This window comes from Lycorma delicatula, chromosome 1 (assembly GCF_047948215.1).
Source record: "Lycorma delicatula isolate Av1 chromosome 1, ASM4794821v1, whole genome shotgun sequence".
Taxonomy (NCBI): domain Eukaryota; kingdom Metazoa; phylum Arthropoda; class Insecta; order Hemiptera; family Fulgoridae; genus Lycorma; species Lycorma delicatula.
This window is the reverse complement of record NC_134455.1, coordinates 27,758,563-27,830,651: the sequence shown is the minus strand read 5'-3', so window position 1 is coordinate 27,830,651 and position 72,089 is coordinate 27,758,563. Positions and strand designations below refer to the sequence as shown.

General features: G+C 33.3%; 1 protein-coding gene across 1 annotated transcript; it reads left to right on the top strand.

Moving 5' to 3' along the window:
* Nucleotides 1-42,925: 42,925 nt before the first annotated feature.
* Nucleotides 42,926-67,738, top strand: LOC142318068 (UPAR/Ly6 domain-containing protein crok-like). Its single transcript, XM_075354591.1, has 3 exons — nucleotides 42,926-42,996; nucleotides 60,204-60,467; nucleotides 67,467-67,738. The coding sequence occupies exons 1-3, from the start codon at nucleotides 42,948-42,950 to the stop codon at nucleotides 67,709-67,711; spliced, it is 558 nt and encodes a 185-aa protein (XP_075210706.1). The 5' UTR covers nucleotides 42,926-42,947; the 3' UTR covers nucleotides 67,712-67,738.
* Nucleotides 67,739-72,089: the final 4,351 nt, after the last annotated feature.

Below are 72,089 nucleotides of genomic sequence, written 5' to 3'. Positions count from 1 at the left end.
TCAACAGAACGGAGGAATCAAACATTTTGAGTCGACATTGTGATCTAAAATTAGGGGCATTTAATTATAATGCTGGCTATGATTACTATAATCATCCTAAAGTAATAGTAGGGTGGATGGATGCTGTATGTAACCATTGTCTGCCAATGAAATAAAAAAGCGAACTACATGGGATGTGTTGCTAAACTTGTAAGTGAAACTTTTGTCTCTTAAATTGTCTTCTGAGCCACTGCTGTCTCACTTATCTGGTACTACAGCAGACTCTAAAAATTTCCTCAAAAATGTTAAGGGCACACAATTGCAGCTTTCAAATGATATAGTTTTGATATTGTAAATCTGTATGATACCCTAATCTATAGTAGAAGAATATGTGGTTTTATGCTTACTTTTAAGGTACAGGGCCAAATTTACCACAAAGCTAGATCATTTCCTTCCTTTACAGATGAAGAACCAAAATTTTTATGAACTTACTTCACAGGCGGCGAAAAATTACAGGCTGATGGATGATGTGCTAATATAACTGGCGTGTAATTCAATAAGTAATGAATTTTAATCTGTAGAGACTGTTTTATTCACACAATTATTTAGTGCAATGTTTAAAACAGCATTAGTGAGGATGCCTATGGACAAATACAAAATAGTCAAATGGGCAGGCAAGAGCACAAACTATAAACATGAACGGCGCTGCTTTAATGCACCAACAAAAATAAATAAAAATGTAATGGTGTAAATAAATAAAAATACTAATTGCAACATCCTCCTCTATGAATCATGAGACCTTGCCGTTGGTGAGGGGGCTTGAGTGCTCAGGGATACAGAGTAGCTGGACCGAAGGTGCAACCATATCGGAGAGGTATCTGTTGAGAGCCAGACTAAGGAATGATTCCTGAAAGAGGGCAGCAGCTCTTTCAGTAGTTGTTAGGGGCGTGAGTCACAATGACTTAAACGGCCGTATCAACATCACTCAGTCCTCTGAGTACTGCGCAGCTGAAAGCAATGGAAAACTACAGCTGCTTTTTTTCCAAGAAAATGTGGCTCTCTGCGTTTTCACATAGCAATAATGGAGGCGCCTTCCTTGGTAAAATATTCCGGAGGTAAAATAGTCCCCCGTTCGGATCTCCGGGTGGGGACTACTAAGGAAGGGGTCACCAGAAAATTAAAAAATAACATTCTACGAGTCGGAGCGTGGAATGTTAGAAGCTTAAAAAAGGTTGGTAGGCTAGAAAATTTAAAAAGGGAAATGGATAGGGTGAATGTGGATATAGTAGGAATTAGTGAGGTTAGGTGGGAAGAGGAAGGTGACTTTTGGTCAGGTGATTTTAGAGTAATTAACTCAGCGTCAAATAATGGGCAGGCAGGAGTAGGTTTCGTGATGAACAAGAAGATAGGGAGGAGAGTGGAGTATTTCAAAATGCATAGCGATAGAATCATTGTAATAAGGATAAAATCAAAACCTAAACCGACAACGATTGTTAACGTTTATATGCCTACAAGCGCCCATGATGATGATGAGGTAGAGTGTGTATACGAAGAGATTGATGAAGCAATTAAACACGTAAAAGGAGATGAAAATTTAATAATAGTTGGAGATTGGAATGCAAGCATTGGAAAAGGCAAGGAAGGAAATATAGTGGGTGAATACGGGCTGGGCAGAAGGAATGAAAGAGGGGACCGACTTATAGAGTTTTGCACGAAGTATAATTTAGTAATTGCTAACACCCAATTTAAAAATCATAATAGAAGAATATACACTTGGAAAAAGCCAGGCGATACTGCAAGGTATCAGATAGATTATATCATGGTTAAGCAAAGATTTAGAAATCAACTCGTTGACTGCAAAACTTACCCTGGAGCAGACATTGATAGCGACCATAATTTGGTGATAATGAAATGTAAAAACCTGAAGAAAAGTTGTCGGATGAATCAGTGGAATTTAGAGAAGCTTGAGGAAGAGGAGGTAAAGAAGATTTTTGAGGAGGACATCGCAAGAGGTCTGAGTAAAAAAGATAAGGTAGAAAATGTAGAAGAAGAATGGGAGAATGTTAAAAAGGAAATTCTTAAATCAGCAGAAGCAAACTTAGGCAGAATAAAGAGAACTGGTAGAAAACCTTGGGTTTCAGACAATATATTGCAGCTGATGGATGAACGTAGAAAATATAAGAATGCTAATGATGAAGAAAGTAAAAGGAACTATCGGCAATTAAGAAATGCTATAAATAGGAAGTGCAAACTGGCGAAAGAAGAGTGGATTAAAGAAAAGTGTTCAGAAGTGGAAAGAGAAATGAACATTGGTAAAATAGACGGAGCATACAGGAAAGTTAAGGAAAATTTTGGGGTACATAAATTAAAATCTAATAATGTGTTAAACAAAGATGGTACACCAATATATAATACGAAAGGTAAAGTCGACAGATGGGTGGAATATATTGAAGAGTTATACGGAGGAAATGAATTAGAAAATGGTTTTATAGAGGAAGAAGAGGAAGTTGAGGAGGATGAAATGGGAGAAACAATACTGAGATCTGAATTTAAGAGAGCATTAAAAGATTTAAATGGCAGAAAGGCTCCTGGAATAGACGGAATACCTATAGAATTACTGCGCAGTGCAGGTGAGGAAGCGATTGATAGATTATACAAACTGGTGTGTAATATTTATGAAAAAGGGGAATTTCCGTCAGACTTCAAAAAAAGTGTTATAGTTATGATACCAAAGAAAGCAGGGGCAGATAAATGTGAAGAATATAGAACAATTAGTTTAACTAGTCATGCATCAAAAATCTTAACTAGAATTTTATACAGAAGAATTGAGAGGAGAGTGGAAGAAGTGTTAGGAGAAGACCAATTTGGTTTCAGGAAAAGTATAGGGACAAGGGAAGCAATTTTAGGCCTCAGATTAATAGTAGAAGGAAGATTAAAGAAAAACAAACCAACATACTTGGCGTTTATAGACCTAGAAAAGGCTTTCGATAATGTAGATTGGAATAAAATGTTCAGCATTTTAAAAAAATTAGGGTTCAAATACAGAGATAGAAGAACAATTGCTAACATGTACAGGAACCAAACAGCAACAATAACAATTGAAGAACATAAGAAAGAAGCCCTAATAAGAAAGGGAGTCCGACAAGGATGTTCCCTATCTCCGTTACTTTTTAATCTTTACATGGAACTAGCAGTTAATGATGTTAAAGAACAATTTAGATTCGGAGTAACAGTACAAGGTGAAAAGATAAAGATGCTACGATTTGCTGATGATATAGTAATTCTAGCCGAGAGTAAAAAGGATTTAGAAGAAACAATGAACGGCATAGATGAAGTCCTACGCAAGAACTATCGCATGAAAATAAACAAGAACAAAACAAAAGTAATGAAATGTAGTAGAAATAACAAAGATGGACCACTGAATGTGAAAATAGGAGGAGAAAAGATTATGGAGGTAGAAGAATTTTGTTATTTGGGAAGTAAAATTACTAAAGGTGGACGAAGCAGGAGCGATATAAAATGCCGAATAGCACAAGCTAAACGAGCCTTCAGTAAGAAATATATTTGTTTACATCAAAAATTAATTTAAATGTCAGGAAAAGATTTTTGAAAGTGTATGTTTGGAGTGTCGCTTTATATGGAAGTGAAACTTGGACAATCGGAGTATCTGAGAAGAAAAGATTAGAAGCTTTTGAAATGTGGTGCTATAGGAGAATGTTAAAAATCAGATGGGTGGATAAAGTGACAAATGAAGAGGTATTGCGGCAAATAGATGAAGAAAGAAGCATTTGGAAAAATATAGTTAAAAGAAGAGACAGACTTATAGCCACATACTAAGGCATCCTGGAATAGTCGCTTTAATATTGGAAGGACAGGTAGAAGGGAAAAATTGTGTAGGCAGGCCACGTTTGGAGTATGTAAAACAAATTGTTGGGGATGTAGGATGTAGAGGGTATACTGAAATGAAACGACTAGCACTAGATAGGGAATCTTGGAGAGCTGCATCAAACCAGTCAAATGACTGAAGACAAAAAAAAAAAAAAAAAAAAAAAAAAATTGCAACATGCAATATCACAGTCAGTAATATGCCTGATACACTACAGTATGGGTGTAAAAAGCCCAAACCATATCTGTGCTATGATTACTTAAGTATAAACAGAGCACAGGGGCAATTACTTTTTGTGACAGGCAACAAATTGGATAGTCCATTTTTTTACACAACCAATTTTATATAGCTTGCTCAAGAGTTGCAATGCCAAATAATTTATTTGTCTGTGCTATGTTTCTCATAAATGAGAAACATAGTGTACCATCAAGCTTTACAGTAAAAGCTTTGAGATAAATACACACAAGAAATAAAAAATATTTAAATGAAGCCTCAGCATTGTACTCTCCAATGCTGAATAAACCAGCTAGTAAAATATAAGTGAAAACACTTTTGTTTGTAAAATTTAATTATCCATATTTGTTTGAATAGAGTGGATAAACACTTCTGTAAGTCCATTGTCTTTACTAAAAAAACTTTCTCATAAAAACTTATTAGAATTATCCTTTGGCATTTTAGTCTGAACCAGGATCTTCTTTTTAAAAGATATGAGACGTATTCATTTTACATTTTTTCCAGCTGTAACCTGATACTTTTAGTTAAATATTTTCCTGATCACACATCTCATAAGCGTGAACGCTGGTTTAAAAGAAAGGTTGAAATATTTGTTAAATGTAACCATTTTTTTCTACTTCCTTTATGGCGACATTATTTTTGAAAAAAAAACTAAGTATAAATACCTTTTAATATTTAATTCTGAATTTTTTAAAAATAAGTCTGGATTTTTAAAATATTGAGACTTCTTTGTTTCAGTAGCTATGACTTACATTTGAAATTATGTTATATGATTTTTAATATTATCAATTTTCATGATTTTTATTAAAAAGGTTTAACAAAATAAAATAAAAAATGAGAGTGATTTAAAATTTACAGAGGATATAGAAGGCAAACATTTCCTCTGGAAAGATGGAAACTGAAGCATAAATCTACCATCCAGAGTTGTGTCTTTTCTCTCAAGAGCTCTGATGTCTGAAATTCATTATTATCTTTCCTAAATCATTGATTTTTGTTATTATAAGTAGGAAACAGTTTTAATTGTAGTTTGAAAGAAAATGAGTAAAAAAAATGCGTAGAAATATGTTGGTAACTCATTATTTTAAATTCTGGAGGTGTTTTTTGATTTTGGGGTGCAGTTTTATAAACAATCATTTTTTTGATAAAAAAATTAATTAAATTACTGTAGTAAATTAATAATGTTACTCTTTTAACCTAAAAAATAATAGAAATTGCTATTTTAATAAAAGCTACTTAACTCACTAACTCGCCAGTTAACTTTATGCCGAGGATTTTGAATGTGTCTTTGACTGTAATATACTTCTCTTCCTGCAGTATCAACCATATATAGAACTGCTTCTGTAAAGAATAAATAATAGTTACAATTTATCTAAAAAAAATATTTGATGCCTTCTGTTTAATTTTGTATAGATTTTTATTTCGGAAACTGATGAATTAATTCACCAAGAAGCTTATATCTGAAAATGCAAAGATAGAACTTTGTAGCATATAGAAAATGTCATGCCTGACCAGGATTTGAACCTAGGATGTCTGGGTGAAAGGCCAATATGCTACCATTCCACAATGGAGATTGGTGAAATTGTGAAAACAAAAAATTAATTTTTTCAATACAATCAACAAAATTAACTTTTGAATAATAATGCAAACAAAAATGAAACAGATTATTCAATTTGGTGTTTGAACTGATATTAATAAATTATTTTTAAAAATGGAAGGGGAATGTCTAGTCAGTCTTGGATGACTGCACTTAAGGTGCAGAATACTACTGGATTAACACCTTTAAATGAAAGGAATGTGAAGGATTTGAAAGCATCCATGTAAAAAAAAGAAAAAGAAAAGGAATTTTTGAAATAATTGTATGTATTCAAGAAATTTTAGAAGAATTACATTTTTCTTTAATCAGTAAATTTTAACAATTATAATTTAATAAGTACTGTATGTACCTCTTGTTTCTCAAGTTTTATTACTGGTCAATTTCCATTCTATTAATAATTACCATTTATAATTAATTATAATTTATTTTGCAAAATTTTTTAGTGTCTTTTACTGTAGACAAGTTGACTGCGATTAAGACAAGATGAATACATGATAATATTCATATCAAAATAAAAATAACAGAATAAATATATATTCAGAGTATTTCTAAAATGGTGAGCTGGCTATACTTTTTTGGATTCTACTTGTAAAACTAAACAAAACGTATCCTTAGGAAAAATGGTAATTTCTTCTTCGTTCTGCCCCTGTCTGCCATTTTGTTATTTTTATATAAAGAAAAATAGTTTTTCTCAAATTCAGATAGATGAATCACATTAATATTTGGTAACGGTCTTGGTAATAAAGTTTTAAAATTAGAAAAAAATCAGGACTTAAATACCTTTGCAAATTACAAAATGGCAGCCATGTTCATTTTTCAATCCGTTATATCTCTGTAAATATTAGTTATATCAAAATTTATTTATTTTCTAAAATATTAAGACTTTTGTTTTGAACAAAACAAGATTTTATTTTTTTTAATCAGTTAACAAATAATGGAGTTATGGGAAAAAATTGATTTTGTAATTTTGTGTCATAATTATTAACTTAATCAATGGCCATTAGGAGAAATTACCACTTTTCCTAAGCATATTTTTTGTTTAATTTTACAAGTAGAATCTGGAAAAGTATAACCAGCCCACCATTTATAAGCATTCTGTATATACACACAATGAACTATACTAAGTACAATATCCTCAAAATAGTTAAAAACAACTTCAAGAATCAATAGAAACAAAATAATATAATAGATATCTTACTAAGGTTATAGAGGTTGATGAACTGAAATAAAGCATGTAAATAAATTTTGGGATTTATACAATTGAGAATAGATTTAAATTATACACTGAATGAGCTAAAAATAGAAGCAGCCAAGAATATATATGTGAAACTGGTATCCTTAATATAGCCTTCACAGATTGTAATCTTAATTAAGGTTGAAAAACATTTTCTTCAATTATACCCAATTAGTGTGCTATCTATACATAAACAAAACAGTCTTGGGAAAATCCTTAATAGGAATTAATCACGATCACAATCTACTGACTATTCATAAAATCTAGCAAAAAACTATCCTTTGAATTAATGAAAAGGATGAGTATTTTTTACATTGTATTATGAAGGAAAATTTGTCAAATAAAATTTGACAAAATCAAAGTAAAATAAGACTCATAAGATGTAAATGTAAAAAAGTGACAATAGAAAGAAAAAAATGACCTGTATATGTAAATAAAGGAGTACAGCAGTTAGTTGTTTTTTCACCAGTAAATTATCATAAAAGATGGGTGAAGTAAGAAAGATATCAAAAGAAACTTAATGCAATGAAACTTGCAATGAATAATGAATCTTTTTTTGATAGTTATTTATGCATTTTATAGATCACGTTACCAGTGGGTACAATTAATTATAAAATAAAAAAAATATATGATTAAAGTCCATGTTAAATATTTTAAGTATGGTCACAAAATAATACATGAAGATATTAAATATAAGAAAATTCACAATACAAAAAGCATTTTGAAAACTATTTAAGCAAATATTTATGTACGTGTTGAACAGAACAGAAAATTTATTTATCTGAATAAGATTATTTATTAAACTTTTTTAATTACCTGATGAATCAGTGACATTTTTCAATGTGTCAATTGTTTCATATAATGCTCCAGGTAGATTGATATTTTCTGCTGTTGTGTACACCTGTAAAACCTGTACTGTAACACTCAATCTTTCTTTGAGGTATGTCACAGCCTTTATTCTAGCAGCTTCAGACTCATATTCAACAACATCAGATAGTTTCTTTGGTAGTTTCCGCAAAGTTTTTAAGTATGGAGCAACAACTTTTTTTCCAGCTTTAGTCTTAATAAGCTGAGAAAAACCATATGCCTCTTTATCTTTTCCTTTAACTAAAGCAACCTCAGCCTCATCTCCTGGAATATTAGTTGGTTTAAGTAGTTCAGTTTCCAATTCTTCATCTTGTTCCTCTACACTCATTCTTTAAAACAAAAAAATATCTCTTTAAATTAGAAAACAAGTAATACAAGCAACAAAAGTAATGATAAATTTTAATGTTGTCTGTAACCTCAAATTAATCTTTGTTGATAATTAAAACAAATATTTTTTGATGACTGACATTTTAATTAGATTATCAGCTGATAATCTAATATTTATATTATAATTTGTAAATGTTGCACATTTTATTCATAAATTTTGTAATTTTTTTTTTATTAAAAAAATTAATATTTATCAAATTATAAAATGTATAACTTAAAGTAATTTTTTTTTTTTGTCTTCAGTCAATTGACTGGTTTGATGCAGCTCTCCAAGATTCCCTATCTAGTGCTAGTCGTTTCATTTCAGTATACTCTCTACATCCTACATCCCTAACAATTTGTTTTACATATTCCAAACGTGGCCTGCCTACACAATTTTATCCTTCTACCTGTCTGTTCAATATTAAAGCGACTATTCCAGGATGCCTTAGTATGTGGCCTATAAGTCTGACTCTTCTTTTAACTATATTTTTTCCAAATGCTTCTTTCTTCATCTATTTTTCACAATACCTCTTCATTTGTCACTTTATCCACCCATCTGATTTATAACATTCCCCTACAGCACCACATTTCAAAAGCTTCTAATATTTTCTTCTCAGATACTCCGATTATCCAAGCTTCACTTCCACATAAAGCGACACTCTAAACATATACTTTCAAAAATATTTTCCTGACATTTAAATTAATTTTTGATGTAAACAAATTATATTTCTGACTGAAAGCTCGTTTCGCCTGTGCTGTTCGGTATTTTATATCGCTCCTGCTTCGTCCATCATTAGTAATTCTACTTCCCAAATAACAAAATTCTTCTACCTCCATAATCTTTTCTCCTCCTATTTTCACATTCAGTGGTCCATCTTTGTTATTTCTAATACATTTCATTACTTTTGTTTTGTTTTTATTTATTTTCATCCGATAGTTCTTGTGTAGGACTTCAGCTATGCCGTTCATTGTTTCTTCTAAATCCTTTTTACTCTCGGCTAGAATTACTGTATTATCAGCAAATCGTAGCATCTTTATCTTTTCACCTTGTACTGTTACTCCGAATCTAAATTGTTCTTTAACATCATTAACTGCTAGTTCCATGTAAAGATTAAAAAGTAACGGGGATAGGGAACATCCTTGTCGGACTCCCTTTCTTATTACAGCTTCTTTCTTATGTTCTTCAATTATTACTGTTGCTCTTTAGTTCCTGTACATGTTAGCAATTGTTCTTTTATCTCTGTATTTGAACCCTAATTTTTTTTTTATGCTAAAAATTCCAGTCTACGTTAAATAACGTAGACTGGAATGGTCTACGTTCAAATACGTAGACCATTCTACGTATTTGGTCTAAATAGATTTGGATCTTCCTTCTACTATTAATTTGAGGCTTAAAATTGCTTCTGTTGTTCCTATACTTTTTCTGAAACCAAATTGGTCTTCTCCTAACAGTTCTACCACTCTCCTCTCAATTCTTCTGTACAGAATTCTAGTTAAGATTTTTGATGCATGGCTAGTTAAGCTAATTGTTCTGTATTCTTCACATTTATCTTCTCCTGCTTTGTTTGGTATCATGACTATAAAACTCTTTTTGAAGTCTGACGGAACTTCCTCTTTTTCATAAATATTACACACCTGTTTGTATAATCTATCAATTGCTTTCTCACCTGCACTACGCAATAATTCTACAGCTATTCCGTCTATTCCAGGAGCCTTCTTGCCATACAAATCTTTTAATGTTCTCTTAAATTCAGATCTCAGCATTGTTTCTCCCCTTCATCCTCTTCGACTTCCTCTTCTTCCTCTATTTTCTAATTCATTTCCTCCGTACAATATATTCCACTCACCTATCGACTGTGCCTTTCGTATTATAAATAGGTGTACTATCTTTGTTTAAAACATTATTAGTTTTTAATTTATGCACCCCAAAATTTTCCTTAACTTTCCTGTATGCTCCGTCTATTTTACCAATGTTCATTTCTCTTTCCACTTCTGAACACTTTTCTTTAATCCACTCTTCTTTCACTAGTTTGCACTTCCTGTTTATAGTATTTCTTAATTGTCTAGTGTTCCTTTTACTTTCTTCATCACTAGCATTCTTATATTTTCTTCGTTCATCCGTCAGCTGCAATATATCGTATGAAATCCAAGGTTATCTACCAGTTCTCTTTGTTCCGCTTAAGTTTGCTTCTGCTGATTTAAGGATTTCCTTTTTAACATGCTCCCATTCTTCTTCTTCATTTTCTACCTTATCTTTTTTCTCAAACCTCTTGCAATATCCTTCTCAAAAATCTTCTTTACCTCCTCTTCATCAAACTTCTCTAAATTCCACCTATTTATCTGACATCTTTTCTACAGGTTTTTAAACCCCAATCTACATTTCATTATCACTACATTTCGGTCGCTGTCAATATCTGTTCCAGGGTAAGTTTTGTAGTCGAGTTGATTTCTAAATCATTGCTTAACCATGATATAATCTATCTGATACCTTGCAGTATTGTCTGGCTTTTTCCATATGCATAATTTTCTATTATGATTCTTAAACTGGGTGCTGGCAATTACTAAATTCTTAAATTATTAAATTCGTGCAAAACTCTATAAGTCTGTCCCCTCTTTCATTCCTTTTGCCCAGCCCGTATTCACCCACTATATTTCCTTTCTTGGCTTTTCCAGCGCTTGCATTCCAGTCTCCAACTATTGTTAAATTTTCATCTCCTTTTATGTGTTTAATTGCTTCATCAATCTCTTCGTATACACACTCTACCTCATCATCATCATGGGTGCTTGTAGGCACATAGACGTTAACAATCGTTGTCGGTTTAGGTTTTGATTTTATCCTTATTACAATGATTCTATCGCTATGCGTTTTGAAATACTCTACTCTCTTCCCTATCTTCTTGTTCATTATGAAACCTACTCCTGCCTGCCCATTATTTGAAGCTGAGTTAATTATTCTAAAATCACCTGACCAAAAGTCACCTTCCTCTTCCCACCGAACCTCACTAATTCCTACTACATCCACATTTATCCTATCCATTTCCATAAAAATCCATAAAAACTTGGCTCATTAAAATGTTAAAATTATTGGACAGTTAATTTAATTTCATATTTGGTAAAAAATTTTACATGATTCTGAACAGAATTAAAGAAAAAGTCATAGTTACATAAGAACAACATGGATTTAGGAAGGGAGTCTTCTTTCATCCACACTGCATCCTTTGATGCAATATATCAAGGACTATATTGTGTCCATAACAACACAAAGGAAAGAATTACTGGAAAGATGTATTCAGAAGATATAAGAAAATATTTTATAGATATAGACAAATCTTCAACTGTGTTAAAAGTTACAAACTAATAGAAATATTAAAAAAAAGAAACAGTGGATTGGAAAGATGGAAAAGCTCAATTAAAATTGTTCATTAAACACAAAACTGAGTGTGAAAATAGAGGATTCACTGACTGAGGAAAATGAATAACAAGAGTGTGTCTGACCTTGCTTAAATATGCATGTTGTATATAAAATTAAACATGCTCTAAAGAAGAATGAAGGGAGGAAGGTAAATAAATTCTATCAGGTTTACAGATGGCATAGTGATTTTAGGAGTAAACCACAGAGTATTAAACTGGTGATATCAGAATAAAATGGCATAAGAAAGAATATAGTACAAGAATGAATATTAAGAAAACAAAAAGGTAATACGATGATATGTTCCATACAAAAGAATGAAGAAACAAAATAAGACAGTAAAAATTGAACAAATAAAACATTACCTATTGAGATGATACCTATAACTATGATACTAAACACCCATAGGTGTTTAGGTAGCATATCGTCAGAAATTTGTGTAAGTGAAAATGAAATAAAAAGCAGAATAGCAGCGTCTAAGGAAGTGTTTAACAGAAATACCAGTAGGCACTGGTAGGCAGTAATGCTCCCAACACCGGTGGGAAGAGGAAGGCGACTTTTGGTCAGGTGATTTTAGAATAATTAACTCAGCTTCAAATAATGGGCAGGCAGGAGTAGGTTTCATAATGAACAAGAAGATAGGGAAGAGAGTAGAGTATTTCAAGCCTACCACTGGTAGGCTTCATTATTAAGGCTCCCAACACATGTTGGGAGCATTATTAATGCTCCCAACATTGCTTGTGTTAGGTCACATTCACTATGCTTATGGATCCTTTGGTATTCATATATCATGTGCAATAGATAGTGGAAGATACAATTTTTCAGTATACTTGATAGTTCTTTATAAAGATACATAATTTGTTATTTTTTTGTTTGGAGTAATCTCAAGAATCACTGAACCTATATGAAAAATTCCTACAGTGCATTCTAAGCTTATTCTTTTCTGAGTTCAACTCCTCACATACTCCCTAAAATTTCCCTCCTTGGAACCTTTTAATAGCAATAAGATTAATAATATGTAGATAAAAAAATAGAATCTGATTGTAAGAAAACTATTTATTTTAGTCATAAAATTTGGATCTGATTCTATAGGATCTAAAAAATACCACCATTAGGGTTAAAATAATTTTATTCCTGTAACCCTCCTTAACCTATTTGATTTATTATCATAAATATTTATTTGATTTGATATTCAACTTTTGATTCCTTAAAATCCATTTTACTTTCAGAAAATAAACAAATATCAAATAGGTGAAGAGGTTTAGGTCTGCTTGTCCCCACAACTTCTAATTATTCTAATGCCTGAATTAACTGAAATTCAGTTATGCTTTAATATTCAAACCTTTCTTTTTTTATAATGTTTTACATAAAAAATAAAATAAAAATCAGTAGAGGAAAAGAGGTTCATGTGTTCTTGCCCCCCAAAGGTCTCAAACCCTAAGATTCTCTCATTAAAAAAATATTAAAGTATTGTGATATCTAAACTATTATTTTCAAAATGATTTTACCTTCAGAAAAGAACTGGAAACTATCAATGCCAAGGAGTACTGATACTCATGCTTCCCAGCAGTTCCTATCCTTTTAAATGAACAAAAATTTAGCATTGTAATATTCAAAATTTAATAAAAAATCTGGAGAAGAAGAGCCTCATTCCCCTCTAATGGGATTTTATCTTCTGTATCCTCAATTACAAAACTTGAAATATTCAAACTGCTTATTTTCAAAGTGTGTTCATAACAAAGTATTAAAATAAATTATTGTATCCAAGAATCTCAGATTCATTGACCCCCAGTAGTTAATTTCCTAAGCCCCTATGTTGAGAAAAAATAAAATATTGTAATATTTTAATAATATGTTTTTTATAACGTGTCGTACCTTCAAAAGAAAAATAATTAAAATTATGAAACACGAGAAAAGGTTTAGATCTCAGGAGGCAAATAGAGGTTATAATCTCTAACCCAATGCCTTCAGCATTAACAAAAATGTTAATATTGCAATATAAAACCTGTTTTTTTTTTAACTATGTTTTATTTTCAGAAAAAAAACACTTAATGGGTTCTGACCATTTTGCCTCTCAACAGTTTCCAGCATCAAAGCTCCCTCAATTAAAAAGTGCTTAGATTTGTGATATTCAGACTGCTGTCATTAAAAAGTGTTCTCTTCCAGATAAACTAAAAAACAGATAGTAACGAAAAGTGTTTCAGGCATTCTTATTCCCTGAATGTTCATGACCTTTAATCCCCTTTGATTAATTACAATTAAAATAGTTGTTCAAATTGTTCATTTTAAAAATGTTGAATCTTCAAAAAATTAAAAAAGTAGGAAATGAAGATTTTCAAGTCTTCTTGGTATATAAAGTGCTTAGACTTGAAATAGAAAATTGAAATATTGTGATTTCAAAACCATTTTTATCGTAAAAATTTATTCTGTCTTAAAAGACATATGAGGTCTGTTCAGAAAATAACCGAACTTTATTTTCTTAATCTTTATTATTAATTTTACAAGTTATTGGTCCTTGTCCCCTTCAAAGTACTCACTCCCCTTCCTTAATCACACACTTTTCCCAGCGGTGTTTCCACTTCGTGAAGCAGTTCTGGATAGCTTGTTTTGAAATGGTCTTTAACGTCCATGACAAATTTGCTTTAATGTCATCAAAATTTTCAAAGCAGTGTCCTTTTATCACTGATTTTAATTCAAGACATAAGAAAAAATTTCAAGTGCCGGGTCTAGCGAGTAGGGAGACTGAGGAAGAACAGGCATCTGATTTTTGGCACAAAACTGATGAACTACATTCCGAAAAGTAAAAACCATCCACTTGGCTTCAAAGGTTTTCTAGCTCTCTTTAATTCAAAATTGCAAGCTTGGAATTAATTATATCCTTCCTATTAAAAATATCATGTTTCTTGAGGACTATGAAGACTTTTAGATTCTAAAATTTTGAGATTTTTGCTTAGCTAGCTTTCGTTAATTTTCTTATATTCTTTCATTAAAAAACAAAATTTTGTATGCTTGAACTGAATTTTCAACCTAAATCATTCTTTAAGGATTTGAGTGATTTCAAGTAAGCACCACTTGCAAGCCCAAGGCTTAATGCTATTAAAATTACTTATTTTCTTCATTCAGATAACGGAATAAAAATTATTTTGATGATCAAGCCATTCTTTTTCAAAATATTTTTATTTGAAGTGAGTTTAAAACTCATGTCAATCATATCTAGACCATCTTTACGTTCTCCTTTCTCTGGTAACCATGAGTAATGAAAATCAGGTGGTTTTTGCAAATAGCATGTTATGAATATTTAAAAAAAATTAAAATTAGACTTTGTAAACATATTTCCATTATAAGATCTGATGTTTTATTAAGTCTATTTTCATTTTAAAGTCTTAGTGATTAACAAAAAAACATGCAAATAAGTCTATTACTATGTTTTTTTAATATCCCCTTTTGTCGTAATAAAAGTACATGATCACCACCTGGGTCTAACTGGTACGTATTTTGTGAAATTTTTGTAGTACATGTTAAATTCACAACATGCTATAAAAATTAAAAGTAAATTGAGTAGTATTTAAGCTCATTTTGTTACTCTATGGGAAGGTTTATGAAAACAACAATCTTCATGATAAAATATAAAAAATTAATAAGGGAAACAATAGTGTAAAATCTACATTACATTCAATAAGATATACATAGGGAATACTGTTTAGGGAGTCCTTATCTATCTGTCTACCTTTTTTATATTCCATTCACTAAACTTCTCAATCTAATAATTTTTTCATTGTGTCATGTAATTTCTCCTACAAATAGGTTTTATCAGTAATCTATCACAGAACTTTGACTGCAAATAAGTAACAAATAAATATTCTTGATCTATGGAATTCTACAAATCTCTTTGTTCCATGATTGCTCAGAAAGTTTTCTATTTGTGTTGACAATATAGTAAAAGTATAAGTGTTTACAGTTTATAAATTTGACAATTTATAAACTGTCAGCACATACTATTTACTAAAATCTTAGGTAGAATAGCATTTAACCCTAAAAATTCAAACATGGTCTTTCAACAGTGAAACTTCTTTGTTTAGGTATATGACAATATTTTTCATCGTTAAAATTACTGAGATGAAAAAGCTGGTTAAGTTTTTAACTTGTGAAAGTAGTAATTTTGTATGGTATTAGTAGAGATATTTTTTCAATAGAAATGGTGAGATTAAAGAAGTTTGGCCAAATGTTTTAGCTTCTGTATGCTTTTTGCGTTAAGAATTTTCTTAGAGACAGATTTCACCTTAAATATATTCAGCTGAAACTGAAAATCATTGTATATTTCATTAACTCTAGAAATTATAAATCTGATTTTATGTTATAAAACTAAATAAAAATGAAGCTAAAATAATTCATCAAAGGAAAGTGAAGTGCATTTATAGGTATAAGCAATCGTTAAGTTTTGTTAACATCATTCTTCCAAGTTCAATAAAATTCTAAACAAATATTAAAATTAATAGTTTTAACTTACTTGTGTCGCAAATTATTCTACATTAAATACATAAATAAATTAATACTAAATTGTTTATCGGAAGTCACAAAATTACTATGAACAGGAAAGAATTTAAAGTGCATAAAACCAAAGATTAATTTTAAAACACCAGAAATACGAAAGATTTAAAATAAAGGAGGAAATAGAAATTAATAATACAAAGTATAATTTGGCTGTCATTGTAGGAAGATGGACGTGCCATTCAGTTATTATTCATAACTAAATAGCTAACTCCCTATCAATTATTCATATCAAATGTAAAATCGATAACATTCGTGTGCCCACAAACAATCTTGTAAACATATAATTAATTTATAATGAAATTATGTCGTCTATGTTTTTTAATTTGCACAGTTTTTTTTTTTTGTTTCTATGAGATTTTAAATTTTAGGGCTGTTCAAGAGCTGAGAATAGTTTATTTTTCACACGCACAAACATGTATTCACACACATCTATCTCACACGCATAAAAAGGCCATGTCAAAGCTTGGTTATCGATTTATAAATTATGACTTCTGAAATTACGATTCAGAAATTCAATAATGTTCATTATTTATTATTTGTAAACAAGGTCATATTTTTGTAAATACAAAAGTATAAACAGCTTATATTAATTTATGCCCTCCCCGATTGTGAATACCATTTTTTGTCGCTGTTACCCTATTTGAGTATTGTTAAAGTACAGTTCTGAAAAGTAATTGTGTCTTTTTGTTTTTTGTATTTTCCTTCCGCAGGAGATCAAATTAACATTATTATTTATTTGGATTATCATCTTGGAATGATTCTAATGAAAATTTGACCCCCATTAATTTGTAGGAGTGAGTAAAAAGTCTTATAAAAGAAATATATATATATATATATATATATATATATATATAAATTCTTCTTTTTTTTGTCTATAAAATTATTTATTTTTATAAAAAGTTGCTTAAAATAAATAAAATTCTATTGCGGTCAGTAAAGAATACAAAAGTGTTTCATAATTTCATCATTCTTGCTCGCTTACAAGTAACAATAAAATATATGTATTATTCTCATAGATTAAAGTGGAATCGACTTTGACGTATTTTTTCGTCATGAATAAAATTGATTTTTTTTTTTAAATATTTTATATTTCATGGTTTTAAAAAAAATATTCCTACTTCTAAAAACCATATATTTTTTTTTTGTCTTCAGTCATTTGACTGGTTTGATGCAGCTCTCCAAGATTCCCTATCTAGTGCTAGTCGTTTCATTTCAGTATACCCCCTACTTCCTACATCCCTAACAATTTGTTTTACATATTCCAAACGTGGCCTGCCTACACAATTTTTTCCTTCTACCTATCCTTCCAATATTAAAGCGACTATTCCAGGATGCCTTAGTATGTGGCCTATAAGTCTGTCTCTTCTTTTAACTATATTTTTCCAAACGCTTCTTTCTTCATCTATTTGCCGCAATACCTCTTCACTTGTCACTTTATCCACCCATCTGATTTTTAACATTCTCCTATAGCACCACATTTCAAAAGCTTCTAATCTTTTCTTCTCAGATACTCCGATCGTCAAAGTTTCACTTCCATATAACGCGACACTCCAAACATATACTTTCAAAAATCTTTCCCTGACATTTAAATTAATTTTTGATGTAAACAAATTATATTTCTTACTGAAGGCTCGTTTCGCTTGTGCTATTCGGTATTTTATATCGCTCCTGCTTCGTCCATCTTTAGTAATTCTACTTCCCAAATAACAAAATTCTTCTACCTCCATAATCTTTTCTCCTCCTATTTTCACATTCAGTGGTCCATCTTTGTTATTTCTACTACATTTCATTACTTTTGTTTTGTTCTTGTTTATTTTCATGCGATAGTTCTTGCGTAGGACTTCATCTATGCCGTTCATTGTTTCTTCTAAATCCTTTTTATTCTCGGCTAGAATTACTATACCATCAGCAAATCGTAGCATCCTTATCTTTTCACCTTGTACTGTTACTCCGAATCTAAATTGTTCTTCAACATCATTAACTGCTAGTTCCATGTAAAGATTAAAAAGTAACGGAGATAGGGAACATCCTTGTCGGACTCCCTTTCTTATTACGGCTTCTTTCTTATGTTCTTCAATTGTTACTGTTGCTGTTTGGTTCCTGTACATGTTAGCAATTGTTCTTCTATCTCTGTATTTGAACTCATATTTCATCTATCCCGGTGAAATGAGGTCATACTGAAACTTTTAGGACGTTAATTAAGGGCCAGAATAACAATTTATTATGTTTTTGACCCGAAAAATGCAATAAAATAGGTCGCAGAACCGTAATTGCAACCGTTTTTCAGAAATCTGGGGTAAAAACCAAAATCTGGGTAAGAACCCTGTTTTTTCCTGTCTGACGTACAGTAACTTTATTAAATGGGTAATAAATACATACAATTTTTACACAGAACTTGCAGAGAGTTTAATTCTGAACAAAATGGCGTAAGATAAATTGAATAAAACAGACAAAACTTAGAAAATTCTTACTTTTATTTTGATATAGTACATTACTATATTTATCAGAAAGTACTTACTTAATGTAAAAAAAATCAAATTCTTTTTTGGTTATGTAAAAAAAATTTAAAAACAAAATTTACTGTTAAAGATTCCTGTTAAAAAAAAAACAAAAAAAAACTGGAAATTACAGAACAATTATAAAATAAAAATTACTTAGATTTGTTTATTAATGACAGAAATACAATAAACTATTTGAAAAATTATTATTTCAAAGTTGGCAATAAAATAACAGCTGATCAACAATACGTAATACTGTAGTAGTGTTGAAATCATTGTGTAAGGTACATTATGTATATCAGGTACTGTGAACTATGCTATCGTTAGCGAAGGTTTCTGTGATATTTAGTTTGAACTTGATCAGTTTGCCGTTGATATAATGCCATACTTATTTTCAACAGAGGAATATGCTGTTGTGGTATTCATTTTAGGTAATGTTACAGCTGCTGCAATAGAATATGAAATATGTTTTCTGAATGGCAGGATTCTAGATCCCAATTAGCGCTACTTTTCGAAATCTTCGGAAAACAGGTTCACTACCTAGTATTCGTACTAGCGACGAACGATCTGTCCACCACGACGATGTTATTGATATAATTATTATCGATGCAGTTCAGTGCAATCCAGGGTCAGTATAGGGTCTTTCTAAGCAGATCGGAGTTTCACATTCGATGATCTGAAGGACACTCTTAAACAAAATAAGTTTTATCTTTATCATAAACATCCAATTTAACATCTACACCCAGGAGACGGTCCGCTACGATTTATTTTTCTTCTGCTCCCCGGGTCGTTTCAACATTCAAGTGTAACTCAAGCCAGGGGAGTGTTCTTCTTACTTTAACGGACCTCCTCAAATTTGCGTGTTATATGCATGCATCGTCTTTTAATTTTATGAGGATTATTAACAATATTGATGCTTGCGTAATACCTCTTCATCATCCCTTATATTTCTACTAAGCCATTCATGGATCTCCTGACAGGAGGCACATGCGATGTCAATTTCTCTTATGTCAGGCATACTTCAATAAAGTTTAATAACTCGTGTTCGTCCGACCAGAGCTGTTCTAAAATATAAAGTGAATAAAACTATTTGCATTACAGTATAAACGGGAGGGACACACTTTTCATGAATGTATAGTCGACATGCTGTCGCTTACCACAGCGTTATCGCATCTTTTAACAATGTATTTAATGTATTCTATTGTATTCTATTTATAATGTTGCAACTTAAATAATATTTCTATATATTAAAAATTCTATACATAAAAGCGTTAATAAAATTCTTAACACAAAGAGGTAATTTACATTTATTATTATGTGTAGTAATTAAAATTCTAAAAAAATTACAATAATTATCATCAAACAATTAAATCGTAAAGAAAACATTCAGTCTGTCTCCAAAATGGGAAGTGTGAGAAAGTCAAAACTTATTATATGTAATCGGATCCGTAAGTGTAATGTGAGGGAATCTAAACTAATCGTCAGTTTTACGCGAGGACTGTTAACAACTATAACCGCAGGAGCGGCAAAGGTAGTCGGAAGAGTGATAAACAAAGATATCGATTTATTGCCGCTAGAATTACATATTTCAGGGTATCAGTACTGCAGACCCGGAATGAAATTAAGAAAACACTTAAAGAGAGGCGATCCGAGTATAAACTCGTTGGATACCGCTTGTAAAGAACAAGACATCGCATACTATAAATACAGCAATAACGAAAACAGAGCAGTAGCCGATAGTAAATTAGCCAATCGCGCTTGGGAAAGAATGAAAGCTAAAGATTCAAGTATCATAGAAAAGGCTGCTGCATTGACCGTTGCAAACGCAATGAAACTAAAAGTGAAGTTCGTTGGTGGATATAGTGTTGGTGGAAGAATAAGGAGAATACGAAGAACAAGAAGAAGACGTACAAAATAATAATATAAAACATCTTGTAGAGATGATGAAAAGAAAATCAAGCACTGGAGGGCGGGGATTATACCTTAAGCCTTCTCTTTGACAGGATCGGGAAGAGGGGGCAGGAATAAAAAAAACGTCGTCGTCGATATTAACGTCATCTCTGATAAAGGGAATACCATTGCTACCGCTATCGAATATCAAATTGATGTTCGCGGGAAAAAATACTAAAAGTAACGATTTTCGAGGAGTCTTCATGTTGGATACATTACACAAAAAACCGAAGACTAACGAGTCGGCGTTAATCTTGATCGCAGTACTGGACATGGAACACATGGGTATATTATCGAAAACGAGGGTGGTTGGTAGACTATTTCGACAGTTTCGGTAATTTGCGTCCACCCAACGAATTGATGTGTTATTTTCCATCCGACTTGATTATAAATTACAATTATCAAAACAGACAGCGTATAAACACGATTATTTGTGGCCATTTATATTTCAATTCCTCAATTGTGGATCGTCCACATACCAGTAAAGATCATCATTAGTTCTGCATAAGTGGAAATACATCGTTATTACACACTTCATTCCCCCCGCCCATAGATCTAACCAATGGTGAGTGGGAATTGACGTTGATAAACTTAACCACATACAACTCGATACTGAATGTGGAAGAGGGGATCAACAACTCGTTTACCGTTTTACCGGTTAAAAAAAAAACATCAAGCTGAACAACCGAGCGGATCGTATGAAGTGGACGATATAGCTAAGACAATAAGCGATGAATTAAAAAGTAAACAAGACATTTATATGACCGAATAACAGTACGCTGAAGTGTGAAGTTAATTGCACCGCTACGATTGACCTAACGTCGGAGGATAGTTTGGCACCGCTGTTGGGATTTGAAAAAGCGAGTCTAGCAGCGAATATATGACACATGTCATCGCAACCCGTAGCCATTAACAACGTTATCGCGATACGTGTTGATTGCAATTTTATACGAGGTTCTTTTACGAAAGGATCAGAAGGTCACGTGTTGCATGAATTTACACTAAGCTTACCGCCAGGTTTCAAAATAATAGAATCGCCAAATAGTGTTCTATACTTAGCAAGTGGTGAGGGATAATATCCCCATTACCAGTGCGTCTACAGTTATGTCATAAAGGAATAAGAAAATTGCATTAGACCTCATTCAAAGTTGAGCAGTGGTTTAGGAAGGGAATATGGACTATCACGGCTTCATCGATAAACGCGGTAAGTTTATAATTAAAGTCGTCAGTGAATGAATGATGCTACATGATTCTTTATTTTCGTTCGCCGTACTCGAGGTCTGAGTTGAAATCAAATACAGGCTAATGGCCGCTTGATTAGAGAGAAACTTTCACAAAATAAATTGGGATTACGATGACGCTGTATTAAGTGATAATGTAATGAAAGCGTTGTATTTGCAATTCGATATAATATACACCAAGAGACTGGAGAAAACCGAATTTGTCCGTCGATTTCATGACGATGTTCGGACGATACCTGAGGGCGCACCGAAGCCGAGTTCTAATTGCATCGTAAATTGTTCACACCATAACCTACAAACGAAAAATGCGCTTTACAAACTGGTTGTTTCTACATGGAATAGTAAAGGCTATGTAGAAAGCCGTGGGATTTGGTCAGAGAAGCTGATCGTTTGCGATCGTTTGAACACACAAATGCGGAAAACAAAGGGGAATACCCCGAGAACGGGTTTTACTACTCTTTCAACGAGTTCTACATAAAATGGTGTTGGTGCAACGAACCGATTAACTCACACAATTTACCACATTATAAGAAGTGATCAAGGAAAACATACCGCTTTCATTTGTGTCTACTGTGCCTCGAAGACTCCGTTGTAGAATTCAATCTGCTACGAGATGCGGATAAATCCACATGTTTAGTTAGAGATCTCAATTATAGTTTTAGCCTTCCGTATTGGCTTAATTCCTGGAATATTATTTACGCTTTCATTAGATCGAATACAAATATTTTCAAGAAAAAACATGTAAGGAAAAACATACAAAAATAAATAAAAAAAGCAAAAAATATTTAAAAAATTTGTGTTTTATAGTAGGCCTCTCAGGAAGATATTTCACTCGTAAAAAAATCTCAAAGCGCCGCGTTTGCTATCTCCAGGGTGGTGTGAAAACGCAACCAATAAAAGGGGTCTGATGATTGAATGAAGTAACAGTTTAGCGATGGATGTTGATATAGGCGCATCGGTGTGTTTAATTAGATTTTCCCCTATCGTTATGTAAGAACATTGCGACATCTGACGAAAATTGTGAACGCAGCGTTTCCGCAAGCTTTAAACGCAAATATTAATTTAGATTGGTTCAGTAGGGTTGAAGTAGTTTTTAATTATATCGCCACCTACGATGAAATTCACAGTCGCTTACGGGAATATCTTGACAGGTTGTAGATTGATACTGTTGACGGTATGTTTAGACGTTGTGGTGGTGGGGGTAAGGTATACTGACAATACGGGTTTTCAACAGATTATGAATTATCATCTTTAGAGTAATAGTTATCACAAGGAAGACTAACCGATTTGATTAACGAAATGAGATTGGTTGCACCGTACATATGTAAGCAGTGTTTTATGATGCTTGTTGAATACTATGACGATGATGAATATGGTGAGGAAATTCATGTAATTTATAGTAAGAAATTCGACTATTGCATTCCTCGGTTACCCGAATAGTTATGCTTGTAGGAATTAATTATTGGAAACGTGAAGAAACTTAAAGCGTTGCTGCGCAAAAACAAATTTGAATTACTATCGGATAGTCCTCCGTCGTTTGTTTGTAGAGTTATCGATGAAAACAAACTCTACCGGTTATTTTGTAAACTTGCCGAAAGAAGTGAAAAAGAGGTGGATGACAAAAATCTACATGGTTCTGACGACATTGGTCAATAGTTCGAGTGGAAGTCCTACAACAGTAATGACTACGATGGATACTATATCGTTTGTTACCATTTTTAACGACGACGACGACGTCGATTGTTTAATAGGGGAACTACCGTTGAGGACGATCTTAGTATCGGTATATAATATATATTATTGGATATGAGAAAGGTATTTACGGAAGATGGTGAGGTTTGTAATTGTGTATTATACGACTTCGATTCTTCGGACAATGAATTGTATTGATATCAGCTATATTTATCACGATTATATACAAAAAGATTTACCGAAGACAAACTGAACGTTGTAAGATGCCATCAGATGAAGACACTATCTATAGACTTCCTGCACAGCACGGCGGATTTTCTGTCACAAACGAAAAACTTATTCCAGCCTGAAAAACGTTGAAGATCACCCTTGACTACACACGGATGCTGCAGAAGAAGAACATCGAGGCTCCGTTTCTCAATAACCTCACCTAACTCAACTTGAACTGCATAGGCTCCCTGGGCATTAAGTTGATCGAACCTAACCATCGAGAGTTGAAGTACATCTCAACTCCTCTCAAGCAGCAACCACACTCCTTACTATTGACTGAGTCCCTATGACTTTTGCGTAATCTTTTACTGTTAACGCAAGACGAAGTCTCTTTCCTTTGCGGACGCTTATGGCCCTCCTCGCGCACACCGACGCATACTTACAGAACTTGTTCCTGTGGCCAAAGCTACAACACTTAAAGCATCGCTGCACGTCATGATACATCCTGACGCGACAGGATTTGAAATCAACGAAAATTCGTCCCTCCGACACGAATTTCTGATGGAGACCTGCCCCTAACTCAAACACTCCGTGATACCGTGGGTCATCACGCTTATCAGTCTTGAAGACAAGCCTTTACTGATCCTTAAATGAAGCATTATCCAAGTCAGTCTTCTACTCTCGGATGAGAGACAGAACCTCGTCATCGGAGAAGCTCCGTTCAATGTCATACACGATGACACGGGGCCTTCTTAGACGCTTGAGGTTTACCTTCATCTCAAGGTTCTGGGCAGCAGGAGACTCCTTGATGACGTGAACCGCCTGTTTGAGTTTGGCGAGACGGGGAAGAACCGTCTTCCTCGTTCCCACGCTGACGCCGCCAGGAAGTGCCAGAAACTCAAACAAGTAGTCCAGGTCTTCCTGGACTACTTTAGCCAACGGGGCAGAACTGTCAGCTCTGCCCTTCGCTTTTTTAAAAGCCTCTATTGCCGGGGTGGGTTTCACCTGAGTGGGTGCACCCATGTCCATTTCTCTGGCCTCGTCCTCTGAGGAGCTCGTCGATGTCACAGTCTCAGGCTTCCTCTTCCGGCTGGACTTTCTAACTTCTTGGAATTCGGTCCTTCCTCCTATCCGTAACTCTGGGCAAGCCCACAAATGTGACGACTGCCCGTGCTCGCTGCGGGCAGTCGGTGGGAACCTTCTGTATTCCCCTGTCGCTCTTTGAACCTTTTGGCCGCAACTGGATCGATTGGGTGCAATATGTAAACATACGGCACGAAACGACAGATTACGGTCCCTGCTCTGAAAAGAGCTCAAGCAGGACTAGGGAAAATCCCTTGCTTGTAATAGGGTCTTACGACCAGGTGTAATTGCTACCTTTCAGCCGCGATGAGACGGGTACGTGTCGTATAAATGCAACGCTGTTACTTCTGTGGAAGTCAGAAATAACCAGTCTAAAATAAATAAGCGCTAACTGTGTCCGCAGTCTGCTAATCAGTAAAGCCTTGATACTGCTGAAAGGTACACACACGACTAGCAGCCAAAAATAACTGAGAATAGACCAAAACACAGGAACTCTGGACGCACTTAAGGAGACCAGAGTTGCGACCAGGTTCCACAGCAAGGGACCAAGAAAGGAATCCTGCAAAAACTTTAGTTTGGCTTCCTTGATGGCATGAACATACTCCTTGCGGGCGCGCCGGTAGATCCGCAGACTCTCAGCGCGCACGTCGTCGACGATCATCCCCGTTAGGGGGCGACGCTAGTATCTTCTCCTAGCGGACCTAACTCTTTCGAGCAGCACACTAAGGTCAGAGGACCACCACTTTTTCCCAGATTTCCGCCTGCGTCTACGAGACGGCTCCCCGGAAGCGTTTGCCATGACGGATCCAGGCACTCTCTGATCAGCGGACTGGTCATCGCTTAAGAGTCCGTCCATTGGCCAAGGTCGCCGTTACGATTATGATTATGGTGATCACAATGACTGATTATGGTAGTGAAACTGTTGATAGGTACTGTGAATACGTGGGTGTTGAAATTTCACGAATGTGAAGCTGGTAAAGCGACAATTAAGAACGCACCTCACAGCAGATGACCAGTTTCTGTGATTGACGAGAAACATCAAAATGAGGTGGACAATTTGCTTTAAAGTGACCGATGAATCACCCAGAAATGCATCGCTATTCAGTTATGCATATCTAAAGAACAAGTAGCCATATTATTGAGCAATTGGGTTACCATAATATCTGTTCACGATGGGTACCACGCAAACTGACGGACGAACACAAACAGCGTTTTGTCGAATACTGAGACGAACTTTTACAGCGCTATCGTGCCGAAGGAAACGATTTTTTTTTCAATATTGTGATCGGAGATAAGAGTTTGATATTTACGACCCAAAAGAAAAAAGGCATAGCATGAAATACAGACAATGTGGCAAAACCCAAAAAATTCAAAACACAATCCTTGACGAAAAAACACATTTTGATAGTGTTTGGGAAGTCAAACACGTTTATGTAACTGCTTATCTGAGATGTGAGACTACTATGAACTGTGAACGGTACATTAAGGTTAAGGCACCTCAGTCGACGAGTATGTCGCGTTCGAAAGACCACCATGCCCATAATTTTGCAACATGAAATGCGCTGCTTCACACATGGCGCGCCACTGCAGAAGCTCTCTGCAAGCTGATGTTTGAGCCTACTCCGCATCCACCATACTCGCTGGTTTTGGCTCCGTGCGACTTCCACTTCTTCCCTCATGTCAAAATGGATCTCAAAGGTAATCAATATACCACCGACGATGAAGTGACGGAAGCTGCAGCCATTTGGATCAGAAAAAGACCGCCAGAATTTTTTACGGAATGCAAAAGGTTGTCGTCACACGTGGCGAAAAGTGCATCAATGTAAACAAGGATTATATTGAAAAATAAATACTTCGTTTTGTAGCTAAGGTTATTATTACTTTTATTCATAAGGTTTATAAGCTAAGGTTTATACTTTTATTAATTTTTTATTTCATTTCAATATCTCTTTTCATTCTCGTACTATGCATATATGTGCAATATTTATTTGCCGAGCCTCAAATTAATCCTAATTCTTTACTAGAAGTAGACATACAACAAAAGTTTATGTTAAAACGGCTCAAAAACAAAAAAAAAAATTAATAAAGAAAAGTTACTTTGATAAATAATCAAAGAAAAACGTTTTGTAGAGATATTAAATTTAACGAATTCTAATATCTACAACCGATAATGACACCGGATAATATTCCTTTTTATGTTAGGAGCAATAGACAGATCTATCGATTAAATAAAGGACTATTGAAAATACAACTTTATTTAATGGAAAGACCACATGCTAAATCATGCAGAAGTTATTTTCTATATGACATGCCACGAACTAAAAATGATTAAAACGAACATAAAAAAAAGTCACACGACGATATCAGGTCAGGAACATGTAGTTCCAACATATAGGAACATTTAGTTCTAATAATATAAATTATAGCAAATTAAAAGATATCCTCCGAATTGAAAGATACAAAATGATATTAATAAATGTGAAATATATCTAAAAAAAAAATATCAGATTCGAAGACCACAGGCTAAATAATTGATTCTTTTAACGAACTCATTCAGAATTGACTAATTATTATTTACTTTACTCACACTATGTATACGACAGTTTTTGACTTTTCCGAATCGGTCTTTGAAGACGATTTTCATGTAATGTGTTGGATATCTTCTTATATGCCCTAACTCGACTCGAGGATGTCCTACCGACTGCGTCACTAATGTTTGTTACTTTGCTATGTACATTTTTAAAACACGTTTATTTATTGCTAAATATAATATTACGTTAAGCATATATATTAACAATTTGAATGCCAAAATGATTATACTTAATAAAATATCAGTAACAAAGGATCTATGAATTGCCCGTGGGGTAATAATAATATAATTTTTATCTATATGCAAATATATTAAATTCATATTTTCTGTGTTTGCATATTATATGATAATCCCCTACTTTAATTCGCGATATTAACAAGGTGATAAACTTCTGCTTTAATTCATTACATGCGCTTCCTGTTATTAATAAAAATATTTACTGATGTGAAATAACATTATATATTATTTTTTTAATTCTTAATTAAATTCTTAATACTTTCTTAATTTTAAAATGATCCTTTCCCCCACGGATTCGATTACCGATTAAATTAGATTATAATCGGTCATTTTTAGGGTCAATCCCCCTTCAAGAATAAGTCCTTTTTTTCGTTTTATATACCCATCCTGACGAAATACTAACAAAAAAAATCAATCACTAGAGCATAAAAATTAACTGGAAGCTAGAAGTCGGTTGTAGCACCTTTCGTTAACAATTTTCATTAAATTAATTTTCTATTCCCATCCTCACGAATTATGAAATGAGTGTCAAAGCATCAATAGCTAAAGAACTTCATCGGCCTTCGAAATTACGTAGGATTGAACTGAAACGATCTCTATGAAGCCGATTTGTCGAGGTGATACCGTATGCTAGGTATAAAAAGGTAACCAAATAGTCGATACTAAATTGACGTTTGGTGTAGCGGTAAAACCAATATGGAAATCGCTATAGCCCTCAAACCTATACAAGATGCGACATTTTCAAACCGATTTGTTTAAAGAGTTTTACAACTCAATGGATAAAACTAAATTTAACTACATAAATTTCTACCGATCGTTTACGAAATATTTAGGATTTTATCCGGAAATTCAGATACGGAATTTTTTGAATTTTGCACAAGTATAAAATAAATATATTTATTTTATTTACTATTAAACACGCTCGCACGCGCAAGCATGCCTTTTACTCTATCGCACTACAACCATCTGTTGTCGAGATATTGATTAGGTCAGTTTCTAAAGATTCGTGGTCTAGCCTTACACGAGGTGGTCGTATCACCTCACTACTCTAGTCTTCCCCACGGAAAGCCAATTAAACAGAAATTTAATTAGTTTTATTATTTTTATAATATTATTCATTCGATTGATTCGAATCATTTAAACCCAACTCACATAGTGACAGCGGCTCACAGTTCCCAGTTCATTTAGTTCCATTCAGTAAAATTTGTGTTTCAATGTATAACTACACTACTGTTGTATAAAAAAAGATAATTCATAGTATAAACTCGGTGGTATAATGTTAACCCAACTATGAAATACTGGGAGCTGCTTTATCATTATTTTACATTTTACTTAACTATTTTATAATAAATTCTAAATTAACCTAAGGATTTTATGTGTTGTTAAAACCATTTTATATAAAACTTTATTATCACTTCATTTTAAGTATTTATCAGATACACGTCATAGTTTTGTTTCAAACAATTTGTTAACGTAAAATTTACTGTTTAAAGATTCATCCGCATAGCAATTAAATTTACAAACATTTTCTCGTCATGAACGGTAAGTATTTTAAAGTTTTTACTGGTCCAATTAACTACTTTTCAAACTACTTTTTAGGTTAACTTTTATTGTCATCGTCGACGCTGAAGTTTGTGAGTTATTGGTATTTGCAGGTCTAGCTAATTTCAGATAAAAATTTTCGTTGCTTTTCTTTGCATCATTTCTATTATGCAATTCATCGTGATTTGTACTCATTAATGAATTTCAGTAATATATTCAGTCATTTGTACGAACTCGTTTCAGTAAATGTTTCCAAAATGTTTTGTCAACTTCTGATAAAATCGGTCCGCTTTTTTTGCCATAATACATTGAATAAAGGCTAGTGCTGTACTTTTTCCCAAATGTTTAATAAACAGGTAACAAATATAGTTGTATGATTCATTTCATTTTTGTAATATATTTTTTTTTAGTTTCATATGAATTTCAAAACAGTTTTGAAGTAACTTCCGAAACAGTTTTTGCAATGGGTGGTGTATGGAAATTTAAAAAAAGCTACTTCGGGCGCTAATAACGACACTTCGTTTTGCATCCAGGGAAAAGTTATTTATATTATGTTACGTGTATTTGTAAATAGTTATTGAGTCTCAATTAAGAAAACATCAGCAACCTCCAACCACTAGTTAGCAAATCCATTTCTATAACCATTTTTACAACAACACATTACATGATAGCTATTGTGCTGCTAATGACACGGGTTCAACTTGTATTATTCCATTATATTCTTCGGTATTTTCAGAACAGTCCGTTAACAGCATTATATCATGTAAAGATCACAACATTCACCAAGATTTAGAATTTTGTACGTAACCTACGCTCTTTTGCAAATTTATTTCACTAATAACTATTATTATACCGATTACGATGATTACAAAGCATTTCTATTTATTCTAATTGGGTTTAATAAAAAAATTTTTTAGTGTAACAAGAGCGCTATAACAACGGACCTGAATAACAGATTCCTGCCAATTAAGAATAAAGTAGTAGAAAATATAATAATGGGAGGAATTCAGAAAGGGGCTAAATAGAACCTTTTTAGTAAAGCTAACAGGTCCGTTTAACAATCATGATTTGTAATACTGCTTGTTGACACACCTAAACAAATGTGTTTCTGTGAGAACAGTTAGCCGGATTTAGAGTAGGAATGCATGGTAAAAATAAGGGCTTTGTCGATCGTTATCACGCTCAGCTGGGGTCTGGTCCTGCAGGTCAAAAGGATAGAAGTATACATACTCCAGTTAAGATGAGTTGAAATCAGTTCTGCAAGAGAGTTCTAAACGAGGAGTTTAAAGCGAGAGTATTCTGCGAGGAGGTTACCAAAGGAGCAGATTTCTACTGTGAATTAAATTCGACGCGATTAAGATACATAACAAGTAATGGTAACCCATGAAAAGAAGAAGTGGTTCGGTGAGTGAAAGAGATAATGTACTAAATTCATTTATAAATTGTTAGGGTAGTTTTATTTGTGAACAGCAAAGGTATTTGCAATGAAAAACCTTATACTTGTCTTATCAATTGTACTGTAGTTGTTAATATAAGCCTAGTTGTTGAAAGAGTTAAAACTAGCAGTCATGTCAATGGAACTGAATTCTAGTTTTCAATATTTAACTACCTGCAAATAAATCCTGACGATTAATTTGAATTCTGTTTTGTATGTAATCACTGTTTATAATTATTATTATTATTATTATTATTATTGTAGGTGTAATTACTATGATAGTTATTTGTTTATTAGTATTGTCATTATTCTTGTGAGTTTTTTATTATTCTTATTGTCATTGTTATTATTGATTATCTTGTTTTATTTATGTCTTTAAACTAATAAATTATAATTATCTAAACATTTTTACATGTCAATTTTTCATTATCCTGATCGAGCCGCGAACACGCGACAATATCAGTTATGAGCGAACATGAATAATAATTGTTTGTGATTAGATTAATAGCTTCAGAAATCGTGTTTTTTCAGTCATTTATGTGAATAATTTTCTTTGATATAAAATTAATAATTTCTTTTAAAAAAGAAGGAAGTTAAATAAAGTAATTTTTATAATGCTGGATGTATACGTCGAGATCTGCAGCATCAAATTATAATAAAGAAAGTGTAATGAATTTCGGAATCTGTATGCATATTTCGCTGTATATTGATCCCTATGAAAGGGTCTATTTTCTACAGAAATGGTTTTATTAGTTTTCTAATAATTATGTTTTACAAACTTGCAGTAGTATGTATAAGGTTTTGGGAATTGTAGCCACAGAGGTCGAGTTAATCCTCAGTTATAACATTTACTATTTCACAGATCAATTATAATATGTGCAGCACCAATAAAATTTCCAGTGGTATGAGAATGGTGACCTATCCTTAGAACGTTTACAATCTATATAACATAAAGTTCTTGCACTTGGTGGGATTATTAAAACATATTTTATTATCATCGTCGAAATTGAAAGGTATATTTATATTTATAATCTTTATTATCTAATTTCATCATCTCATTTAACTCTAGTAATTTATCATCTGGGTGTTATGTACAAAAAAACCTTATTTTTTTAATTTATTTACCGAATTGGCCGAGTAAGACTAAACTGTGTAATAAAGATGTATAGATGACCAATAAGTGTTTGCTATAAATATGGTATTGTAAAGTTTGCATTTTCTTGTTTAATTTTGAAATATGAGTAGAACAATCAGTTTGAATAAACTATTCGAGAAAGTTATGCATTGTATTTGGTATTTTCATTGTACAATTGTAATTTTTAAATTTAATAAAATATTTTTACACTTTTCAGTAAATTACTATTTTGTGTCTTGTTTTGTTTACAATTATTAACATGGTTCAGAGTTGGTTTTTGAATAGTCATTAATATTACGATGAATGCAGTATTGAAAATAGTAAAGTACACCAATATGCATTGTAAATTCGGATAAAATAAAAAAAAAAAACGTTTTGTTCAAATTTTGTGTTTATTTAACGGTATAGCCAATTATCCAAGTACTTATAAATCGACAATAATAAATAAATAAATAAAGTATTGATCAACAACGTTAGTTTCACGTAAAGGATAAATCTCATTTCCAATTTCATCAGTATATTTATTAAAACGTGTAACATACTTAAACATTTATTAAAGCTTCTTATTTTTAATCTTAAACTTAGAGATACCTTTTATCTTAAGGAATATTTGACATGTTATGTTTAGTAGCTCTTCAATATATTTTTAACATATCAAGAAGTACTTTTATGATTACCCAGGTGATTAAAACCATATGTGCAGTTGATTCACACACAAACACCATCGTTATTTTTAATATGACTTTTTTTTATTAAACATTTTCATCCATGAATCGGAAATCTATATATATAAAAATGTTAAGTTCGTTTGTGTACGGCTTCAAAAACTCTTAAATGCTCTGCACCGAGTGAGCTCAAATTTTAGCACGATTTATAACCCGCATCAAAGATTGTTTTCATCTATTTTTAATAAATCTATCTATCTAATTTTAATTTGTACATTTTTAATTTGGAAATGTAAACAAAGGAAAACCAATCAGATCAATGGAATATGGCGCTGTCAAACACAACGACCAAATTTTTTTGAATTATATTTAACAGCTGAATTTTATTAAAAAAAAAAAACACGATAAAAAAAAATTTTTAGCACGATATATAACCCGCATCAAAGATTGTTTTTATCTATTTTTAATAAATCTATCGATCTATTTTTAATTTGTACTGTTTTTTAATAAATAAGAGTTTTTTAATAAATCAGACGGAAATGTAAACAAAGGAAAACCAATCAGATCAATGCAAGATGGCCGCTGTCAAACACAACGACCAATCACAAAGAGCCCGTATGGCCGTTGCCAATGTAAACAAAATCACAACTGATTAAGTAACAAATTTCTTTGAATTATATTTAACAGCTAAAACATCTGTATTTTATTTTTAAAAAAAAAACACCAAAAAAAAGAAAAGCCACCAAGAAGGATGACTTACAGTAAATAAATTAAAACACCCAAATTTCTTATAGCCCACATAGACTTAAGACTATGCAAACAAAAAAAGTCGAAATAACCAAATACACAGAAAATAATATCCCTACATAATGACCAAATAATCCTTTGTTAGGTTATTTTTTTACATATATATGACCAAACAATCGTTTTTTGGTCATTTAGCGTTCTTTGCTATGTAAAAGCAAAGAACAAAATTCACAAATAGTAACACTGAAACCACACAACTAAGTATTCGTTTTTTTTTGTTTTTTCTAACCTCCGAAACCACCGTTATGCATTGCTTCAGATGATGATATGAATGATTTATAGCGTATAAAAATGCCATGCCTGACCGGGATTCCAACTCGGAACCACCGGATTAAAGTCCGAGACGTTACCACTCGCGCCACCGAGGCCGGCAAACATATTAGTTAGGAGCCGAATAAAAACACGACTTACCAATATGGCGTTGTGTGTCAAACCAATTTTATACGGACTATAATTACTTTTAATACGCGAAACCCTTTGCAATGATTGAACATTAACTTAAACCTCTTCAAAAATTATTCCTTTTGAACCACGCCACATTTTGATATCATTGTTTTTCTATAACACGGCTGGAATTCTTTTCGTTTAATGATAAGAAGCGTTGTCGAAGACAATAACCGAATTCTCTTCCAAAGGACATAATACACCGCTAAACTATTTCTAAATAATTAAAATTCGTGTAACTTTTTTACGAATCACGTTTTTTATAAAAATCTCACCTTTTTCTCAATTGACTTGCGGGGTTTTGTTTTCTTTGGAGACCGTAATTCATTAGTAGATTCATACTCGAGAATCACGTTGTACACTGAAGCAGCACAACTTCTACTTACGTTAGCAGTTTATTAACATCTGAAATCAACGCCGTTTGATTATTCTGTAATTTGTAAGCATTACTCTGCTTTTGTAAGCATTTAAAATGATGTATTTTTTCGTACGACTTAAGGGCTTTTTTCGCAGACCATAAATCTTTATATATAAAAATTTTAAGTTCGTTTATGTACGCTTCAAAAACTCAAAATGTTCTACACCGATTGAACTCAAATTTTAGCACGATATATACCCCGCATCAAAGATTGTTTTTATCTATTTTTCGTATCAGTCACATACCCGCGACCACGAGAAAACAGTTTTTTTAACGGTCAGCTGTGTACCAGTGACCGCGCCATATGCCGGAAGCGAGGGGAACACTCGCCATACTAGCTAACGACAACCGCAGTCAGATGTGAAACAATACCTGTTCCCAATTACATTGTTTATTAACAAAAAAAAAAAAACGTATCCAGTTTCATCTGATTCAGATTATTATACAATCTGAATTAAATATTCACTTTAATCGAGTTACTTTTGTGTGAGCTCTGAATTTATTAGAAAACGACCAACAGTGGGATATATGTATTAATGACGCGTGCAACACTGCACATCCAAACCAAATTCGCGCATTATTCGCAATTATATTGACCGCTTGCTTCCCTTCATCTACCACAGAGTTATGGGAAAGATATCGATCGCATATGGGTGAGGATATTTTGCATAGAGTACGCCTAGAAAATACTAATATGACCATGGAATTTACAGAAGGCATTTACAACGAAGCATTGATAAATATTGAAGACAAGTGCTTAGCTATTGCAAATAAAGTTCTTAGTCAATTGGGAATGGCAGCACCCACCCGAGCTGCGATTGCTTCATTTGATGTGGATTTACGCCGCTACAACATTGGTGATCTTCAGTCATATGTCCGATCAAACATTCTCAAATTAACGCGTGAACAGAAAGGCATTTATGATCGCATAATGCAAATGATAAGTGACGGTGTTGGGGGGGGGGGGGGGGCTTTCTTCTTGGATGCGCCAGGAGGAACTGGGAAAACATTCCTCATTAGATTGATTCTAGCAACGGTTCGATCAAAAAATGACAATTATCCTGTTGCGGAATATTAATCAGCCAAAACTCTGCAACGGTACGCGACTTGCACTAAGAAATTGATGAATAACGTAGTGGATTCAACGATTTTAACGGGGCCTTTCAAAGGTGATGATGTCCCCATTCCTCGAATACGCATAATCCCGACCGATACACCATTTTAATTTAAAAAATTGCAATTACTAATTCGATTGGCATTTGCAATCACAATCAATAAAGCTCAAGGTCAGTCTTTAGAATTGTGTGGTTTAAATTTAGATGCGATTGCTTCTCACATGGGCAACTGTATGTTGCGTATTCCCGATTCGGCAAACCAGATAGCCTTTATATCTACGCAGACAGGGAAAAAACAAAAAAATATTGTATATCCACAAGCATTGCAAAATTAAACTTCTATGAAACGTATGCTTTGTTTTGTTTCTCATTTTTCTTCCATGCAACCACAATCTGCCACAGCGCAGCGTGGCGGGTAGAGCTAGTAAATTTATAGTAAACTACATTTGAATCAAATACTAAGTACGTTTTTTGAACTACTTCTTACTGTTTTTGATAATTTTTCCAAAATATTCATCAATATTCATCAATTTTCTTCATGTTTTATTATTATTATTTAATTTATTTGCCGTATATCGTAGTATCAACAAATAACTTTGTTTTACAATAAAATTAAATTTTCACCATTAGATATGGTTTACCAACTTCAAACGCATCAGCAGTTAGTGTCATGTACCATTTTATATTATCTTTAAATATTTAATTCATTCTACATTTTATCGAATAATATCTACTTTTGTACAATTCATAAATAATGGTATATCATGCGAATCATTTGATAAATTCATCGATATTTAGCAACAAATTCCGTAATCAAGAAAAAATTGACTATATTGAAGGAACGGCGCTCACAATGCACCGAATCTAAATTTCGTTCAGTTGCTCATATCCCGTCTGCGGAAGGGACTGCAAAGCCTCGCGATGGAAGCATGGCAGCTGGAATAGGACACCACGACTAAGTGAAGATCCTTACATAAGTTTATAGAGCATTTAGGGGGTTGGTATGCCTCGAGCTCGTTTTTAAGGGTACCGGGTACCCGGGTGCTCATCAACCACGCTACCTTGAACCAATATCTGTTTCGGTTCCGCTTGGCAGCTGATGAGCTGTGAGTTTGCGGGGAGGTCCAGTCAAATGAACACCTGATTTTTGACTACCCTGCTCTTGGGGGGAACCAGAGACCGGGCCACCCTGGAACTTAGAGGTCAGGGAGAAAATTAGCCAGTCACAAGCGGCGAGTCAATGTGGCGAGAGCCGCATTGTCGGACTGTGTGGGAGTTCCTAAATGCGGTTGCTTTGATCAACCGGTATCCGTAGTTTGCTTAAGGGAAAGTTTCTTACCGTATTGCTGTATTGGGAAGCTAACCCTGAATATGGCTGACCACCAGCCAATTATTATGGCTCCAAGCGCTATAAAATGGTGGACAGGTACTTGCTGGTATTCAGGACGTGGCGGCGAATTGCTGCCTAGACGAAATAAATTTTATTATGGATGTCATATATATTTTTAGTAGTTAACGGGTTGCGCCTACCCATTTTAGCTAATATATGACGAGCGGTTGGGACACGTAAGCCGATGGTGTATGGCACCACGCTTAGTCCGCTCACGCAATTAGGTAAGCTCTAGGAGCTATGTTAGGTTATTGGTCACTAAACTGTTCGAGGCTCAGATGAAGTTTGTGGCACAGACATTCGGTCTTATGTTTTAGGGCGACTGAATGGGGTAGTGGCGGGAGAAATGCCAAGCAAACCAAGATTATTATTTGTTTTAGTAATCCTTATCCAATATGGCCCTAAACTTTGACCCTGACGTAGGATTATCACTTTACTATTAATCTTTTATAAATCATATCAAATGATCTAATCTCATCGAAATTTTTAATTCGAAATTACAAATACAATTCATGATGTTTTACATATAAAACCTCACAGTCAAGCATTTTAAGTTAAAATATGATATTTTCATACATACATTTATAGATATATGTAAAATAAATAAAATTCTAATTCCTACAAGAAATTAAACCGACTGATACAGAAATGAATTTCAATTTATTACTTTGTTTTAGATGGAGCTACTGAAAACTAATTATTTTTAAGGAATCCTGTTTTAACAAATCACGCCTGAAATCATTTTTGCGTTGTTTTTCATAAACTTGTGCAACCGGGCCTTTATTCTTCATTGAGAAAAGAAAAAAAAAATGAAAATACTTATCTTGATGAGTTAAATAATTAAAATATTCAAAAATAATTGGATGAACTGAAAAATCTGTGTTATTTTTTTCATGTAATTTTGATCTATCTTCAACCGCTTAATATAAATTTTTTGCCCTGGTCGTGATTGAAAAATTATCTACGAGAATGCTTATCCTGTTTTTCAAGAGAACTTGACCATTTCTTCGTGATTTATTTATGTTTAAGTTATACGTTACAAAAACGATTATTCAAAAACGTTGCGGGAATTAAATCATTTAAAAGGAAGAATTAGTAAATTGAGAAAATAATTCTGTAAAAAATTGCTTGTTGAATATATTTTCCCAATAATAAAACATTTTCATTTGTTATTATGAAAAAATTACTAGTTTTCGTAGTAAATGGAGATTATAAAAGTTGCCTACTATTGTAATTAATAATTCTATAATAATTCAGTTTTATTATGAAAGTGCAACAGGAACAGCTGCGTAACAGATGAACGTTGCTTAAATTTCAATATAAAGATATAAGTAATAAAATATTTTGTACAATAGAGAAAAATTAAGAAACTAAGCGTGCTGAATAACAATAGATAAAATCTTAATTAGCAATGAAGACGATTATACTGAAGAACAAATTAAATATAAGAAAAGAATGATTTATTTATTTCGATTTATGTTAGGAAACTGAACGTTTTCATAATAGAAAGGATTGAAAGCGCTTACAACAAAAAAACGTTTATATGATTATACAAGATGAATGTCAATTGCACCTGTTGGATGAATTTTTCAACGTCACACTTCCGTTTCTCTTTTTATTTACAACCACCTGTTAGGTAATAGATCTTATATAAAGGCTTTGCTTCTTAATTTTATACTCGCTTTTGATATAGCAGTCTAAAGTTTTTAATTATAATTATTATTTTATTTTTAATTTACTGAAAAATATTTTAACAGTGTTCTCTCGTACATCCTTACGCCCAATGCTCTTTAGATCCTAACTTCAGGGTTAAAAAGGCATCCATTTTTTTTTTTTATATTTGCCTAAGAGAGTTGTGGCATATAACAACAACAAGACGATAATTCTTTTTGCTAATTAAGAAGGAAAAGCAGTCATTTATGTTAATTCCTTTTCACTAAAGAAAAATACAACTTACAATGCCCAAGTCGCACAGAAAAGAACAAAAATAATAGCTTCTGAACAATTTACCATTCTTTCTGATAATTACATAAATTAAACCTGTAAAATACGAACACGAATAACACAGGCTAATAATAAAAATAAATTCTATCTTTACTATATCAGTGATATGAATTTAATATTAACAGATATATATTTTACGATTTATCAAAAATACCCAAAAATCTTGTTCCCATGGACAAGCCTATACAAACACCTGTTTATTCAGTATCTAAGATAATAAAATTTTCCTGATAATAAACGTGTTTTTTCAGGGATTAGAAAAATAGAGATATGATAAATGAAGATCTTTAATTTACAAAAAAATATTTTGGCAATGTCATCTCGTACATCCTTTTTGATGTCCTTTGGACCTTAACTGCTGGATTAAAAAGGTCTCCTTCCTTTTATTTTTGCTCTCTAAGAGCGAATCTGTTTAATGTTTTTATTTCTATTTTTTACTTCATTCTACGAAGTAAAGGAAGTATTGTGATCGCGAAAAATTTCAGTTTTCAGATTTCAACGGAAATATCCATTTTGACCACCCTGAATCCATTTTGACTAGTTTCGGCCGAAACTAGTCAAAATCGGTGGTAAAAGGACAAGCTTGTACAGTGACAGTAATTTAACTTGTGGTTTTACCTCACTGGATGGAAAGCCACAGCACGTTGTTTTCATTTAAGTCCTCTCAGATGGAAGCATGAAGCTATTAAAATTAATTCGACACTTGGGAACTAAACATCCGGATCATAAAAACAATCCTTTGAAATTTTCCGAAAGAAAATTGTATACTTTGAGAAATCGTAGCATTAAGAGTAGCTAAGATATACAAACCAAAATTTCTGCGATTGTTCATACAAACTTCATATTGCCTGCTGCAATTGACATGGCCAGTGTTTTAGTAGGCGTGGAAGAAACAATAGAATTGAAAAAAAAATACCGCAAATGACACGTATCAAGGCGAATTGATGACATGGCTGCCGATGTTCGCGATCAGATAATTCAGGAAATGAGTTTAAGTGAATTTTTTAGTATTTAGTTTGATGAATCAACATATACATGCATCAGTTCTTATTTTTTGTGAGATGGTCGCGCCTTTTTGACTCGACGGTCCCGAGTCAAAAAGGTGCCGAACTCTACCCTTTTAAAAACTCAAAACTGAAGAAAGATATTTCCCTTCAAAAAACTAAATTTACCATTTCATTATATCTATGTTGATGGTGAAATTCTAATACTCATTAAAACAAGCAGTCCGTCTCGCTGCCTATCTGAACACGAAAATTCTTTTCTTGTTCGAACGTGTCTAAACATGAAAACACGTGATTCCAGTGCGTATAAAATGACCAGACGTGGTCAAAATTTGCTTATTCCTTATTTTGTACCTACTGTTGACTACTGAAATCGTAATTATTTGTGCAATATCTGTCATTTTTGTGATAATTTTTTTGATGATTGACTCTTTGTTGTTATTATTATTGTTACATAAAAAAATAAGGTAACTGCATTTACATATTATGTTAAACTTAGGTTAACGTTTTATTTCAGAAAAGTAACGACTTGAGCATAATTACTCGAAAAATGTTTTTTTTTTCGAGTAAAGTAAAAATGAACTTTGGAGAATGTGTTTAAGATATTAACATAAGATGACTTTCTACTTCCTTGTTCGAAGTAAAGGAAGTATTGTGATGGCGAAAAATGTCAGTTTTCAAATTTCATCGGAAATATCCATTTTGACCATTCCTGATACATTTTGACTAGTTTCGGCGTGACGGCTGCACGTACTTATGTATGCATGTATGTGCGTATGTATCTCGCATAACTCAAAAACGATTAGCCGTAGGATGTTAAATATTGGATTTAGGACTGTTGTAAGATCTAGTTGTGTACCTCCCTTTTTGATAGCAATCGACTGATAGTAATCGATTTTTTTTGGAACTGTCCAAAAAAGTAAAAAATCCAAAGCAATTTGGATTTTGGAATTTTTCTTAACTGCAGTAATAAGCTCTCATTGAGAACATTTCAACGGTATATCATAAGTTGTACTTATTTTCATTGCTTCCAGAGTTATAGCCAAATGAAATTTTAATTAATGAAATATTTGGATCTTAGAAGGGGACGGCATACTGGTTCGAATCAGACTTCATCTCCTTTCTTTTTTTAACTGTATTTTTTATTTAAATATATTAATTTATTAATAATTATTAACCTCTGATGGTAAAAACAATTTTACGATAGGTAATAACTCAGTAATAATAAAAATAATAATAATAAAGTAAGAAAAAATATCACAAGTTATTAATGAAATAAAATGTTATGTACTTCTCATTTAAAAAAAAAAAAAATATGTAATTTAATAGGCGTACAAAGAAATCATGTGGTGCTCACATCAGATTTTTTTAATTTAGTATTTTATTTTAATTTTAATTTATTTAATTTTATTCTTGTATCGTTGTTTATATGCGTCGTTTTCGTTTATGTGATTGAAACTTTTATAAAGTATAATGTGATGCTACTTATTAAATCATCTTAGAAAACATTACTTGAAATGGATTCTTTTTCAGTATGCCAGTAAATAAATTATGCATGAATGTAAATACTGTTAAAAAATTATCGTTATAAATAAATTTAAAAGTTCATAACTTATAAAAACTCTATTTTAAATTGAGAATGGAGGAGTATTTTATTTGCGTACATTAACTGCTTGAGTAACAATATTTGTTATACTAATTACTAGTTATTTATGTATGCGATATTCTTAACCAAACTTAAAAAGAGTTTTAAAATATTTTAGTATAAAAACTGACGGGAGTTTTTAAAAAGTATAATGTAAATATATATTCCTAAACTACATGCTACTGTTAATATGGTCCAGTTAAAACTGTTGTAAGAATGATGAAAGAACTTATACAGAAGATGACGCATTATAGAATTCCACCAAACGAAGCTGCAAACCCGTTTACTTCACAGGCGTAATTACCACAATATAAAAGTATTACCTAATTCCTTGGCGGATAGTTTTTAATGAAGTCAATAAATCTAATTAAAAGTGGTTTCACCACTTTTTGTTTAAATTTTTTAGGTAGTTTTATAGAAAAATAAAATTTCCTTAAAAGTTTACGGTAGTTCATTGCTATGATTTCTTTGCACTCATAGAATTCTACATACTTAGATGATTGTGCAAAAGTATCTATAGTTCTGTATGGAATAAAAAGAACTATTTTGCAAAATTTTACTCATAACGTTGAGAAAATGTAAAGAACAAAATGTATAAAACTAAAAACGATAAAATATCAGAAAAAAAGTAGAACGGAAAAAATTGTAAATAATGCATCGACATACAGTCCAGTAATATTTGATGATTTAAGCTTAAAAGTGGATAAAGTTACTTCAGGATAAATCTGTTTTCCAATTTGCTTATTTAATCCATGAGATTTAGTATGACATATCCAAACGCGAATATAGTTATAAGCTGAGAAAAAGTTGTTTAATAATTTACCATAAGAAGTAAATTAAGTTATATTTTTCAATTATGGTTTAAGTGAATGTTGTAATTAAAAACAAAAAATACATAAAAGGGTTAATAAAGATTTTTTATCTTAAGTTCAATATGCTTGAAAACTAAGTTCTAATTATAAATTTTTAAGTCGTAATTGTTTTAGTGCTAAAGCAAAAGAAATTAGATTAATGATTCCCATTAGATTATTTGCCTTAGAACCCAGAATACAAGTATATAGTCTGTGTAAGATTTTAGGATATTAATAGATTTAATTTCGTGTTTTCCAAAAACATTTTCCGAATAAAATCATGGCGTGCAGTTTAAGATTGTTTTAATTTATTGTTATTTTTAAATTTTATTTACTTAATTAATTGTAGCTGATGTTATAATTACTGTTAATCATAAATCATAAAATTTGAATCGATGTATAATGAATAAACTATTTTTTTCTTTTTCTTCTTTGTTATTTAGATTTCACAATACCTTCTATTTAATATTATAAACTTTCAAAACTTGTTTGAACACAGAATTTGTTTTGGAGTTGTTGAACTTATTTGAAATGAAATGTCATAAACCAATAAAAATTAATTCCGTTTAATTCGTGTGGCAACATAATTATAGTTGTAATTTATTTCCTTTTGGAAATAAGTAATTCTTTAGATTACTGACTACGAAGTTGAGGAGAAATCAATTTTTATTGTTTTAAAGAACAGATTCAATGACAAGTGGATTCGTTTTCGTGCCACTTGTAACGAACTTTACTTATAAACCATTAATAATAGAGAAGCAATGATTGGAAGGCCGACGACCAACGCTGTAGAAGGGTTGATAGGAAGAGGGGTTGCTGTCTCTTCAATCAATGGACCTACAGCTCTCACAACGTGACGTACAGTGCCATGGAACACTTCTTATCCGCATTACTCTTGGTCTGCGCTCCAATGTTGGGTAAGCAGTTATTTATTTCGATATACATTTTTTTAAATATTGCAAAAAAAATTAAAATTATTTTTTTGTTAAGAAAGTTTTGGTTTAAAAGTAATTGTAAACAAAAGTAAAAAAAAAGAAGTTTACTGATATTTTAATTCCGATCAGGTTGTCCATTTAATACCCCATAACAATTATTATTGATTTAATACTTTTTAACGTAAAAAAATTATGATACATTTTATGATACAATTTAACTTGAGTTAAATTATATTAATCTTATCCATAATAATAATGCTGTGTATGAATTATTGGATAAAGGAAGATGTTTCTTTGTTTGATTTACAAATAATGAATATTAACTTGTATCTAGGCTAATAATGTTTAACGACGAAATTATTTATTCTTTTAAAAATACAAACCTTGTAAATTATATTTGTTTTATCAAGAAGAAGAAAAAACGTTTCTTCCTATTTTTCAATATAATCAATTTAAAAATATACTAATACTTTTTGTTTACGTAAAATAATAATAATAAATATAAAATTTTCCATTATTTCCGTTCAGTAATGTATTTTGTAACTGACAAAATATTATGCAAGTTATAAAACAACTTGAGAAACCTACTAATAATTTCTTATTGTTATTAAGAAAAGAATTAACGATTATTACCGGCTAATGATTTATTATTATCACAAAAATTTTGTAAATGTAAGTTTTTCCAGGGACCCTCTTTTTCAAAAACCTGTTTAAAATCAAAATTGTTAATCTAACCCACCGGTTTGGTCTAGTGGTAAACTAGTCGTTCTTAAATCAGCTGATCTCAAAGTCGAAGTTCTCAGGTTCAAATCCTAATAAAGGTAATTACTTTTATTCGGATTTGAGAACTAGATCGTGGATACTGGTGTTCTTTGATGGTTGGGTTTCAATTAACCATTTACCGGTACGGTTAAAAAGTTTACCGGATTAAAAATTTACCGTGATATTTGATAAGTCGCTAATGACTTTAATTGTTGATGCGACTATAAATAAAAGTATTAAAAAAAAATTGTTAATCTTCATTCGGAATTTAAGTATGATTTAATATTTAAAAACAAAATCTTTTTGTTTTTTTTGTTTTGTATATACGCACGTGTACATATTTGCACGAAGAAGAATTTATAATTTGAATATCTGCATGGAATACAAACAAAGAATGAAATAAGTAAATAAGAAGTTCTATAATTAAAAAAATTCTAAACTTTTTACTTGTTAAATAGTATAAACAATTAGAATTTTGTCTTTTTTTTGGAGTTACAGCAGTCTTAATATAAAGGAAAAAAATGTTTCTGTAAAAAGTGCTCTCAAAATAACTTTATAAAGCTTTTTTTTATAATTTTTGTTAGTACAGCGATAATATAATAGATAAATCTTTGTAGTAATTTACCCCATTTAAATATTTTAATATTCAATTCTGACTTATTGGAATTGAAGATACAGAAATAAAGAAAATATTTTAGAGAAAAAGATTACTGAAATAATTTCAGAATAAAGTCTCGGCAATAAACTTTTCTAATGTTTACTCAGATGTTGAACTAAGAGTGAAGCAGGAATTAATTTCGTTTTTGGATTTACGGTGGAATGAGTACGGTATTCACGTGTCACCGATACTTAACGTACTTTTTACAAGCACGCGCATACACTTATAATTTATTGTACAATTAAAAAAAAAATTATTACACATCCATTTTATCTTAATGAATTTAAAGCATAAACAAATCGCTTCTTAATTACTATAAAAAATCACATGGTAATGTTCTTTATATCCAATCTCTTACCTGCGTATGAAATTTCATTTCATTTTTATAACTATTTTCCCAAAAGCTGAAAGAAAATCAAGGAAAAGTCCTATTTCCAAATATTTATTAATTTGTCAAATTTAAGGTCCTTGTGCAACTACAATATAAAGTCTAAAGATATAGCCTATTTCATTGTATCTAGTCTTTTCTCATTGTCTTTACTCGGACTGGCAGTTTTGTACATCGCTATACTGGTTATAGGACTTTTATTAAAAAGTTTATAGATTCACGTTACTTCATAATTGTAAATCAAAAGTACTAATAAAATATGACGTTCATTTTATACGTTTTTTTTTTGAATTATTTAAACGTGTTTGTTGGTATACCATTCTCACCATATCAGAATTAGTACCGTTATCTATTTCAAAAGAATCTTTTCTTTTTTATTTTTTTTAACTTTTTTTTCAGTCTATGTAAAAGAATATACCACTTAATAAAAATGACCAATTTTGTTAAAAAAACAATATCAATTATACACAAAATAGCAAATAAAATTTGACCGAGCATTATATTTGATAACCGTAAGCCATTCTTCAAAAAGTTCCTCATGTTTGAAAACAATGAGGAAGCTTTAATTATTAGGTAATTTTAAAATTTGTATTGTGTATCTCCCAAGGGAGTTAAATTCAAATAAGAAAGAATGTAGTTAGAAAAGAGGAAATTATTTGATTTTCTATAGGTTTTGGTAGAGAAATCTTAGGAAATAAATGGAATTTTTAAAGAAAAGTGAAATGTGAAGGGTAGTATAGAATCTTTACACTTAAAAGCATTTTTAAACTTAAATTTCCATCAAGGAAAATAATAAAAGAAACCATCGATTATTTACTGTTATCGTGTTTTTTTTATTTAAAATTTCTAACAAATTGGCTAAATATGTGCCGTCCATATAATTGTGTATCTATGATGGTTGTAACCGCATTCATGAAATTGGTTTGAATTATGATAAAAATTCTATGTTCAACTGATGTTTTATAAAACATCTGTTTAAACGGAAAGGTAAGTTAATTTGTATAGCGGCTCTCATCAGTTTCTCCCGGTTCGACCTTTAGCTGATACCCAATGTTTTACATCTTTCATCAGATTCTTACAAAAACTTCTCTCGCGCAATTAGCCGTAAGAAGGCCGAATTTTCGTTATTTTAATATATTTTAATGCTTCAATATTTATTTTTTTTAAAATTTGGTTTAATATTTTTAGCAATAGATGTTGCAGATAAAGAAAAGTCAACTTTCCAAGCTGCAGCAACATAGCAAACCAAGCTTCTAACTGCTCCGCTGAAATTAAATTTTTTCAACATTAAATTGTTCGTAACTCGAAAACAACTCAACCAATCTTCATCAAACTTTCAGATGTAAAACTTCAGATAAACTATTCAACATATCTAAATTTCAATGAAATTTATCAAATAGTTTTGGAGACTTTCCAGCCACAAAATTTTATACAAGGCCAACTTGTAAATATATAAGGAAACCCCAATTTAATTGAATAGTATTTTCGCACTCTTCATACCTCATAACGTAAAGAAAATTCATCTTCACCCACTACTTCCATCATGCAACCGAAAGTAATACCGTAATATTACTCGAAAAGTTTGTAAAAAAACAAAAAGGCAATGTTGTTTAATGTTAAGTTTCTTGATAATTATACAGAGTTTAAGGCATAATCCTTTCATGAAAAATAGATCATTATTATTTTTCCTAAATACGATTTAATTTTCTTATTAAGTTACAGAATTTTATCAAAAGAAAATTTTTACAAAATCAAAAATTCTGTAATTATTTGTAAAAAATAGTTAAAATTTATTAAGCTACCACACAGACTTTAGTTTACACTAGGTTCTTCGCCGTAAGATGCCATAAAACACAATTATAAAACTTCGTACTATTATAATAATACGAGTTATTTAACAAAATATTAATTTTTATGAATATTTTTAAATTTACTCCATCCTTTGAGTTAAACTTTGAAACTATTCTCTTCTTGATATCTTAACAATAAAAATATTTCAAGTCGGTAGGTTAAAACGAAGAAAAAAAGATGGCAAAACAACTGGTTTTAACGGGAGTGGGGGATTTATTATATCCTGATCCTCTTAGATACGTTAGTGTAAAACAACAAAAATTGTACGCAGTTTATGAAAAATAATGGCATTTTATGCAGTGTCTTCTCTCAATAGAGAAATCTTTTAATTAACGATTTAAATTATAAAATACATCAATATAAATAAAAAATATATATATATATATATATATATATAACTTTTTGTTATGTGTACACAGTACACATAATACTCGAAAATCAAATGCGCATTTCGATGGTTAACAGTAGATTTGCGCATTTAGATGGTTAAACAGTATGGTTCAGTAGATTCAGATAAATAAGCAAGACCACCGGGTTGGTCTAGTGGTGAATGCGTCCCAAATCAGCTGATATGTAAGTCGAGAGTTCCAGCATTCAAGTCCTAGTAAAGCCAGTTATTTTTACACGGATTTGAATACTAGATCGTGGATACCGGTGTTCTTTGGTGGTTGGGTTTCAATTAACAACACATCTCAGGAACGGTCGAACTGAGAATGTACAAGACTACATTTCATTTACACTCATACATATCATCCTCATTCATCCTCTGAAGTATTATCTAAACGGTAGTTACCAGAGGCTAAACAGGAAAAAGAAAGAAGAAGAAGAAAAATAAATAAGCAAAGGTAAATATAAAAAACAAAAACATAATTCAATAAAAGTAGGACAAAAAAACAGTGACAATAATAATAATAAACAACTAAATTATAAATTAAAAACGATACTAGTAGTACGGAAAGAGGCATACGGCGACAAACTCCAAGATGGCGGACAATCCACCATCTTGGAAGGACGTAAAGAATTCAAGATGGCGGTGGTCGGGCATGTTGGATTGTGACGTCACTGGCGCCGTAGCCTGTCAGTGTTGCCAACTTGTTTTTTGTGTCAGTGTTGTCAATTCAGGTTGACAACACTGGATTAATAAATGTACTAAATTATTATTAGTAATACATGTATTAAATTATTGAAATAATACGAGGGTTATTTTTTTCAAGGTCCGATCGGTCACGAAATTAAAACCACAGTGAAAATAAAAATGTTTTTATTTGTAACAAGTACTTACATAGTAACGGAGCCGCCTGTATTTTCAGTCATGTTTCTACGCTGGTTTGCAGCTCGATGTCTGTCCCGAAATGGTCTCCTCCTAGCCAGCGTTTCATGTGAGCAAAGAGGTGAAAATCAGATGGAGCCAACTCCGGACTGTATAGTGGGTAATCAAACACCTCCCAACGAAAACGCTGCAGGAGCTTCTTTGTTACAGCTGCATTGTGCGGCCGAGCATTGTCATGGAGAAAGATAATGCCTGATGATAAAATTCCTCTCCGCTTATTCTGAATTGCCTTCGTAGACGTTGAAGAGTCACACTGTATGATGCTGCAGTGATGGTCATGCCACGTTTCATGAATTCCACCAAGAGCTGCAGACCAGCGTAGAAGCATGACTGAAAATACAGGCGGCTCCGTTCTATGCCGAGGGTATTGGAAAGTTGGTACCATTGTACGAAAAATGTCTTAATCGGAGTGGCAACTAAGTAGAGAAATAGCGTAACTATGTAAGTACTTGTTAAAAAAAAATTATTTTCACTGTGGTTTTAATTTCGTGACCGATCGGACCTTGAAAAAAAATAACCCTCGTATTTCAAAAGTTGGTAGCAAGTAGTACGGAAATGGGCATACGGGCGTAAAAATCCAATATGGTGGACTAATTTCCCTATTCCCTTTTTTCCCGAAGTATCTCACTTCCCTTTCTCACTGTGGGAATTTCCCTTTCCCGTTTTCACCTGTGGGAATTTCCCTTTTCCTGGTCGTTGTGGCCGTTGCACCGGGAGACACCAGCTACTTCTGCTCCCCGACTTTGTTCGTGCACCAGAAAACGGCGGCTGCGTGTGTGCGTTGACATAGTGGTGCGGGTTATTGACAGTGTGAGGTTTTGCGCGCGACTGAAGAAAAGTTGACGATCATGGCCTAAGGTTGAGCGTTCTATATTTTACGGCCGTTAGACTGGTAGGCGTGAAAGTACCACACTCTACCAGCCAATCGCAGTGCAGGATTCAAAACGGCCGCGCATGCGCAACACGTAGACCGTAACTTCTGCTACCACCACCGCTGCAGACACAATCCTACATGTAAACTAAAACAACACTGATCACAGACATGGGAATGTTCCAAATTATCGTAATGCAAAACTCTCTCACTCTCTCTCTCTCTGTGGGTGTGTGTGTGTGTGGTCGTAAACTTCCACTAATATATCCCGTAAACATTCATTCAGCATTAACACATTGCTTATATCATGCCCGTATATAAAAAATAAATTATCTAGGAGATGTGTGTGTGCGTTAAACGATTCCCACGTTCGACAGTAGCGTCAAGCAACACACTATACTCATACTTTGTATTATTAAAAATAAAGCATTAAAATACACCCAAAAATGAAATATTAATGATGAACACAATGTTTACAACAATTAATTCATATCTGTTAAGCAAAAAAATCTCTCTTTTAACGCCCGCACACCTAACATAATCGTGATATATAACATGTATCATTGTAGCAGAAAAAAAATTATATTATATACTCTTATTTTTAGTTTTATTTAATCGAATAAGAAATAAAAACCTTGAGTTTATGCAGAATTAATAAGTTTATTTAAATAATACTGTAAATGATCGTTTGGAAAGTACATTTATATATAATAGATTTATCTAACAAATGTATTTGCAATAAATAAATGGTAGCACTAAAAATTATTTCTTTAAATTTTATAGATGGAAAAACAATTGAAAATAGAGGTATAAATACATAGCAGGCCGGATTCAAAGCGGCCGCGCATGCACAAAACGTAGACCGTTACTGCTACCACCACCATTAAGTAAGTATGGACGTACCTTGAGTATGATCCTGGTCTTCGTGGCCGTTGCACCAGGAAACGTCACCTGCTACTCCAGCACCCCAATGTGGTGTGTGCACCAGGAGGCGGCTGCTGTGCGCGTGCGTGCGTTGACGTAGTGACGCAAGATGTTTACCGTGTGGCTGTCGGCTATCGACTAAAGAATCGACCGACCGACGCGGTCCGAGGTTGACGCAGCCTTTCGCATCAAAAGTGCCACACCACGACGCGACCAATCGCGGCGATGGAATTCGAGTCGGCGCATGTGCACTGGAGTGTGAATATGAATTCTAAGAAAACATTAATCACCTGTTTTTTTTATTTTGTCAACGGTTAAAACTCTATCTACCGAGAAAAAATCACCAAGTCAGTTGTAACCGGTTAAATCCACTTTTGTTAACGGGAATAAGTAAGCGGAAAACCTCCTACCATATACAAACAACGACTATACGACTATAGTTTGAGCTTGAAGACACACACATATTTCACGATCAATAGGAACAAAACCGCCAAAAGTGCCTCACACAAACCGCCGTTGAAGCCACGTGCCTGATGTGTACAATAAAGTGGTATCAGTTACAAGCAACCTTGAACATTTCTGAACAGAAATTCAGAGAAATCAAAAAATTCTTTATTTCTAAAGATTGTGTATTCCCCGAAAAACAAACTAATTTATTAAACACTCTCCTCACCATTTGTAACATAAACTGATAATAGATAAATCTATTACCAGATCATGTAACGGGCCTTGGAACCACTACATATAGCAATTGTAAAAACTATCATTTTACAGAAAAAAATAGTTCATACTCATTTGCTGTATGAGGGTTTAAATTGTTTTTAGTTTTGAGTATAATAAATTGAATGTATGTTGAAGTTTATTTTGTACGTGTTGTGTGTTGTTGTAGCTCTGAAAAGGACTATTTTCTTATACCGTCTTTTCCTATCATCTTCTCCTTTTCAATTAAATACCTATTCGAAAACGACACTGTAGATTTTCCTTACAATCCCCTTGAATATTAATTTTTTTCTTGTTTGCCAACAGTTGGTCAATCTCGTCGTTGTCTAGACGATCGGCGAACCGCTTTGGTAGAAAACCTTGTTCATCATCACCCTCACGCTGAACGGTGTACATAATGCAAGCACTGTATTTAGTAGTCCACCGATTCATTGATACAATGTCTTATTTTTCTCGATAATTAATTCACCAACACTTGTGACCTGAGTGAGTTGGCTTGGTGAGATCTTTGCATTAATCTTCTGAATAAATGTTTGCGACATATTAGCGTATATAGTGATGACAACAACGACATCGATGACGACGATGATATGTGTAGTATGCGTTCAAGTCAAGCGGAATGGACGGAATGAAGAAAGATACTAAGATGTACCCCCTTCATCCATACAAGGCCTTCGTATCCCCTCCTACAATGCCTACGCATCCGATCGACCTCGAACATGTTTGAACAGGAAACCTACCATACACAAACAACGACTACCTATAGTGTGAACTTGACGTCACGACCAATAAGAACACAACCGTCTACAGTGCCACACTCAAACCGCCGTTGAAGCCACCTCCCTAGTCAGTTACGAGTAACCTTTAATATTTCTGAACACAGTTTATGGTGTAATTCTAAGAAACGACTACGTATTCTCTCAGCAATTTAATAGCGTAAGTAACCTGAAACGGCATATCATGTTACAAAGTGTTTATCGTGTAATTCTAAGAAACGACCACGCATTCTCTTAACAGTTTAATAGCGTAAGTAACCGTAAACGGCATATCCTATTACAAAGTGCATCAAATAATACCATATCTTATAAACATAATTTTAAATCTTCAATAATAAGTTAGCTTCATCGAATGACGTCGTACAACGGTCATTTAATTTTCGGTAAATTTCTTTGTATAGCTCCTTGGTAATAATAGATGAAAACAATACGATTCGTTGTCAGAAGAAGAACAATCGGTGTCGTATAAGATGATACAAATGCGAACCTCACCGTATTATGTATATATCTTTCTCCAATAATACATAGTCAATACCAATATGAAGATCGGTCAACCTCTTTTATGGTAACCGTTTGAGAAAACAGTCTTGATCGTTGAAAACGTTAATAAACGATAAGGCGTCCATCATCACACTGGCAGAGCTCACGCACGAATGATCGATCGAAGTGTAAATATTTGTGTCATCTACTTTTCCCCCACCGCACCTTTCGTTTCGGTAAATGTTTTAGTAAATAACCGGTAGAGTTCGTTTTCATCGATTACTCGTCAAGCTAACGACGACGACGACGAAGTTGGGTTTTCCTGTAGTAATTCAATTTTTTTTTGTGTAACAGCGCTTTAACTTTCATCATGTGCTCAATATCCAATTCGCAGGAGCACAGGTATTCGTCTAACCCTCGAACGCAATAGTCGAATCTATAACACTCAATTGGTTGACCGACATATTTGCCATCATCACAGTGTTCGACAAGCATCATAAAACAATGTTTACACATGTATCGTGCAACCGATTTAAATTCGGTAAACGTCTTCCCGATAATCATTACTATAAATCCGATAAGATTTTGCACAGAATCAATACGTCTTTGAACCGTCCAATGTGTGATTCTATTGTCTAACTTGTTTAACGTTTTATCCAAAAACTTACGGATATCACACTCGCTCACAAAAATCCAACAGATGATGTCCGGTACCTCGCATTCGATTTCCTCCATGTTAGTCCTGTATGGTAAACCTAATAGCAATGTATTTGGTAAAGTATCGGTCACCGTGATTATTAATGTCGGGAACATTACATCGAGAATATTATTCTTATGAGTTAGGTCCGCTATCGGTCCGCCCTGGTAAGAAAGACACCAACCATGGGGACACTTCTGTCATCTCGCCTTGAATTAAGGTCTGTTGCATAACCGTCTTTTTACATTTGTACTAATACAAAGTATGAGTATGGTGTGTTGCTTGAGGCTACTGTCGATCGTATGAATCTTTTAATGCACACACACACATTCCCTAGATATTTTATTTTTTATATACGGGCATGATATAAGCAATGTGTTAATGCTGAATGAATGTTTACGCGATATATTAGTGGAAGTTTACGAACACACACACACACACACACAAAGAGAGAGAGAGAGAGAGAGAGTGTTTTGCATTACTATAATTTAGCACATTCCTATGTTTGTGATTAGTGTTAAGTTTTACATGTAGGCTTGTGTCTGCAGCGGTGGTGGTGGTGGTGGTAGCAGCAGTAACGGTCCATGTGTTGCGCATGCGCGGTCGAATTGAATCCGGCGCTGCGATTGGTTGATAGGGTGTGGCGCTTTCGCGCCTATCACTGTAACGGCCGTTCAAAATAGGGCGATCAACCTTATGCTGTACGTCAGCTGTTCAGCAGTCGCGCGCCACACCTCGCAGTGTCAATAACTCCGCGCTGCTACGTCAACGCAAGCACGCAAACACACACGCAGTCGCTGCCGCGGCCGCCGCTGCGTCCTGGTGAACGTTCCACGTCCGGTTCCTGGAGTAGTGGGTGATGCCTCCCGGTGCAACGGCCACGACGATCATACTTGAGGTACGTCTCAATTTTTATTCACCCACACACACACATACACACACATAAAATACATTTCATTTTTCTCACGGGAGCAACTTGTATGCAACATTTTCACTCAATACAGAAAAAAGGGAAAAGTGAAATTCCCTCAGCGAAAAAGGGAACAGGGAAAGTCTTATAGGGGAAAAGGAAAATTCCCATAATGAAAAAAGAAAATATCAAGATGGCGAGCACCGCCATATTGGATTTTGACGCCCGTATGCCCATTTCCGTACTACTTGCTATCAACTTTAGAAATACGAGCGTTATTTTTTTTCAAGGTCCGATCGGTCACGAAATTAAAACCACAGTGAAAATAAATATTTTTTTGTAACAAGTACTTACGTAGTTACGCTATTTCTCTACATAGTCGCGACTACGATTTAAACATTTGTCGTAGCGTGGTACCAACTTTCCAATACCCTCGTCATAGAACGGAGCCGCCTGTATTTTCAGCCATGCTTTTACGCTGGTCTGCGCTCTTGGTGGAATTCATGGAACGTGGCACGACCGTCACTGCAGCCTCATACTGCGTGACTCTTCAACGTCTACGATGTCCAATTCAGAATAAGCGGAGAGGAATATTGTCATCATGCATTGTCGTTCTCCATGACAATGCAGCTGTAACAAAGAAGCTCCTGCAGCGTTTTTGTTGGGAAGTATTTGATCACCCACCGTACAGCCCTGACTTGGCTCCATCCGATTTTCACCTTTTTACTCACATGAAACGCTGTCTAGGAGTTCACTATTTTGGCACAGAGTCGTGCTGCAGACCAGCGAAGAAACATGGCTGAAAATACATTCGGCTCCGTTCTATGACGAGGGTATTGGAAAGTAGATACCACGCTACGACAAATGTCTAAATCGGAGTGGCGATTATGTAGAGAAATAGCGTAACTATAAGTACTTGTTACAAATAAAAACATTTTTATTTTCACTGTGGTTTTAATTTAGTGACCAATCGGACCTTAAAAAAAATAACCCTCATATTACTTAAATAATATAATACATGCATATAATTAGTTGACAACACTGACACAAAAAAACAAGTTGGCAACACTGACAAACAACAGCGCCACTGACCTCATAATCCAATATGGCCGACCACCCCCATCTTGAATTCGTGGCGTCATTACAAGATGGCGGTTTGTCCACCATCTTGGAGTTTGGCACCGAATGCCTATTTACGTACTACTGATATTCATGAAATACTAAAGAAAAGAGTATTATTTTCTGTATTCGTAAGCTATAAAAAATTTTTGACTAAAATTTGGACATTATCTTACTAGTTGAAATCGGAGTACATCAGCTTAAAACCAGTTCAAACTATAAAATTTCCAGTCAATCTTACCTTTAGCTTTAGCTTTTTTAATTATTTCTATTTATTTGGTTAATGAAATCTTAATAATGTTTTTAATCTTGAGAAATTAATGAATAAATCTTTTTAATGCTACCTTTTCTAATTCCTCTGAATCTATTAAAGATAAGTGTTTTATTTTTCAATGCTGGTATATTTGTAAATTTTTATTTTTGAAAACTGTTTTTGACCGTTTTCTAAATAGGAATTTTTAAAATATATCATTAAACTTGGTGAGCAAGAAATAATTTGTCGATTTATTTCATCAGATTTTATTAAATAATGAATTCATTGTTTGCTACAGTTTTAATTCGTTTTCTTATTTGTTGAATGTGTGGATTTCTTGCAAAAATTATTAAGTGTGGTTCACAAGTAAAAAAGTCATTTTACTTTGTATTGAGCCGTACAACAGTAGATATGATCGGTTATTTGTGAAGAAATAAAAATAATATTATAATATTATCTGTTGTCTAGTTTCATATATTATCCGAACGAAAGGAATTATAAACTAATCAGTGATGAACGTAAATAAAAATAAATTTCATCAAGAAATCATCAAATTCTGTCAGAGGTCGTGCGTGCGAATCCTGAGAAGCTGATAGCTATACTTTGGATGCCACCGTAATGAGTAGGTGTCCACAAAAAGAGGCCAGGCTAAGTCTCTAGGGGCCTGATGGGTAATGATTTTTTAAAACGAGTTTAGCTTTTTAGTACTCGTTCACGATCTCAACTAATTGATGGTTTCTACCATCTGCAGTACAAAACCTGACCGATGAGTTCAGTAGTGTTTGTATTCGCGCTGCTTGCACTTATTACTGTGTTATATTCATAAGAAAGAGTAAGACCGATAAAGTGAAAATTGAAATTTCCCTTACGTAGAAAACAGTGCACTTTATAAACCTTCTGTGAGCAGAAGCGGTATTAAGACACAGAATTATTTAAACAATATTTTCATACAACAGAAAAATGTAATTTTATTGTCAAATACTTAAGAATCAAGAAATATTTACAAAAAATTAAATTTTTTGAAAGTAAACATTTCAGTAATAACATTCTCGTATTATGTGATAAAAGAACAAAACCTATCTCATTATATAAATTAAAATTTATTTCTTCCGTTATTCAAATGTGTTTTGTACTAGTAATAACGGAGGTAAATTTACTCATTATTACTGTTAGAGCTATTCCTTAAAATTAACCACCTGCGGCGATTAATATTAATTATTCAATTAAATTTGTAACAAAACTCAAACAGAAATTTACCAACTTCATTTACTGTTATTGAACTTCATTGTAAGTTTACAGGACTTTATCTATATTATTACAATAAAACTAAACTGAGTAAAATATTTTTTTTTTAATGTTTTATGTTTCTTTGTTTATCTCCTAATACCAAGTTTTTAAAATATTTTCTCAGACTCAGATCAAAACTTCAGAGCATATAATTTAAGCTTGTAAATTTTTAGAGCATTTCATTTAAAACTTCTTCAGTATTCTGAGCTGGGACTTACTTTTTAATGTAATCTGAATTTTTTTTAAGTACAGACATTCTTCCTCTTTTAGTACAAAATTCCAGCTTTATGACAGATTAAAACAGATAATCGGAAAAGTTGTTTATACACTATAAAATCGAAATTCCTTTATCCTCAAATTGCGTGTGTGATATATTAACTTATTCTCATTAATTGAAACCCAACCACCAAAGAACATCGGTATTCACGATATAGTATTCAAATCCGTATAAAAACAACTGACTTTACTAGGACTTGAACGCTGGAACTCTCGATTTCCAAATCAGCTGATTTGGGAAGACGCGTTCACCTCTAGACCAATCCGGTGGGTATGTTTTTCTAGATTGTTTTTATGATTCCTAACGCATTCTTTTAGCTTGCCGCTAGTGCTCTTGATCTGGAACATCCCTTGTTAGTGTCCAGTAGTACCCAAAAAAAAATGTACAAACACGTCCCATTTGCCCAGATTACCTCTTCTCCATGGCGGCGATGTCTTGATGAAATCTTTCACCATGTTCGTCATTTACATTTCCACAGCTGTCAGAGAAGAAATCCAAATGCGAGTGGAGGAATTAAGTCAGTAAAGCTAAGTCAGTAAACCGTGCCCGGGAGAGTGAAGAACACGATCCCGAGCACGACCCCCATCTATACTTGAATCATCTAACCGAGGCACGGTACCAAGCACGCCTACTTTCCGTCAATCAAACTGGCCGGATGGAACCCTAGCCACCCGGGATACTAATCCAAAAACGAACCCTCAGTCGCCAGTGCAGTGTGTGAGACGAAGTAAGCTAGCTAAGTAATCAGTTATGAAATCTCAGCGGTAGAAACCGCAAGGAAAGAAGACTCTACCAGGTCCAATATTACTACACAGACAGCACTTAATCGAAGACTGAGACTAACGCAACTACAGGTAAGAATCCATCCGTTTCCGATGCAATGGTGACCCTGTGAACAGAGTCAACAGCCCATAAAAAGTTCCCACAAGTCCATCACCTAACCTTTGTCAAAGAAGCGATTTGGCAATCGCATAAAACCTAAAATCGATAGCCCTCTGCATCGAAGAGCGGATGGATCACAATATTACGAAGAAACCTTAGAAACCGCATGACCCGGTAGATTACTCAACTTTAGATGGGCGCTGCGAAAAGCAATCCCAAGACTCACAACATCTATTCACCTATCACTACGAACAAACATCAAGCATTCAAAGAAGGATGCTAACTACCCAAGGAATTGAAATACAATTCTACCGCACGTATGTAACAGCCACAGTCCTTACTGTTGACCGAATGTCTGCACTCTTTGTGCAACCTTTTACAGTTTACGCAGGATGGGCTTCGGCTTTCTGCCGACAGTCGTCACGCTTGTGATTTTCCTCGCCTCAATGCGCGCAGACCAACATACTTACAGAATTTTGCTCTGTGGCCAAAACGACAATGACGTGCAAAAGTGCTTTAAGTGCGACAGCACTTGAAGTACCTTTGCACGTCAATGTATTCCATGACGCGACAGAACGTTAAATCGACATACAAATAACCGTCAGACACAAACTTCTTAAAGAGAGCATCGCCAAGTTCAACGCCGTGGTACCACTGGGCATCACGCTTTCCAGTCTTGAAGAGTACCCTACACTCCTTCTTAAATTCGGCTTCATCCAGATCGGTGTTGTGCTCCCAAACAAGAGACAGAACTTCCTCATCGGATAGCCGCCCGTCAATGTCGTGGATAATGACCCTTGGCCTATGCTTACACTTCCGTTCGACCTTGTCCTCGAGCTTTTTCACCTCTGGACACTCCACGATGACTCGGACTGTTTCCTTATCGTTGGCAACCACTGCCAGACCCTTGCTTGTCCCTTTAATTTCCCTAATCATCAATTTCACTTCCTGTTGCCACGAAGGGCAATCTGAAAGTTCTCTTTGAGTTGCCTACTAGTTTTAGTAGAACCCTTAGCCTTGTTGGCGAAAATCACCTCGGGCTGATTCGAGATTTGGCTAGATTCTCGCTTTCCCCACGCAATGTCGGCATAACGCTTCGGCTGCTTGGGAGCTGGAACCGGAATCTGTACTATTTTGACCTCCTTGGGCTTGGAGGCCAACTTTTCAAAGCCTTCTGTCAAAGTACAAAGAAAACTTCTAACATGCTTCAACCTGGGCTGGAATCTACTCAGCGCCCCTGCACTGACGTTGCGGGGGCCTTCTACGAAGTCTAACAAATTGTCTATACTTTGCTGGGCTGCAGCGAGCAGCAAAACTACTAGGTCTGCCCTGCGCTGCTCAAAAATCTTCTACCAATGGGTCGCCTCTAACTTCCCGGCTGGATGTCCTTACATCCATCTCCAGGAGTCCTCATCATCTGAACTTGAGAAGAACGGGGAAAGTTCTGCTCTCCTCTTCCACCCGGGCTTAACTATCATCTCGTCCCCTATCGTGGCCAGACTTACGTTAGCCTCACTACTCTGTAACTTTAACATTGCTCGCTGTCTTCCTCCTACCGTAAAAAGTTGGGCAAGCCCACAAGTGCAAAGACTACCTGCAGCGAGCTACGGGTAGCCGGAGACCTTCTATATGCTCCTTTTGCTCTTCGGTTGGATCACCGTAGACGCGTTGGTTGGTCACATGCTTCATGAAGAAGTCAATGGCAAGAGGTTACAGGGTTAGCCTCGCAGATCTTAGTGACCAAAGGAAGAGAGACGGCGCTATGGGGCGCAGATTAAGATGGCTGTAGTTGGCATTCTTGAGAGTGGAGTTCTATGTTCACTCTTGTTTTTTGATGCTTCCCTTTATTCTGCTGATGACTTTTGTTTTACTTGATCTTGTAGCCGACTTCTTGGACGCTATATATGTTTTGTATTTGTATCCTGTATCTTGTGTTTCATATATTACATGTTATATTTTGTATTTCGTTTTCTTGTTTGTTTTGGTTGTCTATGGTGTATCCTTTTTTGTGTTGTGAGGATGTTTTCTTGTATTTCGTTGTCCCTGGCTTCTGGTTGGCTACTTGGAGTCCATGCAGTTGATGCGCAGTATATTTGTGAGGTGTGGCGGTGGCGTTGTGTACACATGGTGGGATATCAAGGAGGAGACGGGACTACAAAAAACTTGGTAGTACGGGGTCGAATCGTGGCGACGTCCAGAGCGTGGCAGGTAGCCTCCTTGCCTAGGACGCCCTGGTCCAACTGCATGCAAAAGTAGGAGGGTCAGGGTGTCTCCGATCTGGCAAGGAGGACCCTGATGGTATGAGTGGGCGCGGTGCGGATAGGATAGCGACGGGGAGGGCAGCTCCCCTGAAGATAGAATCAATTGTCAAATAGTTTTAAATCGTATTAATCAGATCTTTCGAAATAATTTGTGTACTTTACCTTAAACTGATGGATAGATTTATCAAAAGCTTTCAAACTTTTGCACAATAAATCCAATAACACTAATAACATTTCAACGCACTCATGTTTAGAATATTTAATATTAAATTTACATTTATTAACTACATTAACTTTACATTTTTTATTAATTTAATATTATTCTGGAGTCTACGTAAAGAAGCTAATCCTTTTATAAGTCTTGCCACTGTACCCAATTCGTATTTATTAATTATTGATTCAATAAAATTTGGATTAAATACGAAAGTATTAAGTGAAATTACTTTGAATTAACTTCATTTTTGGTGTCAGAGAATGGTGCAAAGAAATTATATAGTGAAAGATAAGGTTGATAGATGCAACAAAAATTTGATGCGGATATGATGCATACTTGTATACTAGCTCGAACGGGACTTTTAACTTTCTAGAATGGTTTAAAAAAGGGTTACATGTAAATAATATCATATAGATATGAAAAATATTATTGTTTGTAATTGTATGTATATACTAATGTGGGAGCAAATAAAAATTGGACTCGGTTTATCGAGAAATTTTTGTTTTAAAATGTAAATATTTTATTCTAGGAGAAGGAATTAGATGTTACGTATGCAACTCGAGGCAAGATCCAAGGTGTTTAGATCCATTCGAAGTCGGCAACGCAACAGGACATCTAGGCACTGTCGATTGTGAACGAGATAACAGCGTCAGAGCGGCTTTGGAAACAGTCGCAAATTTGATGACAAAACTAGGACAGGCGCCAGCGCATGACAAAACAGACGTACTTGCCCATGCCACTAGTCCGACCGATATGCCTATTCCAACGTCTTGCCAAAAAATTGATATTGCAGGTATAATTTATAAAATATAAAAATATGTGTTAATAAGATAACGTGTTGGTTAATCATACTTGCAATAAATACCATAAGAACAAATTGAGAATTGAAAGAATGTAGCTTTTTACTATTTATACGTTGTACGAAGTAAATGAAGTATTGTGATGACGAAAAATTTCGGTTTTCAGATTTCAATAGAAATATCCATTTTGACCATCGCTGAATCCATTTTGACTAGTTTACGCGTGACGTCTGTACGTACATATGTATATCGCATAACTAAAAAACGATTACCCGCAGGATGTCGAAATTTTGGATTTACGACTGTTGTAATATCCAGTTATGCAACTTCCTTTTTGATTGCAATCGACTTATCAAAAGTGTCCAAAAAAGCCAAAAATTCAAAAAAATTTGGATCGTTGAGAGCTTTTCAACGATATGTCATAAGTGGTACTTATTCATTGTTTCCATTCACTGTTTCATTGATTCCAGAGTTATAGACAAATGAAAGTTTAATTAATGAAATATTTGGATCTTAGAAGGGGAAGGCACATGAGCTCGAATCACACTTCATCTCCTTTTTTTAACTTTATTTTTTAAAATGTAAATATATTGATTTATTAATAATTATTAACCCGTGATTGTAAAAAAAATTTACAATAAAAAATAATTTAATAATAAAAATAAAAAAAAATATGAAAAAATCAGAAGTTGTAGTGAAATTAAATTTTATGTACTTTTAGAAATGTGTTTATCGAATTTAATAGATATTATTACAAACGCGTATATGTATCTGGTGAAATATCTGAAAATTATAATTTACAACCGTATTATTTTGCAATTTTTTAGTTTAATTTCCGTTTAATTTTATCTACATTAAAGTTAAGTAGAGAGTGACAGAAAAATAGACTCTCACAAGAACAGCATATACACTGAGGAATACGTGCCCGATCTTTAATAAATTGCAAACAAATTCTTATCTTTTAGTTCATTACTTCTCTGATATTGTGGGAAAATATTCTCCCCAAGTCGGAGTTGATCATCATTTTATTTGTTTTTTGTTGGCAGTCATTTAATCGTTCTTTAATTTGATGTAATTCTTCTGATCTTAATTTGTGTACACGTTCTCTAGTTTTCAAATTTTCTGTCTTTTTATATTCATCATCCTCTCTTAATTTTTTTTATTGTTTCCTTGGTCTAACGTTTTCTTTCTCTTTATATTTATCATATCTTAGTTTTTTTACTCTTCCGTTGTTATTAACATTTTCTTCCTCATAATATTCATCTTCTTGTTGTTTTTTTGAAACATATTTTTTCATGTTATCTTTATTTTTTCTGTATGATTGTTTCATTTTCAATTTTGATTACTCGCCTAATAATCCAATATTAAAAACTGAATATTTTACACTGTAAAGTCGAAATTAACATTTGTAATCAGTTTACACTGATTACAAATTCACCGATTACAAAATAGTTATTAAACTATTCCGTTTAGTTCACTAAACGGAATAGTTTAATTATTAACTTTTATTTATAAAACATAGCAGAAATCTGAATCTTTTGTTAATCAGCAGCTCACGAAGATACGAATAATATTGATCTAGTTATACGAGTAAATAAAGGAACTTTTACTCTAACCAAATATTTCATGTAAGATTGTTAATTAATAATTGTATAAATATTTGATGTTAAAAAAACTAGTATTTCATCAATTTTGTGTCTATTTTATTAAAGAGTTGGAGGATCGTATCTCACTTTCAAATGAAATAAGTTTAAATGAAGTGCAGCAAAAAATGTGTATACGTAATTTAATAGGCGTACAAGGAAGTCATGTGGTGTCCATATGAGATTTTTTAGTTTTAACGAATTTCGTTTGCTTTGGGAAATGTAAATTATTCTTATCAAATTTGTTAACTTTCATTTACGGTACAAATTGTAAAACGCTCCACTGCGCTTGATATAATTGCTCAAAATCATTTTAAACTTTTACAAGTCAAAAAAGATACATTTTGTAATAACTAAAATACATAGCTTTAAATAAGTATAGAATTTTAGGTTATTAGGGATTCACGAATTAAAACCTTTCCTTATGGATCTTTTCAACAAATCCATCCGACTATATTTTTAGAACTAGTGAACATATCGATAACAACACGTTTTAAGAAGAATAACAACATAGACTAGTATTTTTAAAACTCTACTCAATTGATTATTACAAATTAAATAAATATATTAAACAGAAAGATAATACGGATCTAATTCGAATTATTATCCAGCATCTTCCATTCTCTTAAAACAAACATTACTACCCAACCACCAGTATTAGTTTTCATTAAACTGCATTTCTTAGATACTTCGTAATTTTCACGTGTTAGTTGATTAAAAGAGTATTGAAAACCACACAACCTATTTTTATTGGAATACATTTTTACAAAAATAATAAAATTTAAAGATCACAATCATCATCATCTATCATTCTAAGACCAATAGTCTCGACATTAGATTTTATGGGTTCAGTTTCCGATAACTCTCCTTCCGTGTGTATCAAGCCGAGGCGGTAAGAACGTTGTTTTTGCGTTTCATTTGACAAACGTTTGAGTATTAAACTGACACGATGAGCATGACTTTCTAGACTTTTATTGCGTAAGAATCGACTGTTGTACGTTCTCATTTGTGAGAGTCTACAAATATTTCTGTAGACTCTACAGAATTTGTACAAATTTCTGTAGAGCGTTCTCAACGAGAACGCTCTACAGAAATATTCATGGCATTTCTTTCTCTATTTTTTCTTAAACAATCATTCCTTTCTTGGCAACTTTTCTTCAAACGTCGCTGTCTCATTTGTGCAGCGCGTTTAGTAGGCCTGCCCATATTTTAATTTTATAATAATATTATATACACACACACACACACATATATATATATTTTTTTAAAAATATATATACTATATACATATTTATTATTTATTAGTTATTTCATATATAACTATTTCTGAATTCGGTGCCAGTCAACATAAGTTAAACAAAAAAAAAAAGCCTATGATCTGTATAATATAGATACTACTTCAAAAAATACAAAAGTGGTAATAGAAGTTTTAGTATAATAAAATGTGACATACAAAAATATGATATAAGAATATTTTTTAGATGCTTAGGTATACCAAACACACATGCTTTAGCGAACGCAAGATGAGGTATGATCGTGAGACGCTCTCTCTTATACTGTTGAGAAACCATTTTACATGTCGGAATTCCCCGTTTAGTCGTCTAGTGGTCGGTTGAGATAATAACTTTACGTAACTTTATATTTAACTTGTGTTCGCTGGCATCGACTTCAAAAATAGTTATTTGTTGTAAATATTTTTACTTTAGTTAATAAATGAAAATATAATTATTTATCTGTAAGTTTTTAGTACTATTATATTTTGAAGTCTGTTTTTATTTTTATTTTTTAAATTATTTTATTTTACTTTTATTCAATACAAACTGTCAGTAATATATATTTTTAAAGTACTTGGAGAGTATTACTTATTTTTTTAAATTAATATTTATTATTTTTCTTCAGTTTTTAATTAAATTGTTTTTTCCTTCTTTAAAGACTATTTTTTAATATCTATTAATAATTAAAACATCCATCTAGTTCATATATTTATATATATGTATAGTATTAATGTAAAGTTTAAAGTTAAGAAGGATTTAGTAACGGATAAAGTTATCGATACGTTTTTTTTACATGAGAATAGACGAAATGTGTACTTGGTTACATTTTGAACAGTGTAGTAACTACCCACATAAATTCTTCGGATTAAATACAAAAAATAAGAAAAACTAAATATAATGAAAATTTTGATGAAACACAGAATTTTTTTCCCTAACTGTTTGTTGCAATCTGTTTAACTAGTGAAGAATAAGCAACCCCCTCCCTACGGCCCATGTGATGAGGATGATATGTATGACATGTAAAAATGAGTTCTTTGTAGTCTTGCACAGACTCAGGCCGACCATTTCTGAGAAGTGTGTTAATTGAACCCCTAACTACCAAAGCACACACTTATCCACTATCTAGTAATCAAATTCTTATAAAAACAATTAGCCTTTATTAGGATCTGAACCGCAGAATCTTCCACTTTGAAAATCAGCTGTTAAACAACTGATTTGCGACTACGAATCAACTACTAGATCAACCCACAGAATTTAACAAATCTAATGTTAATCTCTGTTTTAATGTTACGATATAAGAGGAAGACTGTCACATAAAAGGAAGACTTGGAATTCATTCCAAACTTTATACAAACACATTTGGTGGATAATAGCTTTTATATAGATTTAAACGCTGGACTATTGATACCGGTGTTCTTTGGTTGTTGGGTTTCAGTTAACCACAAGTCTCAGGAGTGATCAACCTGAGTCTGTTCCAGACTACATGTTTGCACTTACATTGAACTACATTTGCAGCTACTTACGTCAGGCCTGTCAAATCAGTAGCGGTAATTGTATTTGCCCTCCCACCCCCACATACACACACATATACACTTAGACCCAAGTTGGAAAACTGGTTGGAGAAAACAATAACGTTTGATGAATAAATATAAATCTTCTAGGTTGGGGGGAAATATTTTAGTAGAAGTACCTATTAATAAATAAGAATTAACTTTAGATATGTAAATAATTTTATTAGATCACAGTAATATTCACCAAATTTCTACCTAAATTTCTATTCATTTTAGGATGGCATAAATGAAAAAGTTTAATTTATTAGAACTAAATTCCTGTCTAATCATGTAACTATGAGTAGAGCTATTTTTTTTTTATCCTTGCCTCCCGGAACCAGATCCCCAATTAAGCATGAACACGATTCCGGGAGATGCCTTCGCCTCTAGCCGCCACGAGAGAAACGCCAGGCCCGTCTATGCCGTTCCCGGCCTCCATCACCCAGCAACCGGGACTCCGTCTTTTGTGTTTCGCCTCTAACGGGGACACCCCCGAAGGGTCGGCCCCACCGGGACTCAGTATTTCAACTCAGGGGCTCGAGAGTCCCCCGCATTTCATCACCACCACCCACCCGTGCAAGCACGGGCGAACGGCAGCTCCCTACGGAGTTTTCCCTCAACCCCTCGCTTCCCGATATTTCATTTAAAGTATTCCCGACACAAAACCCGTCACAGTGTCAAAGTTCACCAGACTGCGTAATATCGTTCCAACGATGGTTCCTACCTCGAGATGCCCAGTCACGGTAGCACAGTCGCAGCGTTTCTCATCCCACCGCAGGCAGTGGAATATCATGTGCTCCGGAGTGTCTAAGTCCCGGCAGTAGGTGTAGAAGAGGTCCTCAGCTCTTCTTCGTCCACACATGTATGAACCAAAGACCCCCATGGCCGGTCAGGAATTGTGTCAAATAGAATCCCAGTTCACCAAACTTCCTCTCACCCACGGCTCAATGTACGTGATCAAACGATGCATCCACGTCTCTTTCGTGGACACATCCCATCTAGTTTGCCAATCCCTGTAGACAGTTGCGTTGGCATCGTTCTTAGACACAGCCTGATAAACTTGCACACGAGCCGCCACCAGCTGTTGAAGTGGCGGCATTCCAGTCACCACCAGCACCGTCTCAGTCGAGACCTAGGCGTGTGCCAACACCATATTAAGAGCTATTCGGCTCTGTACTCCCTCCAAAAGTCTTCTGTTACTCCCTACTGTCATGGCTCTCTTCCATACTGAGGCGCTATAGAGGAGGATCGAGGTCGCCAGATGCGCGTACAGCCTCCTCTTTAACGTACGGGGCTCTCCAACGTTCGATAGCAACTTAACCAAGTTCTTGACAGTCTGCCCAGCTTTCTTACTTACCACTCGCGTGTGAGGAGTGAATGACCGCCTATGGTCCAACCATATTCCAAGATACTTGGCGGTCTCCCGTGATTGAACCATCGCTCCCTCCATCGTAATCGGAAAGGGCACAGTCGCCGCCTTCCCGCCGTTGGGACAAACAGATTTATCGCAGGACCGATGGAATCCCACCCCGGCCATCCACTCATCAACCATCGCGAGATCGCGACCATCACTTCCTCACTTCCTCTTCGGTCTTCGAGAAGAACTAGATTAAACTATAGAATCCATACGCTATCAAGTGAAAATTTAAACTTGATGCTCTTCTCTTTTTCATTATACAAATTTCTCTCACCGATGTATTTCGGCATAACCTTCCGGAAGGACATTTATCTAAGCATTATTATGATTTGACGTAAGTTTCTTTGCAGCAATCGACTCAAAAAAGGATCCAACCTGGCAGAATATGAAGCTAACAATACTGCTTAGATCATAAACAATTTCAATTTTCATTTAAAAAATACATTGCTATTATTTAACCTATTCTTTCAATGTTCTCAATCAATCATAAATTTTTTTACATTTTTAATAATTAAAGATCTAAATTAAATAGCTAAATCAGCGTTGTGTTGTTATAACGACTTTAAGTAGTGAAGTAGATGCAAAAACGTGCTTGTTTTTTCATAAATAAATAGAATATTTTATTGATTCTCGAAAACTTCTCTTTTAGCATAAGAATTCGCCCAGTTAAAAGTAAGTGGTTTTAATTCATTTCTAATGTAGGTTTATCTTCCGCTTAACCCTTTTTTATCTCTATTTTTTGTGTATAACAACGAGCATTGTCTAACATACCAATATACATATCTAAAATATGCTGTGTCATTTGACGGTTATAGTAAGCAATCTTATAAAAATGGGTGGAATAGTGTAGCGAAAATTAGAATGACGAAAGTACAATGACACCACATTATGCTACTTCAAGTAAAACATTTATTGAAACGATTGTTTCTGTTTATCGGATATTTCAGTGTAAAACTATGTTTGTTTCACTGAGAAAAGGAAGTTTCGTTTAATCAATCGGCGATATTTGTTTTTTATTGGTCTAATCGTAAAGCACGTTTAGTTGGAAGATAAGGCTAAAAATAGTTTTTCTCTAAAAATAAATATTTAATGACATTTTTCACTCTAGTTTTAGGTGAAAAGGTGACCGGACGAGGGTGCTCGGTTCATCAAATAGAAGGATTCAATCCATGTGACGCTGTTAAATTAGTTACTACAACTGACATTCAACTGGACTATTGCGGCGTATGCAGTGAAGATGGGTGTAACAACGCTATAAAATCATATTTTTCTTCTATTATTGGACTAATATATTTATTATTTTGGACAGTATTACAAGCCATGGAAGAAAATATTTATTGGAACATGTCTTAAACCGTTTATAATTCATCTTTTATTGTGTGTAAATTGAATTATCGACTTATTCATTTGTAACTTTTAATTAAAAATGTTATTTTATGATAAATTATTTTCATCTTTACTTATGATATAATTTATTTTTATAATCTAATTTACATTATTATCAATTGCTTTAATTAATGGGGTATGAAAAAATATTGCAATTATTTTATGTATATTTTACCTCGATTTCAAAATGTTGGTAAACATTTTCTTCGTTCACACAGATAACTGATAACCAGTAGTAATTAATAGTATAATAGTAATAATAATATAATATTATTATAATATATATTATAATATTTACAGAGTGTCCCATATAAAACGCAACCCAACCTTATATTGGTAGGTGAAATAATAAAAAGGCATGTGTAAATGTAAATGTAATTTTTATTATTGCCATCCATTACCTTACATTTAGAGTAAATGTTGGAAGTGGCCGCCATCTTCTTGAATACAAGCTTCAATTCTTTTTACAGCGTTACTTGCAACTTTTTTCAAAGTTTGTGGCTGGATATTTAATACAGCTTGTTCAATATTGACTTTCAATTGTTCAAGTGTTCGTGGTTTGTTGCTGTAGGCTTTTTCTTTGAGGTAACCCCACAGGAAAAAATCCCCCGCAGTCAAATCTGGAGACCTTGGTGGCCACAAGCCTCGACCGATAACACGATTATCAAATAATTCCTCAACGAAATCAGAAGTTGAACCTGCGTAGTGCGATGTCGCACCGTCATGTTGTAGCCAGCCTTCCTCTTCCAAGAGTGCAATGAACTGAAATAAAATATCCTGATATCGTTCTGCATTAATGGTGTACTCGAAAAAAATAGGGTCGATTATTTTCTTCCGCGATATACCGCACCACACGCCCAACTTCTGCGGGTGTAATTGTTTTTCGTGATAAACGTGGGGATTTGCAGCATTCCAAATTCTACTGTTTTGGCTGTTTACGTAGCCATCCAAATGAAACCGTGCATCATCTGTGAAAAATAACGAATCCATAACATTAATTCCCTCACGCAGAAATCGACGGAACTGTTGACAATATTGTAGCCGTTTTTCTTTGTCGGGCTCAAGAAGTTGATGAACCGTTTGAATGCGATAAGGTATTAATTGTAATTGTTTGGTCGCCCGATGAACAGTTGATTTAGATAAATTAATTTCAGCAGACAAACGTCTGATCGATTTATATGGCGAGGCGAGTAATCGGTCTTTGATTTCAGTGACTGTATCTGTATTCAACACTGACGCAGATCTTTTGTGTTCCTTGTTATTAACAGAACCAGTCTCTGTAAATTTTGCAACTAACCTTAATACTGATGTTTTGTTAGGAGCTGGTTTATCTGGGTACTTATGGCGAAACAAATCTTGCACTGCAACCGCTGATTTCGTACTAAAGTACAACTCAACAATGAAAACACGTTCATCTAGCGAAAACACCATCTTATCTCTAGCAATACACTGAACGTTATGATTGCATTGTTGTTACTATAGGTAGTGTTCTACTGCGTCGCCGCGATGTTCAGATGTTGGAGAGTCCATTTCAGTAACGAGTAAGGGAGTAAGCTTGACTTTTGAAATTTCATGGATGAGTTATTGATGGATTGCGTTTTATATTGGACACTCTGTATTATACTATTACCGTATACTGCAATACTATTATACTATACTATACTATACTATAGTAGTATACTATTATTATTATACTATTAACAGTATAATAACTATTAATAGTAATTAGCAGTAAATTAATTACAGTAAAATAATTAATAGTAACCAATATGAACGAGTGAACGTTCACAGATGCGCGCGCAGATATGCATTTATGTAAATAAAGAGGTAATTTGAAGTGTTTAGTAGTTAATCTCCTTTAATAATATTAAACTGTATGAAAATAATCTATGCTACTAGACTAAGATGATGATGTCTTCACATACTGTAACAAGGCAAATGCTGAGACAGACGATAGTGTTTCCAATGAATAGGTCAATTATTCTATACATTATCTTCAATTAACATTTTCTGGATGAAAGTAGAAAATTTAGATTCTCCAATACTAGGATAAAGTCGACTCTTCGACTTTTTATTTTTTTTATAATTTTACGAATATTCTACAAAACTATAGAAACTTGCATATTGTTTTCTCTTTATGAAAATTACAATTTGATCTAATACATTTTTCAGTAAATAAATTCAGCAATTAAATAACTATAAAGTACGATTGTAAGCGTTAGTAGTTTTAGAAATCTACAAAGAGAGAAAGTTAGTATTTTTTCAAACATCTTCAACTTCAACGTTTTGCCAAAAAAAAAGCAGATAATCTTTCTAAAACTATTATTTCCCATTAATGTTCGTTTGGTTCTCTGTTCAACAAAAATTGGCTGAGATTATTCCCGTGAAACTAGCCTTTCAGATCCTTTTGAAACTCTATTACGCTACTAACTTTATCACTCTATTTTAAAGATTCATTTAGAATGTTATGTAAAAGAATACTGCTTAACAGTGTTTTGAATTAAATTAAATTTGACTCCTATTCGATTATTATTCGACAAAAATTGATCAAGCTACAGCCAAAATTTCCTAAAAAACCCATTTTCATGAAATAATAATAACGTTTTAATTACATGAATTATTATGAGACAAATTATATATATATATATATTTATAATTTATTATAAACATTTGACTTTATTTATTAAAATATGTTAATTGTGAGTATTTTTAAATAAACAAAATATCTAAAATTAATACATTATTTTAACGTAATAAATTTATTTTAAAATAAATCAAACCGACGTTACATGCTACGTTGACCGCAAGCATGATAAGTTTCATGCTTTTATCACAAATACAACGCTTGAAATTGCTGTTCGACTACATTTACCATAAACAAGCAAACTATTTTCTCGTTTCTGTCTTCTACAGAAACGCTTTAAAACAACTTCATTTTGATTTTTTTTTTTGGCTTTGATACTTAGCCAATGTTTTTCCATTTTTTCAATCTGAGTTCGTTTATGTTCTTTTATTCTAGATTTGTCTCTTTTTGCTCTTGGTTTTACCTGGAAATCTGCAGATTTCGTAGTTTGTTTTTTAATATTTCTCTCTCATACATTTCCTCTTCCTTTTTTTACTTCATGATCTCGCCACATAAACTTGAAGCTTGTGTGTGGGAAATTGGAATTAAAATTTTCTTGCGTATAAATAATGCCATGCCAAACCGGGATTCGAACCCGAGACCTGTGGATGAAAGGCCGAGACGCTACCATTCCGCCACAAATATCGGAAATTATGTTTATTTAGTCCTTTTTCTATTTCTTTAAACCGATTAGATTTGCTCTAAGTTTAAAGAAGTAATTAAATATTTTCTTGGTTAACCTGCTTTCACTTATTAAATTTTCAACAAAGCTCTTCTATTTTTTTCTCCAAATTTCTAGAATAACTCTTCATTTGATGTTAGTATTTATTATCTTTATATGTATTATCTTTACGTATGTATTACCTTTGCACCTCGGGCCTAATATTTTATTTTATTTTTTTATGGAATTTTCCATTCTTGATATATTTGATAGCGTCATTAAATCTGCCGAACGTAAATATTCAAGTATTGTAGTTTCGTTGTAGGATCTAAATTCGCGTTATAGGATATCGATTTTCTATTGTAAATATTTCTTGTCAACTGGTACGTTAATTTCATTTCACTTGTTTTGCTTTCGTGTACAGTTTTTCCATAGCCCTATGTTTTGAAATATTTCTCTTTTAAACAAATCTTATGGATACTGCAAAGAAAAGCTATTTTGAAAGACTGTTTAAAAATAACTAGTTGTACTTTAAACTAGGTTACTGTAGTTACACGATGTAATAAATCTCAACTTACTTTCTTAGTAGCATTAAAATGTATGTACTTGGTTAGCATAATTTCCATAATTTTCGAGATAAAGTGATAGTCGTCTTTTAGTTCATCGTATATTATTTGTAAAAAAATAAGAAAAATTTCATCAGTGATAAATTAAAGCTGACAAATTATTCTTTAATTAAACTTTATCTATTCCTGAAAGATTAACAGTTTGAATATTACAGAATTTGAAGTTTTCAATTAAATTCAGATTTTTTGAATGTAAACATTACTTTATTTTAAACGTTAAAGAGTTTATTTATAAGTAAATTACACCATCTTCGTTAACACTTAGAAAATCTATTCGAAATATCCGATTTTTTTTAGCCATATTTTTGTCTAATAAATGCAACAAAAACAATCATAAACTTGTATCTTATCTAATCTTATATCTAAATTATAATTTTATTCGAGATCGGAGCCCTTTCATCAACAACAATAAATAATGTTATTTTTTACTATTAG

Coding starts and splice junctions, on each gene's coding strand:
- LOC142318068 (XM_075354591.1), top strand. CDS start 42,948: ATGGAACACTTCTTATCCGCATTACTCTTGGTCTGCGCTCCAATGTTG. Junction 42,997..60,203: donor GGTCTGCGCTCCAATGTTGG/GTAAGCAGTTAT, acceptor ATTTTATTCTAG/GAGAAGGAATTAGATGTTAC. Junction 60,468..67,466: donor CCAAAAAATTGATATTGCAG/GTATAATTTATA, acceptor TTTTCACTCTAG/TTTTAGGTGAAAAGGTGACC.